The sequence below is a fragment of the Mus caroli genome, unplaced genomic scaffold, assembly GCF_978045245.1.
Source record: "Mus caroli unplaced genomic scaffold, Mus_caroli_1 scaffold_20, whole genome shotgun sequence".
Taxonomy (NCBI): Eukaryota; Metazoa; Chordata; class Mammalia; order Rodentia; family Muridae; genus Mus; species Mus caroli.
Window position 1 is genome coordinate 27,040,310 of NW_028227275.1, and position 72,089 is coordinate 27,112,398.

The following is a 72,089-nucleotide window of genomic DNA, read 5'->3' on the forward strand; positions in this document are numbered from 1 at the left end:
TGTTGTGAATAAAATTCATCATAGACTGAAACTTTATTTTCATAACACAATTTAGAAGGAATCTATCATATCGTCTGCAAATAGTGATACCTTGACTTCTTCTTTGCCAATTTGTATCCCCTTGATCTCCTTTTGTTGTCTTATTGCTCTAGTTAGAACTTTGAGTACTATATTGAATAAGTACAGAGAGAGTGGGCAGCCTTGTCGTGTCCCTAATTTTAGTGGGATTTCTTCAAGTATCTCTTCATTTAATTTAATATTGGCTGTTGGTTTGCTGTATATTGCTTTTATTATGTTTAGGTATGGGCCTTGAATTCCCGATCTTTCCAAGGCTTTTAACATGAAGGGGTGTTGTATTTTGTCAAATGCTTTTTCAGCATCTAAGGAGATGATTATGTGATTTTTTTTCTTTGAGTTTGTTTATATAGTGGATTATGTTAATGGATTTTCATAATGTGAACTAACCTTGCATCCCTGGGATAAAGACTACTTGATCATGATGATGTTTTTGATGTGTTCTTGAATTAGGTTTCTAGAATTTTATTGAATATTTTTGCATTGATATTCATAATCAAAATTGGTCTGAAGTTCTCTTTCTTTGTTGGGCCTTTGTGTTGTTTAGGTATGCAGATACTTATGCCCAACCAATGGACAGAAGCCAGTGATCTCTGGGGTTGAATTAGGGAAAAGCTAGAAAAAGCTGAGGAAAAGGGAACCCTATAGAAAGACCAACAATCTTAACTAACCTGGACCCCTGAGATCTCTCAGACACTGAACCTCCAACCAGGCAGCATACACCAGCTGATACAAGGCTCCTGACACATATACAGAAGAGGACTGCCTGGTCTGGCCTCAGTGAGACAAGATGCACCTAACCCTTGAGAGACGTGAGGCTCCAGGGAGTGGGGAGGTCTGGTGGGGTGAAGTCTATGGGGTGGGGACATCCTCTTGGAGACAGGGGAAGAAGGAATGGGATGAAGAACTGTCAGAGGGTGAACAGGGAGGGGGATAATGACAGGACCATAAAAATGATTAAAGATAATTTAAAAAATAAAAACAAACAAACAAAAAGCAATTTAATTTCCACTACTGGGGAGTAGTTAAATGTTTAAAACACAGACTTTTTTCTACCATTTTCACTCTGAAGTCATTCATAAGAGTGTACAGTAAGCTATTCAGTGCCTGACTATTGAAATCAGGGAGAGAGGGAAAAGAGGAAGTTTGGACCCACAGAGAGAATGTGTTTTGAAGTTGTTTCTTCCCACAGAAAGAGAACCAAAACCTTATCCCAAGTTTCAAGATTTTGCTGGCTCCTCTCCTCAGTTAACCAAGGAATAGAGACTTATTATGGAGAGGAGATTCTGCAGTGGATTTGACTGCAGGCTGAGCAAGGAGAGTCAGGGGTGCAGCGTTTGTGAGTTGTCACATGAGTTCAGTGAGCTTTTTGGTGTTGCAACTGTCTCTGTATCATTGATGCTCCTGAAAACAAACCCAATCAACTTACTGGTTCACTAAGCTTGGCTTGGGTGGAATCATTTCTCTGTCCTGTCACTGATGCCTGCACTGGATAAGCAGAAACACTTTTCTTTTGCTTTTGCCCCTCCCCCTGTTTTTTTTTTTTTTTTTTTTTTTTTACATTTGCCCAGGGAAAACTATTCAGCAAAATGCCACAGTAAGTTCAAGATGGAGAAATCTTGACTGCTGTTCTGAAGGAGATATCTGTGGGTGAAGAGTCAAAAGAAAAATGAAGACCAATGGGATATCAATGAACATAGACTCAGTGTTCTAGAGATCTATGTAGACTGGTTTAATTTCTGCATAACATCATGAGACACATACAAAATAATTCATCTTCATAAAAGACTTTTAAAGTTAAGGCTCTTAGTGACGAACCCAGGCACTTTGCAATCAACCCAGGTCTTCCCCTCCCAGGTTAGTCTCTTCATGGCAATAAAACCCAAACTGAGAGAGGTGACATGTATATTAGAATGCAGAAATATATAGAAGCCTTTAGCCAAGTATAACTGTTGTCTAATTAGTTAGAAATGTATTACAAAACTACCACTCCATTACAAGCAATGTTTGGAAAGTCATTTTGGAATTAAGTGCCCAGGTTCTTTGAATGAAATTCAAATATCTGGCAGTAAGAAAAGAAAATGTCCTAATTGCTTCAGTTTGCATACAATGAGCATTTATTATCACAATTATAGCTTCATGGATTGAAAAGTCACCCCTAAAATAAAAGGAGGCAGAGAAAAAGAATAAAACATTATGGAATAGAATTGAAGATCCAGAAATAAAACCACACACATATGGACACTTGATCTTTGATAAAGAAACCAAAAGTATACAATGGAAAAAAGAAAGCATCTTCAGTAAATTTTGCTGGTCCAAATAGCGGTCTGTATGAAAAAAATGAAAATAGATACGTATTTGTTACCTTGCACAAAGCTCAAATCCAAGTGGATCAAGGACCTCAACATAAAACTAGATACACGGATCTAATAGAAGATAAAGTGGGAAAGAGCCTTGAAGTCATTAGCACAGGGGGAAATTTCTCTAAACAGAACTCTACTAGCTCAGGCTCTGAGATCAATTGATAAATGGGACCTCAAGAAACTGAAAAGCTTCTGTAAGGCAAAGGACACAGTCAATAGAATAAATTGGCCACTTACAGATTGGAAAAAAACACCTTCACTAATCCCACATCTGATAGATGGCTAGTATCCAAAATATAAAAAGAACTCAAGAAACTAACCTAAAAAAAAAAAAAGAAAAAGCCCAAACAACCCAATGAGAAAATGGGTTATAGAGTTAGAGAATTCACATCAAAGGAATCTTGAATGGCTGAGAATCTCTTAAAGAAATGTTCGAAGTCCTTGATGATTAGGAAAATGCAAATCAAAACAACTCTGAGGATCCACCTTATGCCAATCAGAATGCTTAAGATCAAAAACTGAGGTGACAGCACATGTTGGTGAGGATGTGGAGAAAGAGGAACACTCCTCCCTTGCTGATGTCTCATCATGCCACAGAGGCACGTGCTCCATTTTGTTTATACTGGCCTTGTCTGTGATAGCCAGATGTTCTACAATGGAAGAATGGATACAGAAAATGTGGTTCATTTACACAATAGAATACTATTCAGCTATTAAGAATGAGAACATCATGAGTTTTGCACACAAATGGATGGAACTAGAAAATATCATCCCGAGTGAGGTAACTCAGATCCCAAAGGACATGCATGGTATATACTCACTAATAAGTGGATATTAGTCAAAAAAAAAAATGTTCAGAATACCCAGGACATAATTCAGAGAACTCAAGAAGGTCAACAAGAAGCCGGGCGTGGTGGCTCCCAAGCAGAATTAAGGAAAGGCTGGAAGAAGTGGAGGAGGAGGAGGAGGAGGAAGGGAGGCCCCATAGGAAGGCCAACAGTCTCAACTAACCCGGACCCCTGAGATCTCTGACACTGAGCCACCAACCAGGCAACATACACAAGCTGGTCTGAGGGCCCCTGACATGTATATAACAGAGGACTGTGTGGTCTGGCCTCAGTGATAGAAAATACTACCAACCTTAGGAGATTTGAGGCTCCAGAGAGTATGGAATCCTAGCAGGGGGTGTGGTGGGGGTGCGGGTTGGGACATCCTTTTGGAGACTGGGGGAGGAGGAGTGGGATGAGGACAGACCTGGAGGGGGATAATGACTGGAATGTAAAAATGATAAAAGTAATAATACTTTAAAAAAAATATTACTCAAGGGCTGGTAAGATGACACTCTCAGTATAAGAATGTGCCACCAAGGTCTACTACCTGAGTTTGACCCTTGAGACCTACATAGTGGAAGGAGAAAACTGACTTCCTCAAGTTGTCCTCTGACCTCTACACAAATGTCATGCTGTGGGGCCATGTTCTATCCCAAATAAACATACAAATAAGAATACAACTCTTTAAAGGTTACTGGGATTCTAAATTCAGATACTAAGTCAACATCCTGATTCAAAGAATGAGATAAGGCCTGGACTTTAATCCTAACACCGTGGAGGCAGAGACGGGCACGTTTCTGTGTGTTCAAGGCCAGCCTGGTGTACATAGGAAGTTCCAATACAGATAGAGGTATACTGTGAGACCATGTTGGGGGTAGGGGTGGGGGTGGATTTGTAACCTAAAGTCATTTATAGTATGACACCATAGTTTTCCAAGTCAGTGAAGTAAAATGTAAGCAAATGTCTCTCACGTAGCTCAAAAATGATTAGAACAATATCAAAGTATAGGAAAATACCAAATCCATCATCCAAATATTTTGTAGTATCCACCAAAGAAATATTTTTAGATAAAGATAGAGAGACAGACATATAGACGATAGATAGATAGATAGATAGATAGATAGATAGATAGATAGATAGATAGAATAGATACTCACGAGGAGTAAATAAAATGGCAGAGTCCTTGACTTCCAGGAACCAGCAAAAACATAGAAGGATAGAGACTTCCTGTATAAAAGGTCTTTGTGGATAGGTTTGTGATTAGATATGCAGTTATTCCTATGATGTGAGATGAGAGGTAACATGAGCAATAATGAGAATAAAACAGTACATCTTTGTCAAATGCTAACTCTATACCAAGAACTCTGTCAAATCTAATGCAGGATTCCACTCACTAGTTGCTAATATCATAAATGACTTGCTGGAGTCACAGCTCATAAGTGGCAAATACAAATTTGAGTGGTCTTCCTGGAGGGAAAAGCAAAGATCTTCAATGTTCTTCCCCATTCAGTGAGTTTTCTGTAAAAATCACAGACAAGCTTGCCTGTACTGGGCTTGCCCCTGAAGACTGTTCTCCTCAGGAGGACAAAACAACCTGCTTGCCTTTTGTCTGGGAGACAGATGATGGTAAAGTCCTCCTATAGTCTTTAAAAAGAGTGAGTCCCCAGGACTGTGGGTGAATTCATTAGATTAATGTTATTGAAGGCACAGATAACCTGACAGATAAGAGTGGGCAGCAGGCCACAGATCGTGTTGAAGGAGCCTGGAGAAACATGAAGAGAGGTGTTAGGCATCATGTGCCAGCATGGTGCTGAGCGTATTGTTGGCAACTCAAAACTAGAAGATGAGCATTCGACAGAGAACTAGTCGGGTCCCAGGAACTTTGGCTTAGTTCTTTGACAGGAAGTGGATAGAGCGAGAACCCTCTCTTCCTCGCTCTTCCCTCAGCCTCTCCTTTCTCTGTGATGGAGGTCAAGCAGTCAAGAAGTCAAGGTGGGGGAGCAAGCCAGAGATGGAGGTTTTCAAGGTCAAGAACATCTGTACTTTTTATGGGAAATGGTGCTTACCTCTATGTGAGCTGTATTCTTGGTTATAAAGGCCATTCGATTACACTTCTTCAGGACCAAGGTGAAGTTTATTTGCGGGTGGATTCATAATCTGCTTGCATCACATTTTTAAAAGAGATTGCTTCCAAGGGATCTGTCTGAAATAGTGTATTGATTTGCTCCATCGTGGACCCTTTTAATGGCAGCTAGAGAATGTGGTTGGTTATTGGTTCTGTTTCATGAGAAGCCAATGCTAGGACAGGCTAGCCAGGGGTTGTGATATGTGTGTGCACCAGAGCAAGCACAGGCCTCCTTCTGCATTGGATGTTTTTCTTGCTTATGGGTAATTAGGGAAGGTTTAAGGAAACGATGAAAGTCATTAGGAAATAAGTAGGGTACAATTTGAAAAAGATTAGTAGAAGAATCTTAATCGGACATTGGCTGACTCTCTTTTAGGATTCTATTTTTATTTTTATCTTCTGAGAGGCCTTTTTCCCAGCCCCAGGTATATGCTTTCCTCACTGGACTTTCCTTTTCAGTCCCGACACTCCTTCTTGAGTTTCCTGCCAGCAAATGCACCCAGAGGGAAGAACTCCAAATCGATTAAATCAATGCAACATGACTTATCAGTGCTTATTTGTACCTCAAACAACTCCTCTCCTGCTGCTGTGCTTTCCTTCAGTTTACAAATGTTCACTGACTTATTCAAGATGCTAGAAGGAGCCAAGAAGGACCCGAACTAATTTTGTTACCAATCTTCACTAAATGTGTTACTTGGAATTTAGAAACAATCAGCTAAGGAAGGCGCTGTACAGGGAATAATTCTTGGAGATCTGCCAATCCTTCCTGAGCTAGGGCCAGAAAATCATTTGAGATGTGACTGCCAAATGCAATTGTTCTGGGCACTACATCAAGGAGATTAAATTCTCTGTAAACGAAGCCAGAGAAATCTGGATTTTTAACGTAATCTGTTTGTGATTTTTATGTACTTAGATTTTGTTGCACATTTAGGTATTTTGACTTCCTCCTAAAGAAAGAAACCCTTTTGTGCTGAAGGGGTTAATAAACATTGGTAAGGAACATATGTATTTTCCAGGGATTTCCCACTCTTCCCTGTCAGTGTCATCCGACACTCTCAGAGGGAAGGAGAACTGACCCCCTTTATGTCCTTTAGGGCTGGGTTGGCAGCAGAAACTCTTTCTTCTTGTCCTGGGATTGGCTAACACAAGCAACCAAGGGCAAAAGCCTACACTTACACAACTGTGTTTGTGGTAACTGTCCTAAAAGGCCCAAATGGGTAGACAGATTCTCTGAAAGCTGCACACAGTGTGACTGGATATACTAAGCACTGTCTTGCCCACCCTTTTCCTGTAATTGTGAAGACAACGGGAGAGCCCAAGCCAGTGTATGGAACATGGGATTCAGTTTCAAATCCTGGACTCATGTCTTTCTGAATTTCTTTGACATTTGCTGCATGGTGTGGCTAGGAGGCACTTGATAATCACTACTTTGTTCCATTAACTGACTAGTTTAAACACATCTCCTTAATGTATTATCGATATTATGCATTATCTATAATCCATAGCATATATTATCCATATTTCTAAAGGCATTTTTAAAGTATCATACATTTTTTTCTTTTTAACTCTACTAACTCATTTTCCTTTAATTTTACATTGTGGGAATATTAAATTTTCTTTTTCATGATGCTGGTTTGTATTCTTCATTGTGATTAAAGTATTTTTAAGTTGAGTGGATATTACAAACTTCCCGGTTCCATCTTTCCTACTCTATGCATGCTTTTGTAAAGCAGCCACTTCTCATAACACACACACACACACACACACACACACACACACACACACACACAGAGAGAGAGAGAGAGAGAGAGAGAGAGAGAGAGAGAGAGAGAGAGGGAGAGAGAGACTTGTTATGAGTTTAGGACTTTCTCCCAGTAAACTCATAATATGTGACCTAAATCTGAAAGTAATTCTACCCCATCCAGATACCTTCAGATGAGGTTGGCACTGAGATTTCAGCCCATCTGCTCTGTATATGTCCGGCATGCCTGCTCCAAAAGAACATGAGCCAATTACTTAAAAATATCCCCCATTCTCTTTACACACACACACACACACACACACACCCTTATTGGTTCTGTTGCTTTGTAGAGAAGCAGAAATTAGATGTTAGTTTGGTTATTGCTGTTCTTCTGTATGTGGAGTGACCAAGATACAGAAAGGAACCCGATGGTCATATAATATAATGGGGCTTCTGCTCCATTTCCTGGGAGGGGCTTGTCTTGTTGAGACTCTGAGCTGTATTGTGAGAAAATTGGCCCCAGTTCAGTTGAGATTCCACATGACAGCAATTAGACATGTTCAAGCAAGCGAGACAACGTAAGCAGTCAGTTCTTTTTTTCTCTCTCTCAGTTTTCTTTTCTTTTCTTTTTTCTTTTTTTATTAGATATTTTCTTCATTTACATTTCAAATGTTATTCAGTTCTTAACTGCATTGGTATGCTGCACAGAGCAGAGAAAAGCTGTCTTCATTCTACCTGGGCCTGGGCACTGTCTGCATTGTATTTCTTAGGCATACTAAAGAACCATTGCTAGTATAAGTCAGGGATTTGGGGTGGATGTAAACAGTAGTAGGTGACTGAAAGACGGTGGAAGGGAACTTATAGATCGCCTTAGATCAGGATACAAGACCACTGTAGTAACCAATACTAATATGTCACGAGATATAACATAACATAACATAACATAACATAACATAACATAACATAACATAACATAACATAACATGTCAATGCTAATTTCCCACATATATTGCTTATCCATCATGGATCAGCTCAAGCAATCTCTTTCTGTAACTGGATAACCTAAACGCAAGGAAAGAAGAAAAAGGAGTGGAGGGAGGGAGAGAGGAAGTGGGGAGGGGGAGGGGAGCATATGGGGCATGTGGAGGTCAACCTTGTGAAGGAAAATATGAGATGGAGAATCGAGGGGCCACAGGCTCCTGCAACTCCACTAAGAGTCCTAATGTGCCATACACGGCAGGGCAGTGGTTGCTTTCCCATCTTCATGGAAGGTCTTAACAGGTGATGAAGCCCACTTGCCCCACCCCTCACCCCCTATTTTCCATCCCCCCAACTCTCCTACACCCATACTCCCTATCCCCCATCTTCCACCCCCTCCTTCACCTTCTGAGTAACCTCTTCAGGCAGGGCTTTCATTGGGCCAAGGTGGTGGTGTGGCGAAATACAATTGGCTGAGGATTTAGGAGCTTCGGATTGGCTCAAACATTATAAATTAGCTTGTGTGCTGTACAATAAACTCAGATCTGCATCCTGATGCTGGTCTCTGAAGTCCAATTCCAGGATTTGTCACATGACTGTGCTGCCTCTCACCCTCCCATCCTCAGCCCTCTTCCCAGGGGGAGCACACTACACCACGGACCATGACTCCTAAGGCTTCTGTTTAGAACAGACACTCATAATTCTATGCACCTTTCAGTAGATAAAGTATCCATGGAGCCAAGGTTGACATTCATTTAGTAACACTATCATCACACAATCCACCTGCAGGGGTTTAGAAAACTAAAGGACAACGATGTTAAGTTATTGTGGGTGCACAATTCTCCCACAGGAAAGAGTAAGGCATCCTTGGGATATGTGATTAGCCAGAGTGAACAACCTCGTATAAGAAAGAGAGGCAGCAGAGTAAATGGCTTGGATACTTCGTAGCTTCAGAAAACGAAACAAAAGCAAATCTTTGCCTGGTTTACATTATTGCCCAGTGTCTCTCCTGGAGTGAGAAAGAGTAAGTTCCTGTTCTCACAGCCTTTGATACGGTTTCCTCTCCACTATTTACCATACAATTTATAATTGCTACTTAATGGCTAGGTATAGGGTGGGGCATGACCCTAGAATGAGTGCAGGTTTTCTCTAAAAGGGATTACTGAGCAGTTATGAGAAGAGAGAAAAAAATAATCAGCCTTATGTTTGAGAAAGACAGATCTGGTGATGATTTAGAAAATGGGTTCAAGCAGGGTGAGGCTAGATGCTGTCAAACAGCAGTTTTGAGATCCTCGTCCAAAGAATTCAAGTATTTGAACCATGTTGATAACGGGACAAAGAGCAGGGAAATGGTTAGAAAAGTTATGTTGACCACCCTGGGTAATGAATAAGACCTAGAACTTAAAAATACAAAGGTGAAGGTGATGGTTGAATTTAAATCATTTCCCAGTAAGGGGAGTAAAGAGCTAGTATATCTTTCTTTGTGTGTTTCTTGTCCCAACTTTACAGAAAACCCAACCTTCTGCTAACCAGGCACCCAGAAGCATTGGCACAATCGAAACCCAAGAAGTTTTTATTACTCTAGTATCAGTACGTCCGTCATGATCCCCAGATTCTGATTTCTTACCCACAATCTACATGAGGAAAAACATGAGACCAAATCAGGAAATGATAATAGTATCTGCTCGACCTGAGCTTTGCCCACATATCTGAGAATTCCCGGCAAAGTGCAGGGTTGATGCTGTGATTGACATGTAGCTGCCTGCTGTTCCATGAGAAACCATTAAAAATAGTTTGACAGAGATGGCTTGGAAGGCAACTCTTTCTGGGTCATCTACATGTGGGTGGCAAGGTTAGACTACCCTTTATAAAAAGAGAAGAGAGGACTTACCCGCTGAAATTCCTTCCCACAGGCTATTTCCTGATCACACTTTCCCACACAAGATAAGGCTGGCATACTTCTGCATGATTCAGTCCAATCCCTTCAGTGGCATCTAAGTATCTACTTAACCTCAAACCTTGCTGAGTGGTACTTTATTGAAACCAAGAGACTAGGATTATCAGCTCTTACTGCACATGGTCAGGCTAAAGACCCAGTACACCCAGGACGCAGACCTTGGACACTCAGGAAGAACAATTAAGGCAATGCAGAGCTTTTGGTACAGCGAACAACCCTTCCTTTTCGGTCATTCCTATAAGTACCACATTACAGGCCATTTCACCTTTGAAGAGATCAAACCTCAAAGATTTTATGTATGTTGATCAAGGCTAGATGGCTAGTAAGTTTTTTGGTTTTTGTTTGTTTGGTTGGTTGGTTTGGTTTGGTTTGGTTTGGTTTGGTTTGGTTTGGTTTGGTTTGGTTTGGTTTGGTTTGGTTTTTCCAGACAGGGTTTCTCTGTATAGCCCTGGCTGTCCTGGAACTCACTCTGTAGACCAGGCTGGCCTCAGAAATCCGCCTGCCTCTGCCTCCTGAGTGCTGGGATTAAAGGAGTGCGCCACCATGCCCAGCTGGCTAGTAAGTTTTGAAGCTAGGATTTATATTGAAATTTGTTTGCCCCCTGTTGTAGTCTGTCTTGCGTTGTTATCACAGAATGTTTAACATTTCAACAGGCTTTTCATGATAAAGCAAGTCATTGCTTTGCATCCAGCAGCTAGAAAGTCCAAAGAGCATGGAGCTACTTTCTGGTGGAGGAGTGTGCTGCTTCACAAGAAGGCAGACGCTCGGGTGGTGCAAAGCAAAAGCAAGGGAGAGAATGCCAAACAAACCAGACGTGTGTGACAACAACCCACTCTCAGCCTTCAGAGAGCCAACTCAGAGAAAAGCATTAACTCCTGTAGGTGACTTAATTGTCTTCTAAAGGCACCAAGTACTGACATCATGACATTGGGCACAAAAGCTCAACACTGAAGACTAACCCCATCTAAGTCTCACCAGCTCTAGGACCTAGGGTTCTTCAATCAGTCCATGCTGACCTACTTGAAAACTGTTTTTGAAGCTGAAATATTTGTTTTCATTTTTTAGGCTATTTTAAGAACATGATTCCTACCATAAAATTTAAGATTTCAGAATACCTAATTACATATCTTTTCATATCTTACAAACCAAATCTTCATATTTTCTCATGAATTAAATTTGGAAACTACATGATACAAGTGAAAGAGTTCCTGTTCAAACAAAATGATTCTTGGCTTCTATAATTTTTAGCCATTTAAAAAACAAAATTTATTCAAAGCATACAACCTAGTAGTCAAAAGTATAAATTATTTGAGTGATATATTTGACTTCAGGTGATTGTGGAAAAAGACTTTTAAATTTTTTTCCTATCAATTGACTAGCATTCTTAACTATACTTTAGTTTTACTATACTTAACTCTCTGACAGTGATTTCTGTGCCCTGTCCCAAAGAACATTTCAGGATATAGTCCCATTATGATACCTAATGATACAGCTGAAAATCAGCATGGAATTTGTCCTGCAGCAAACCTCATAGACTTTCATTCACTCATCTGGTCCTTTATTTGGCAATACTGTTTGTTAATATATCACTGAGTTCAGGTCTCACTGAGGTTTATCAGCGATTCCTGTCTATTAATATTCATCCTCTCATGACTTCCTTAACAGATTGTACCAAGGTCCTTGTATGCTCAGTTGAACTTGGCAAAGGAATAATGTAGTTCCACATAGCAAGGTTGCAAAAAGGCTATAAATTGTGACTCCATTACTTCCCCTTCTCCCTTGGATTACTCAATCTGAGGAAAGCTATCTGCCATGCTGTGCAGGCATTCAGGAAGCCCAGCGGAAATTCCCATAGAGAACGGATCTGAAAATTTTCACTAATCTGAGTAACTGTAGCTTTTACACAAACACACACACACACCCGCGTGTGTGCGCGAGCTTCCACACAGGTTTGTAGCACTGACCCATATCTAGAATACAAACCAGGGGAGACCACTATCTCCTTTAGTAGCTCTGAAGTTCTGGACCCTCATTGTGTAAAAGAACACATTTGTTATTTCAAGTTGCTAAGTTTAAGGAGAATCTCATTAGACAACAATGAACAACCAACATACTCAGGCTAAGTACAGAGAGCATAAATAGTTATCAACTTTATCCCTGTTGTTAAGGGAATTGTGCAAAATGTATGTGGTAGCCAGTATCTGTTGGGAGACTGATGGATGGTGGCAAGTGGCTGTTTCCCTTCTGTTAGACACGATTATTGTCTTCAATCAGAGCAGCTGTGGTCCACATTGCCTAGGTCCTCACAAGATTGAGCCTCTTAACATCTCCATCTCCAGGTGGAGGATGCAGTGAGGCTCAAGATGTCCCTTTTCTCCTGGGGGACAGGAGCAGTAAACAGTCACTGGAGGAGAAGGTTTTCTGTGTCAGAGTTGCCAGGAAGCTGCACAGGGGATTTCTTCGAGTTGTGATTAACCCTCTCTGGTTTACCAAGAAAGACTGGATCAATCTTTTCTGTCATTACCTTCTCTAGCTGGACTGAATAGACATAGAGTTTCTAAGAATAGAAAGGAGTCTGTGGATTGGTTAAATGAATGAATAAAAATCTTCAAAGAGAAGACCTCATTTGAGAAATAAATTTCAGGGATTACTTGATTTCAATTTACATACCACTACAATTGTTACCTGTTTCTTCAAAGGTTTTGTTACTTCTGAAGTGACTGCTCTGAGTCTGCCTTGAATCCTAGTGGCTGTTTCACAAGGTGCTTAGCATCCATCTGCCTAGCATCCTTTAAGTCTCCGAAGTCAGTCATCACAGAGTATCAGATTATTTCCTGTGAAGAACAATTTGGGCTATATACAAACACTCTCCTCTTTGTGAATCCACACATTTACGATAATACTTGATGATTTATGCATCTTTATGTTCCCTTTCTCCTTCTATGTAGAGACACACACATACACAAATACATGCACACAAAATATATACTTATATACATACATACATATATACATATGCATACACACATATACCATATATATGAAATATATACCCATGTAAATGTATGTATATATGTATATAGTTCTTTTTCTCCCAGTATGTATTTTCTGGCCTCTTCCTGGTATTGCCTGCTTCCACTTAGACAAAAATCACATGAGGAAGATATTCAAGGAAGGAAGGGAAGTTCAAGGAAGACATTTTTTTTGAGAAAAGAGAATTTATTGGGTCTAGATTTTTAGAAACAAGGTTCATGACTGTCATGGTGGAATCAGGAAAATAGGCAATGATGGCATGGAACGGTAGTTGAGAGCTTTCATGTGGAGATGACAACTATGAGGCAGAAAGAAACAGGCTAACTGGGAATGGGGTAGGTTCTAGAAACCTAAAAATCAATCCCCATGGTATAACTCCTTTAACAGGGCTACACCTTCTAAGTCTTTCCAAACAACTCTATCAACTGGAGACCAAAACTAAGACAAATAAGCCTATTGGGACCAATCTCATTCAAACCAACACAGGAAACTCCACATCTAGTACTTACGCATTAGCTACAAAATCAAGGAAGACATCTCAACATAACTGAGATCAAAATTATAGCTACAGAGATTATGAAAATCAGTAAGATAAAATTGTACTTTCTCTGAAACATTTATTTTGATTGAATATTGGAGCTTCTATCAGAAGTTTGATAAGTAAGTTACTTTTATAATGAAATGAAGATGGAAGTAATCATGAAACTAAATGAAAGATTAAATTTTAAAAAGTTATGTAAAATACACTTAACTGCCGGATAATGAGGAATGGACAGCATTTCAGTGCTTTGGAATGGCCTGGGAGCAATACTTGATTTGCTGTCAACCTTTGTCTTTTTCATGGCTGGACCACATGTACATAAATACACATGTACTTTTCACTACAAGAGTCCATTGCTGTTGCTCATGGCTTAGAGTTGAGAAATGTGTTCGGAGGGATGACACAAAATCAGGTGAGGGAGTTGACAGAGCTGTTAGAAACACATTAAAACCAAAAACGACTACCCAGTTTTGTTCTCTCATTCTGCGTTTTAGTTTGGCTGCAGAGCATTAATGAGGGCATGGAGAGAACCCACTCATGACTCAGTAAGCCTAAGTTTGAAGTTGAGATGTGGAGACTAAATAAATAAATAAATAAATAAATAAACAAATAAATAAAGCTTAACTCAAGTTGAGTGACCATTCCTAGGTGAGAGAAGAAATGAGAACAGGAAGCTGGGAAACGTCTTCCTTACACCCAATTAAAATACATAGTTCAACAGATCCTGCAGCCTGCACCAGATCTATCTAGAATGCTGTCACCATTACCTCTTCTAAGTCTTCATTCATTCGTTACCAAGGAGACAGACCTCCCATCCTCATCCCAGCCTCTGCTACCAGTGGGATAGTATTTGCCCAGTAAAAGAAAAGAAGTACTGATACGATACAATTAGGTGGGTCCTGAAAACATTCAGAGAAAGAAGATCATCAAAAAAGCCCACAGATGGCCTTCCACTTACCTCATATGTCTCAGATTGCTGTCTCTGAATTCCCAATACCGAGCTAAGAAATGGTCTCTCTTGAAAGATGCACCACATATAAGGCTGTGCAAAGCATGGTTATGCTTTGACAGGCTCAGAATAGTTAAACCTAAAGACAGAAATCTTCTTACTGATGATTGCGGATGGGGGGTTGGGGCTAGGGGACTGGGGGAAAATGCTTAGTACACACCAGCTTTCCTTCGAAGAAATAAAAGCTTTTGGAACCAGATGGAAGTAAAGAAAAAGTTGCACAATGTTGTGAAATACTAAATACCACTGAATTGTATACTTTATGATGGTTGGTTTTTATGTTATGTGGCTTTCGCCTAGATTAAAAACAAAAGGGAAGAAAGGGACTTTCCGATTTCCAAGTTCTTGAGAAAGCCCTTTCTCCTGAAGGAATGAGTAAGGTGTGATGTGTCGGTCAGTCAAGTGCTAGGCCATGGGAGAGGATGGAGAAGCACCAGGGCAGAGTGTGCCCTGGACCAGAATTCAGCAGAACTGGAGAAAGTGCTGCAGTGGGACTCTCTCAACAGCTTCTTCAGAGTCTTGCTGATCCAAGCAGCACTCTCTGCACACCCTCCAACCCACCCTTAGGTCCTGAATCTCACCGGGAGCCATGTCTCATAACCTCTCATTTCCCAAAGGGCCGTTCATTTCCTGAAGACCCACAACTTTGCTGTATCTCCCCCGCCTCAGGAATTTTGTTTAAATAGTAAAGCTACACAATAGAAGTATCTGGTCCATGAGATTTATCTTTGTATCAGCTGTGGAAATAGGAAGATGCATTGGCAAGGCCTTTGTCCCTCAACAAGACCAGCTCCAGGCATCTGGACGCTGTCACCTCTCTTACCTTCATGCTCTCTTACCTACCGTCATGCTTCTCCTTTTGTACACTGCAGCCATACTGACCCCGTTGCTGACACTCACGCATGTTTGGCTTGTTCTGGCGTTTGCTCCAGTCCAAATTCTTGTCCGTCATGTTATGAGAGATCCAGCTCCATATTGGTGGTCTTTTTGTATTTTATTAGCATGTTATCCTAGAATAGTGCCTAGCTGTAAAAAGTAAGAACTATTTGATAGATAGTTGTAGAAAGACCAAGAGTCCTAGTATTTCAACATAAACCGCTTTCTCTCTTTCTTGATCACTGTTGAATACATTTCCAAATGAAGCCGGTTTTACTGCAATTTGTAAAGACTTTATTGTTGTGCACTCTTGATACCTAAGATGGGATTTGAGCATGCACACCCAGGTTCTGAGGATAACACACTGGTCTCTGGCCTAGAGCTAGACCTTCAATCTTTCCCACCATGTTTTCTGGGAACCAGACTGAGATCCCTTGCAGACGGAGAAGGAAGAGAAGAGATTTAGAAAAAAGTTCCATTGGCTCTAGCCAACAAACCTTGGCAGTTGTGTGACAAAGAATTCTAAGAGGTTCATGGAACTTTGTTGCTAAATTTTCTCACTCTCTTTCAGTACAGTAGATCTTGCTCTAGCCTTTAATAGAAGACACCAAGTCACTTGTTTATAGACAAATAAGAGTGCATCAGGGTCACAAGGCAGAGCACAGCGGGGATTCCATCAACTCTGTCTGGGTCCTACAACATGAGCATACCTGTCTATCAGCTGACTTCCAGATGTTCTGCACCTGGTCCTGCTATCTGACTGTCACCCAGCAAACACTTCCTTCTCACGTCCATTCTATTAACTTAAGAGGATGGGCACATACACTTGATATATTTGTATTATAATATAATATGCACTTACCTTTAGTTAGTCTAAAAATGGTGTAGTGCTTGTTTAACTTTTAGTTAAACAGTGAATTAATCTCTAAGTTGGAAATATTTCTTTCCATGGGTGTTGGCATACTGAAGCCTCTCAGGGACTCATGGGTATGAGACAAGTGCTCCCCCCTTCCCCCAAAGCCACATCATCTGCAGGACATTTCCAAACGTCCTCGGGTGGTTTCTATGAACGTTAAGCTTAAGAACCAATGTCATAGTCTATTACAGTTTATCACATCCTCACATGGGTGTCTCATTCCTGTGCATCACAGTTATAGGAACAACTGATGGACTGTGACTTTCATTTACAGATATGGATAAAGAACATCCAAGATGTTAAATCTAAAATTATACAGCTAGGCCATAAAAAGGGGTTGACTTAGAACCAGACATTGCCTTATTCTAGATAAAACTCTTGTAATATCTGCTGTGTTTTGTTCCTTTGTTGGCAAGTTGAATATGAGATAAACTGTGACGTACTTTGCAGAAACTTTCAACCAGGATCTGAGTCAGTGCTGGAGAAACAGTGCCATCTTGTGGCCGTGTGGAACCACAGCCCCGCTTTCCTTCCAATTTGTTTGGAGCCCACTGTTATATTTTATTGACAGATCCTTGGGCCTTTTATTTTATAGCCGAGACTTTTTTTTTTTTTTTCATTTAGTAAGAGGGAAAACAAACACAGGGATTTCCATTTTTATCTGTCTTTTAGGAATAAGGGATTAGTAATGCATGGCTTTTAAAATACATGTAAAGAAATCCTTTACCATAGCACACTCAGGATATATTAAGACATATTTTTTAAATTTTTTATTAGATTTTTTCTTCATTTACATTTCAAATGCCATCCCAAAAGTACCCCATACCCTCCCCCTCCCTGCTTCCCTACCCACTCACTCCCACTTCTTGGCCTTGGCGTTCCCCTGTATTGAGGCATATAGAGTTTGCAAGACCAAGGGGCCTCTCTTCCCAATGATGGCCAACTAGGCCATCTTCTGCTACATATGCAGCTAGAGACACGAGCTCCGGGGATACTGGTTAGTTCATATTGTTGTTCCACCTATAGGGTTGCACACCCCTTCAGCTCCTTGGGTGCTTTCTCTAGCTCCTCCATTGGGAGCCCTGTGTTCCATGCTATAGATGACTGTGAGCATCCACTTCTGTATTTGCCAGGCACCGGCATAGCATCACTCGAGATAGCTATCTCAGGGTCCTTTCAGCAAAATCTTGCTGGCATATGCACTATTGCCTGCATTTGGTGGCTGATTATGGAATGGACCCCTGGGTAGGGTATTCTCTGGATGGTCCATCCTTTTGTCTTAGCTCCAAACTTTGTCTCTGTAACTCCTTCCATGGGTATTTTATTCCCTATTCTAGGGAGGAATGAAGTATCCATGAGTTGATCTTCCTTCTTCTTGATTTTCTTGTGTTTTGCAAATTGTATCTTGGGTATTCTAGGTTTCTGGGCTAATATCCACTTATCAGTGAGTGCATATCAAGTGACTTCTTTTGTGATTGGGTTACCTCACTCAGGACACATGCTCCACTATGTTCATAGCAGCCCTATTTATAATAGCCAGAAGCTGGTAGGAACCCAGATATCCCTCAACAGAGAAATGGATACAGAAAATGTGGTACATTTACACAATGGAGTATTATTCAGCTATTAAAAACAATGAATTTATGAAATTCTTAGGCAAATGGATATATCTGGAGCTGAGACATTTTTATCCTACATTTCATGGATTTACTCATCAAGAACAAGGTAATTAAAGTCATGTGATAGTAACCAACAGTCAAGTGATTCATATTTTTTCTCACTTTATTTACTGGGGTGTAGGACCATTTTGTCCACTTGTATGATTCTGGACTTGTGGCTCAGGTAGATCCTTCTACCCTGTAACTGGAGGCACCTTCTAATGAAGCTCAAAGTATCAAGGACATGTCTCCTCTCACTAAAAAGTAGCAATCTTCCCCCTAAAGCAGTATTATATTAGAAACAAAGTTAGAGATTGACCATTATTTTACTGATGGTGAAGTGTCTGGAATGGAGATCTTGTCTTTCTGACTAGAAAGTAAACAGGTGATATAAAAGCTGAATACATCTTATACATCATATTCATATACATATACATACACACACACACACACACACAATCAGCATGTCTCCTTGCAGTCACTTGGTTAACTAACATCTTCCCTTCTAACGTATTTAATCATTGTGTCTGTGGTGCGTGCACATTCGCAGGTGCACATGCACATGTAGCCATTCTTACTTAGGATGTCCCCCTCTATCGTTTTCCACCGCTTTGGTTTGAGAACACATCTTACTCCCACGGTTCTGGGAGACTAACTGGTCAGGAGCTTCTGGCATTACCAGTTTCTGCTTTCCAACACTGGGGTTACAAGGATGTGCCACCATTACAGTGACTGGTTTCTTTTAGGGCTGGGGATGCAAATTCAGGCTGGAGAGCACGCGCACCGAATGCTTTACACTCTGAGCTACCTGCCCTTGCCCTTTCCCACTTTCTACTTTAGAATACAAAGTTGACTATATCTAAAGGAAAACCCTTCTGTCCCAAAAGCCTATAAATATACATAACGTCTACATCACAGATCTCCAAGGTGTTTCAGGTGACAGCACAACCTCCCTCAGTATGTTTCCATCTTTGGAGCCTTCCACTGGAGGGTATCTGGAAGGGGTTTGTCACACCCCAACAGAACTACTTCATAGGATCAGCACTTTATATAATACAGCAAATCAGCTCACTACAGTTTATTATCTTCTTTCTGCCTAGAGCCAAGGTATTCATCCAAGCACTGAACTGCTAAGAGGTCTAAGTAAGCATTTAAACCAATGAAAATGTATGCTAGCCTTATTTATGATAGCCAGAATCTGGAAAGAACCCAGATGTCCCTGAACAGAGGAAAGGATACAGAAAACGTGGTACATTTACACAATGGAGTACTACTCAGCTATTAAAAACAATGAATTTATGAAATTCTTGGACAAATGGATGTATCTGGAGGATATCATCCTTAGTGAGGAAACCCAATCACAAAAGAAGTCATTAGATATGCACTCACTGATAAATGGATATTAGCCCAGAAACTTAGAATACCCAAGATACAATTTGCAAAACATAAGAAAATCAAGAAGAGGGAAGACCAACCTGTGAATATTTATTCCCCCTTAGAATAGGGAACAAAATACCCATGAAAGGAGTTACAGAGACAAAGTTTGGAGCTAAGATGAAAAGATGGAGTACCCAGAGACTTCCCAACCTGGGGATCCATCCCTTAATCAGCAACCAAACCCAGACACTATTGCATATGCCAGTAAGATTTTGCTGAAGATACCCCGATATAGCTGTCTCCTATGAGGCTATGCCAGTACCTGGCAAACACAGAAGTGGATGCTAACAGTCATCTATAGGATGGAACACAAAGTCCCCAATGGAGAAGCTAGAGAAAGTACCCAAGGAGCTGAAGGGGTCTGCAACCCTATAGGTGGAACAACAATACGAACTAACCAGTACTCCCAGAGCTGTGTCTCTAGCTGCATATGTAGCAGAAGATGGCCTAGTTGGCCATCATTGGGAAGAGAGGCCTCTTGTTATTGCAAACTTTATATGCCCCAGTACAGGGGAACACCAGGGCCAAGAAATGGGAGTGGGTGGGTAGGGAAGCAGGGTGGGGGGGGTATAGGGAATTTTCAGGATAGCATTTGAAATGAAAATAAAGAAAATATCTAATTAAAAAAAAAAAAAGAAAAGAAAAATGTATGCTAGCCTATAAGTGTGACACATGGCCTCACACAGATTTCTGTCTGTGATCTATTCTCAGATCACTGGAAACAGAAGGACAAGCCAGAGGTATGACAGAGTTAAAGCCTTAGTAAAATCCATTTGCTAACAAACTCTCAGAGTTGGTGCCAAGAGACAGCTTAAACTAAGTTCCAGCTAAACACCGCATGGCATGAGAAAGTTGGACCAATATGGGAGCCCAACTTCCTTCTTCTGGTGCACAAATCTATTTGAACCCTGAAATTATTGAAAGATATAAGTCCCAAGATACTAAGAAATCCTGGCTCAGAACAGGAGTGTCTGGAAGAGTTGGTAAATGGACCCATAAATGTTCTATGCATGAAGTTGGTACACATAAATATAAGACGTGTCATTCAGATCTACAATTCAAGTTCAAAACTACACCAAGAAGGTCACATGAGTATGGCTAGAGATGTGGCTCAATGGGTAACCTTAGTACAAGTCCCCAGAACTCCTGTAAAAGGCAGTCATGGCATATATGTATCTGTAAGCTTGGTAATGGGAAGAGGGCAGAGGTGGCAGACTGGCTGCCAGTCTAGGTCCAGGTTCAGTAAGATTCTGTCTCAACACAATAAGGTGGAGGATGCTAAATCAGGATACCTCTTATCCTATGACATCCCAGTATTTGCACATAGACATATACACCTGCACACAAATGTGTATACAGTGCACATGCTTAAATTCTTGGGAGCCATGTGAGGACAGTGAGTTTATGATTGGCAGCATGAGATCACAAGTAAAATTTAATTTTAAAAGTACTTTTAGGAAGGACTCATGGAGAGCTGTAGACTCCTTAAAGTAGCAATGATGGAATAAGATTGTGATTGTAGCCTTGGCTGGATTTAAAATCACCTAAGAGACCCACCTCTGGATAAGCTTGTGGGTATGTTCCAGATAGGCTTAATAGAAGAGGGAAGACCCACACTGAGAGTCTGCACACCATCCCATCCCATGGACCAGGATCTGAGTGTGAATAAAATGGAAATGAAGAAGGCTAGTGGAGCACCAGCCCTCCAAGGTCTCTCCTTCCTGACTGCAGACACAGCTGGACCAGCTGCCATGGTCCCCCAGCTCTGGCCTCCTTGTCATGATAGACTGACTGGACATTCAAAGCGCAAGCCAAGCCTTCTTCCTTTGGTTGCTTCTTGCCAGATATTTGTTTACAACAAGAAACGAGACTGATAGACACAACTTTCCTCATAACCTTAAAATATCCATGAAAAGGAAGCAGAAACAAAGTATGACAAAGTATGTATAAGTGAGCATTCACAGATAATTAGAAATGTCACAAATAGTAGACAAAATAATAAAAATGGAAATGGTTAATTTGAAGAGAATAATGAAACATCTCCCCTCATAAAATCTTCATATAAAACTATAGTTTCAAACAATCAGAGTAGAGAGAAGTTCAAGAAGCTTCAGGAGGTGATACTCTACTTTGGAAGGAAAGAATTGAGGGACTCATACAGGAGCATATTCAAAAAGAAAAGATCCAAGTCTTCAGAACAGCAAGGACATGGTATATGCGTGTGTGTGCGTGTGTGTGTGTGTGTGTGTGTGTATACACTCATATATACATATACATATACATAAACATATATGCATGTAGCATCATTAATGAAAAATAAGGACATGAGTTTGAAAGAGGGGGAAATGAGGGTGTTGGAGAGAGGAAAGGGAAGGGGAGATGGTATAATTATAATCTCAGAGGATAAAAGAAAAATATAAAAGTCATACTGCTTAGCAAATGAGTTAAAACTAAGTCTACTATAATCCCAACAATTAGGAGGGTGAGGCAGGAGGATTACTACAAATTTCAGGCCAGCCTAGACCACAGAAGAAGATCTCAAGAAAACAGGGATAATGAAGGATGGGGAAAGAAGAAGCAGAAAGGGGAGAAGAGGGAGGGGAAATGGGGGAGGAGAAAGAGATCAATAAATCCACATTGGAACTCTTTTAAGTTAAATTGCTGAACACCAAGACAGTGAAGTAAAGGAAGCTTCAGAATCTATTAGAGGAAAAGAGAGGAATTGCCTAGAAAGGAACATTTAGACCAGAAGTGGACAGATCATTAACAATGAACACAAGAATACAGTGGACTGATGTTCTAAAAGCTAGGGAGAAACTACAAATACCGTGCATTGTGTAGACTTCCCCTTTCCATTCCTGATTATCTGTCTGTCTGCCTGCCTATCCATCCATCCATCTATCTATCTATCTATCTATCTATCTATCTATCTATCTATCTATCTATCTATCTACTCATTTACCTGGGTAGTAAGGATTGATTCAAGAACCTTAAGGGTGCTAAGAAGGTGGTCTACTACTGAGTTACCTTCCAGCCCCTGGTATAAAATCCTAATGCAGGTAAACTTCCATTCAGATGAGAGCACGGGAAATAATTTCTAATAATGTTGTGCTGTATGCCATATCTAGATCACTATATGGAAATTAACAATGTAGTACTGCATAGGGCCTGGTCAAATACCAGAGGACTCCGTGGTTACTAATGAAGAATGCTTCGAAGTTTAAGTATGCAAGGCCCATGGGGGTCCCTGACCTCCTTTTGTACATAGTCCTTTTTTCTGCAGCCCATACGCGACATAAGTATTCCTGTTCATGATGTGTACCACAAAAAAGATTCAATCACTGAAACAAGGTAACTTTGGAGCAAAAGGTCACTTTAAGTCCAGAACACAGCCATGGTTATTGATGTGGGAGCTGGCATTCCTGGAGCCTCTGGCTGAAGTCAAGGGGAAAAGACTCACATCCTCCAATACAAAGCCTTTTCAAAGGGACTCAAAGTTCTTGGTTCAAGTTCAAACTCAAAGAAGGCACAGGATGTTCTTATGCTTAATCTCACCTTAAAATGTGGGAGTTTCGTTGCTGAACTCTACTGGGTTTGTCCTTCTGCTCTGTCCAACTAGAAAGCTGGACAGGGCATACCTCAGAGAAAACTGTCATACCTCAGAGAAAACTATAGGCAAATGCCCAAGTCGTGCAATCTTTCTGCTTAAATGCACTTTTGAGACCATGGTCATCAGATTCCTCAAGACTATCAGACATCTGCCAAGCTAAAGTAGTCTTGACAGTAACAGCCATGGAACGAACCATTTAACTATTAAAAGGCTTTGGAAAGGAATTTCCTCCTAAGAGGACAAATCACGCTTTAAAGATTCATTGCCCAGGTAACATTTAAGTCGTCATCTAGAGTAAAGAAAAATGAAATAACAAGCAAGACAATAGAGCAATAGAAATGCAAAAAAATACTTTAATTTAAAAATTATTTCTTCTATTACACATTTCCATAGAGAGAGGAAAAGAACTGTCCATCAGTGGAAGGTCTTCAAGTAACCGAGAGTATTTGTTTCAGTTTATAATTCTCCTCAGTTCACAGTATATGAATATAAACACAAACACTGCAGGTCCCAATTCACATTTAATACAAATTTCATGGACGTTTGAATGTAAAAATCGCAGTAGACAGAGAAAATGGTTCATCTCAGCAACTGCAGAGAATAGCAGAAGCAGTCTCTGGAACCTGCTAGTCATTTGACCCTCACTGAATATCAACTGTCATTTGCGGGCAAAGAGAATGCACCAGGTGTTGCCAATGTCAATACAGTTGGCATTCATTTTGTTTCCATCATGGGTGGCAGGCTCTCTCCTCTCTTCATGGCTGGAACTGAGGTAGTTTTCACTCCAGACATTGTCTTTCATTTTCATTTCCGATGTCTGAGGTTGAGTTTCCAAGGTCCTTCTGGACCATGTCCTGAAATTTATCTAAAGTTCTGCGACATTCAGCTTTTTTGAGACCTTTGATTAAATCTTGATATGCATCACTCTTTCCATGAGATTGGTACCAGCACCAGAGCAGCTGGACTTTCTGCTCAGCTGTGTTTTGGATGCTGTCATGCACGATCTCATCTATCTTGCTTTCCTTGATGTTATTTTCTCGAGCAAATCTTTTAGCTTCCTGGATTGTCATATCTTCAGCAATTCTTGGGATGTATTTACTCAAGCTAAGATCTGAAAAACAGAAAATAGCTTCTGAAAATGTTTGTTTAAGAGAAATTCCCATTACAGAAGCCGGGTTCACATCTGCGCTAGGTGAGACCCCTAGGGTAAGCTTGAGTTGTCCTCCCAAACTTGCTAAAGTTTTTTATAGTTTATTCTCTGAGCCAGATGTGATACATGACATCTTTATATCTTCTTATTTCATTTATGAAATCAGAAGCTTGGTCTGTTCCAGGAGCTGATCCTGTGCCACAGTGATCCATACCCAAATACCATCAAGATCTGGTCTCTCAGTGCTGACACACCTGTGAGCACAGGTAAGACCACCACTTCTCAAATTCCTGGCCCAAGAGGGACCTACCCAGAGCCATCAGGACACAGGAATCAAGGAATAGCTGGGGATCCTTTTGGTTTCTGTCTGTGCTCCAGAACTGACCCTGTGCCACAGCTTTCCATACCCAAATTCCTCCCAGAAAAGAACTGGTCTCCAAGGAGTTCTGACACACAGGGTTGCAGGAGAGACAAGCCACAGTCAGAGACAGCACGACCAGCTAATACCAGAGATAACCAGGTGGAGAGAGGCAAACGGCAAGAACATAAGCAACAAAATCCAAGGTTACTTGGCATCTTCAGAATCCAGTTCTCCCACCACAGCAAGGCCTGGATATCCCAACACAGAAGAAAAGCAAAACTCTGATTTAAAATCACATCTCATGATGAGGATAATAGAGGACTTTCAGAAGGACATAAATAACTCCTTTAAAAACAGCTAGAAGCCCTTAAAGAGGAAGCATAAAAATCCTTTAAAGTGCTACAGGAAAACACAACCAAACTGGTGAAGGAATTGAATAAAACCTTGCAGGATCTAACAATGGAAACAGAAGCAATAAAGAAATTACAAATGGGAGATAAGAAACCTAGGAAAAGAATAGGAGTCATAGATGCAAGCATCACCAACAGAATACAAAAGATAGAAGAGAGAATCTCAGCTGCAGAAGATACCATAGAAAACATTGACACAACAGTAAAAGAAAATGAAAAATACACAAAGCTAGTAACCCCCCAAATCCAGGAAATCCAGGACACAATTAGAAGACCAAACCTAATGATAACAGGTATAGAAGAGAGCAAAGATTCCCAGATTAAAGGGCCAGTAAATATCTTCAACAAATTTATAGAAGAAAGCTTCCCTAACATAAAAGAAAGAGATGTACATATAAAATTAACTCAAACAAATCAATGGCCTTTCTCTACACAAAGGATAAACAGGCTGAGAAAGAAATTAGGGAAACAACACCCTTCACAATAGTCACAAATAATATAAAATACCTTGGTGTGACTCTAGCTCAGGAAGTGAAAGATATGTATGATAAGAACTTCAAGTCTCTGAAAAAAGAAATCGAAGAAGATCTCAGAAGATGGAAAGATCTCCCATGCTCATGGATTGGCAGAATTAATATAGTCAAAATCCTGCCAAAAGCAATATACAGATTCAATGCAATCCCCATCAAAACTCCAACTCAATTCTTCACTGGGATAGAAAGGGCAATTTGCAAATTCATCTGGAATAATAAAAAAACCTAGGATAGCAAAACTATTCTCAGCAATAAAAGAACCTCTGGTGGAATCACCATGCCTGACCTCAAGCTGTACTACAGAGCAATTGTGATAAAAACTGCATGGTACTGGTATAGTGAACAACAAGTAGATCAATGGAATAGAATTGAAGACCCAGAAATGAATCCACACACCTATGGTTCCTTGATCTTTGACAAGGGAGCTAAAACCATCCAGTGGAAAAAAGACAGCATTTTCAACAAATGGTGCTTGCACAAGTGGCAGTTATCATGTAGAAGAATGAGAATTGATCCATTCTTATCTCCTTGTACAAACTTCAAGTCTAAGTGGATCGTAGAACTCCACATAAAACCAGAGACACTGAAATTTATGGAGGAGAAAGTGGGGGAAAGCCTTGAAGATATGAGCACTGGGGAAAAATTCATAAACAGAATAGCAATTGCTTGTGCTATAAGATCAAGAATTGACAAGTGAGACCTCATGAAATTGCAAAGCTTCTGTAAGGCAAAGGACACTGTCAATAAGACAAAAAGGCCACCAAAAGATTGGGAAAGGATTTTTTACCAATCCTAAATGTGATAGGGGACTAATATCCACTATATACAAAGAGCTCAAGAAGCTGGACTCCAGAAATTCAAATAACCCCATTAAAATGGGGTACAGAGCTAAATAAACAATTCTCAAATGAGGAATAATGAAGGGCTGAGAAGCATCTAAAGAAATGTTCAACATCCTTAATCATCAGGGAAATGCAAATCAAAACAACCTTGAGATCCCACCTCACTCCAGTCAGAATGGCTAAGATCAAAAATTCAGGTGACAGCAGATGCTGGTGAGGATGTGGATAAAGAGGAACACTCCTCCATTGCTGGTGGGATTGCAAGCTTGTACAACCACTCTGGAAATTAGTCCTGTGGTTCCTCAGAAAATTCGACATAGTACTACCGAAGATCCAGAAATACCTTTCCTGGGCTTATACTGAGAAGATGTTCCAACTAGTAATAAGGACACATGCTCCACTATGTTCATAACAGCCTTATTTATAATAGCTAGAAGCTGGAAAGAACCCAGATGTACCTCAACAGAGGAATGGATACAGAAAATGTGATACATTTACACAATGGAGTGCTACTCAGGTATTACAAAGAATTTATGAAATTCTTGGGCAAATGGATGCATCTGGAGGATATCATCCTTAGTGAGGTAACCCAATCACAAAAGAAGTCACCTGATATCCACTCACTGATAAGTGGTTATTAGCCCATATGCTTAGAATACCGAAGATACAATTTGCAAAACACAAGAAAATCAAAAAGAATGAAGGCCAAAGTGTGGATACTTCACTCCTCCTTAGAATAGGGAACAAAACACCCATGGAAGGAGTTACAGAGAAAAAGTTTGGAGATAAGACAAAAGGATGGATCATCCGGAGACTACCCCACCTGGGGATCCATCCCATAATCAGCCACCAAACCCAGACACTATTGCATTTGCCAGCAAGATTTTGCTGAAGGACCCTGAGATAACTATCTCGAGTGATGCTATGCCAGTGCCTGGCAAATACAGAAGTGGATGCTCACAGTCATCTATAGGATGGAACACAGGGCCCCCAATGGAGGAGCTAGAGAAAGTACCCAAGGAGCTGAAGGGGTCTGCAACCCTATAGGTGGAACAACAATATGAACTAACCAGTACCCCCAGAGCTCATGTCTCTAGCTGCATATGTAGCAGAAGATGACCTAGTTGGCCATCATTGGTCTTGCAAACTTTATATGCTCCAGTACAGGGGAATGCCAGGACCAAGAAATGGGAGTGGGTGGGTAGGGGAGGAGGGTGGTGGGAGGGTATAGGGAACTTTTGGGATAGCATTTTGAATGTAAATAAAGAAAATATCTTTAAAAAAAGAAAGAAAGAAAGAAAGAAAGAAAGAAAGAAAGAAAGAAAGAAAGAAAGAAAGAAAGGAAGGAAGAAAGAAAGGGATGCACATAAACATGCAAGAGACCTATAGAACTCCAATTAGATTGGACCAGAAAAGATATTCCTCCCATCACATAATAGTCAAAACACCAAATGCATAAAACAAAGAAAGAATATTAAAAGCAGTAAGGGGAAAAGGTCATTAACATATAAAGGCACTATCAGAATTACACCAGATTTCTCACCAGAGAGTATGAAAGCTAGAAGATGCTGGGCAGATGCCATATAGACTCTAAGAGAACACAAATGCCAGCCCAGGCTACTATACCCAGCAAAACTCACAATTACCATAGATGAAGAAACCAAGATATTCCATGACACAACCAAATTTACACAATATCTTTCCACAAATCCAGCCCTACAAAGGATAATAGATGGAAAACTTCAACACAAAGAAAGAATCTATACCCAAGAAAAAGCAGGAAAGTAATCTTCTTTAAACAAACCCAAAAGAAGATAGCCACACAAACATAAAAATAACTTTAAAAAATAACAGGAAGCCACAATCACTATTCCTTAATATCTCTTAACATCAATGGACTCAATTCTCCAAAAAAAAGACATAAACTAACAGACTGGATACATAAACAGGATCCAGCATTTTCCTGCATACAGGAAACACATCTCAGTGTCAAAGGCAGACACTACCTCAGAGTAAATGTCCAAATGAATGGTCCCAAGAAACAAGCTGAAATAGCCATTCTAATAACAAATAAAATCAACTTTCAGCCAAAAGTTACCAAAAAGGATAAGGAAGGACACTTCATACTCATCAAAGGAAAAATCTACCAAGACGAACTCTCAATTCTGAACATCTAAGCTCCAAATACAAGGGCACCCACATTCATAAAAGAAACTTTACTTAAGCACAAAACACTCATTGCACCTCCCACAAGAATAGTGGGAGACTTCAATATCCACTCTCATCAATGGACAGATGAAGGAAACACAAACTAAAAAGAGACACAGTGAAACTAACTGAAGTTGTGGACCAAATGGATTTGACAGGTATGTATAGAAAATTTCATCCTAAACAAAAGAATATACCTTTTTCTCAGAACCTCATGGTACCTTCTCCAAAACTGACAATATAATCGGTCACAGAACAGATACAAGAAGATTGAAATAATCCCATGCATCCTATCAGATCACCATGGACAATGGAAGTCTTCAATAGCAACAAAAAACCAAACCAAACCAAAACAAAACAAAAAAATCAAAGCAAAAACCAGAAAGCCAGCATACACATGGAAGCTGAACAATGATTCCCTACTCAATGATAACTTGGCCATGGAAGAAATAAAGAAAGAAATTAAACTTTTTAGAATTTAATGAAATGAGAGCACAACATACCAAACTTATGGGATATAATGAAAGCAGTGCTAAGAGGGAAACTCATAGCTCTGAGTGCCTCCAAAAAGAAACTGGAGAGATCGTACACTACCAGTTTAACAGCACACCTGAAAGCTCTAGAAGAAAAAGTAGCAAATACACCCTAAAGGAGTAGATGGCAGGAAATAATCAAACTCAAGGCTGAAATCAAGCAAAAGAGGAGTTGGTTCTTTGAGAAAATCAACAAGATAGATAAACCCTTAGCCAGACTAACCAGAGGGCACAGAGACAGTATCCAAATGAACAAAAATCAGAAATGAAAAGGAAGATATAACAACAGAAACTGAACAAGTTCAAAAAATCATCAGATCCTACTACAAAATCCTATATTCAACAAAACTGGAAAATCTGGATGAAATGGACAATTTCTAGACAGATGCCAGGTGTCAAAATTAAATCAGGATCAGATAAACCACCTAAACCGTCCCATAACCCCTAAAGAAATAGCAGCAGTCATTAAAAGTCTCCCAATGAAAAGAAACCCAGGACCAGATGGGTTTAGTATAGAATGGTATCAGAACTTCAAAGAAGACCTAATATCAGTACTTTTCAAACTATTCCACAAAATAGAAACAGAAGGAACACTACCCAATTCATTCTATGAAGCCACAGTTACACTGCGCATTCTCCCTTGGAGATGGAATGGTTTCTGTATAATTAGGATCTTGTCAGTTTCCTTTCATAGAGGACTTCATAAGAAATTTTTTTTCTACTTCTATCGTGTTTAATGTTCCAAATAGATTTTGAAAATTGGTTGAGTACATATTACTTTTAATTTCAGAAGTTATCATGTATATTTAAGAGGCATTTAACTATTTTAAATTACCTTGATGACTTAAAAAACCATCATATTGCACATTTAAATAGTTTCCATTATATCTCATTTTTTAAAAATGTACACAAATTCATGTAAAACTAAACTTTCCCCAAATCTGAATTCAAATGCAAGCATAACATAGGTCCAGGCATACATGCACACATAACTACAAAAGCAGATATATGCAGATGTGTTTAAAGTTTAGTACTGACAGTGTGCACAGTCACTAATTATAGTAAGAAGTGAAATTTCATGTCACATTATACTAGTGCATCTTTTGAAGTTTGTATACTGATCATGTATTTTCTATTTTAAATAAGGAATAAAAGTGAGTTGTAAAATAGAAATGAACAGACTAACACATTGTACGAATGGAACCTTGTTCTTTTGCTTCTATTACCTCACAGTTCAATTAATTTGGACAATTGTTAACAGGTTTTTTATTTTAGTTCTCTCCCTCTCTCTCCTTCCTCCCCTCCTCTCCTCACCTCTTTCTTTCTCCCTCCCTTCCCCCCCCCACTGTGTGTGTATGTGTGTGCATGCTTGTGTTTTGTCTGAATGTATACATGTGCCATATGTGTGCATGGTGCCCATAGAATCAAAATAAGGAGTCTCATCCCTTAGAACTGAAGTTACAAATGGTAGTGAGACACTATGAGGATGTTGGGAATCAAATCCAGGTCTCCTACAAGAGTAGCAAATGCTCTTAATTGCGGAACTGTCTATATACTTTCAATGTGGAGAACATGTTAAATTACCTAATTTTATATACAGAGGATTATAGAGAGACTTCTGATGTTTGGAACAAGCGTTCCTTAATTAAATAAAAAATGTGTTCATTCTAAAAAAAAAAAAATGAAATGAAATCAGAAGCTTAAAAAAAAGATCACCTCTAATGCCCCCTAGAGACTTGATGAGCAAACCCACAAACCTTAAAGGTCAGTTCATCCCTATGTCTGAGTCACAGGTCAAGGGACAGGACAGAACAGAATTGGACATGTTGTTGCAGAGATGAGGATGTATAGAGTTTATGGTTCCATTTGATCGGATTCCAAGGGGTCCTGTGACACAGCTAACTGATTATGAAAATGTTTTTCTTGAACCTCTAATAATATTCTGTTTCATCGCTTCTTAGTATATTTTAAATTAAGACTGCTATTAACTTAAGCTTTTGATAGAACTGACAGTTCACATAACAGTAAAGCCTAAAGTGTCACTGAAATTCAAACATTATTTCACTCTAAAATCTTAGAGCCTGTTCCGACTTATGCTTATTCTGATAAAGAAAGCTACTTCTGTGAAATAAAATAATAGAAAGACTTACTTGAGGCATTCATTGGTATGGTTTCCTGGGAAGAAAAGAGCAGAGGCAAAGAGAAAAAACATACATGCATGTCATTTAATTTTTTCTAAATTCAGAAGGAAATATCATACAATTGCCTGAGATTATGACCACACACACACACATACAAAGAAACTAGCCTTTGTGGTTAAGATGAGCTCTTTCAGTCATTCAATTTTGATTCTGAAAGGTTCCACCCTCCTGTGTTAGATACAATGTAGCAATAGCTCCCACCAGCTGGAAAGAGCCATACATGGCCATTAGGTGGAGTTTGTTTGTTTGTTTGTTTGTTTGTTTTCGAGACAGGTTTTCTCTGTATAGCCTTGGCTGTTCTGGAACTCACTCTGTAAACCAGGCTGGCCTCGAATTCAGAAATCCGTCTGTCTCTGCCTCCCATGTGCTGGATTTTAAGAGCAAAATCTTTGCTGGGGGTTGGAAATCCGAGTCCCGTGCTTTAGCCAATGGCATTTCCACAAAACAGGGAACTTTGCACATCCCTGCCCAGCTCACACTGGTAGGTTTCCATGCCCCTTCATTGCTCCCTACAGTATTTATGTAAAACCTTATAAGGATTTATTTCATTCTCGTAAGTATCTCTTGTAAGCTTGCCTTCAGAAGCCCACTCCCCTGTTTTGAGAAACCAATGCAAACAACCCAACTATACCTGGGATTCACGCACAATCATAAACTTTAATGCACGGCTTTAATCTTAAACTGTGCTCCTTAATCATGTCCCCCGCCCGTGATGACACATGTGTGCATGGGTGCTGTGATAATTCAGTCTAGCATCATTCCCTGGAAGCAGCGGGTAGGCTGACAGCAACCTTGATAAATAAGTCATTGTAAATGCTGAAGGCAACATATGAATACTGGTTGATTAAATCTGCTGGTGACTCTGAGTGCTCATCTGGGTCAGCAGGAGTCAGAAAACAACTGCTTCCCCTATTAAACTCTGGTAAGAGTCTTTAACAAGTTCCATTATCTTTTCCAATACCATGCTTTATTGTGCAGCTCAGTAGAGAGTGGGGATGGTCTTATATTTGAGAAAGAAATGTACAGGTCAGATCCAGTTCCATCTAGACCCAAATGACTATAGGAGACAGACCCTTTTTTGTGTAGCACCCCACAAAACTTAGTAATAAATTAGCTTTGGTGTGTTAATTCAAATGTTCTTCTAACATGGGCATGGAGGGACTCGCATTTGTTTTAAAGAAAGTGCTAATTGCATTTGTCTTAAATAAAGTGCTAATTGGTTGTTGTATGCATTTGCATACTCACATGACTGGAGAATCTAGATTCAGGGTCATCCTGTCTCCTTTTCCAGCACTTTCTTTTCCGGCACTTTCGATATATAAATACTGAAAGATCGAAGAGATTTCTGTCAGACTCAAATGCCATTCTTAGGAAATCCTCACACTAAGAGAGCTGAGGTGACAAGACAGTTTCTTGTTCCAGCAACACAGGGAGAGACTAGAAGATTCTGAGTCACTGAAAGTTGGTGTATCTTATCATTGCTGTGCTTCGAGATGGTTTTTCAGAATAACTCCAATGATATCCAGCTTTCCCTTAACTACTGATATTATTAAGTAATCTTTGAAGGAAACACGTTGTCATAGATTTTAAATTAAAGACACAAAATAAGAAGGAGTGATTTTTTTAAAGTAATAACTTAAAGTAAATAGGTTGTAGAGTAAGGACAGGCACAGAGAAGGCCAGGTTTACTGGCTGTCATTATAACAGCCACCTGGCTTTCTGGGATTTCTCAATGGGCACAGTGGCTACTTCTCAGGTCACTTTAATCTACATTTTGAACAAACTTAGGACTTACCAAGTGGTATTAACAAAACAAGGATGGTCAACAACCATAGGTGATTTCTGGAACCTGCGAATATTGGATATTTTGTATGAAATTAAGTAATTTTTTTAGACAAGGCAGATCTTTGTTCTCTCAATCAATAATAAACCAATGATCTTTTTATTCTGGCATGTGAGGAAGGAAATGGGAAAGGAATGTAGTCATAAAACCAAGTGATTACTTTGTTTCCTGCATTTTGTATTGCTGGTTGCTGTGCACGGCTCAAGGGTTCCATGTTCACACCTAGGGGGAGAAGGAAAAAGAAACTCAGAAGGCCTGAGTAGATTCCTTCCCCATTTTCCCAATGTACATTACAGATTAGGGATACTTTTATCTGTCCTCTCATTCCCCCATTTGTGTCTTTTCAGATATTTCTAGATCGCCATCTAAAATTCACACAAACTAAGGAGTGTGACTGAGTGGTTGAAAATCTTAAATCTAGTTTAAGACATAGGGGCTAGAGAAATGGCTCAGTGGTTAGGGGCGTTGGCTGCCCATGAAGAAGAAGGTGTAGTTCCCAGAACACACACCTAACAGCCCACGGCCTTCTGTAACTCCCACTCCAGGGCATCCAGCAGCATCTTCTGGCCCTCCTCAGCACCACAGTCACATGCATATCGCTGGGCCCCATATTTAAAAACTAAATTGGTGACACATTGAGTTCTTAAGATATAAGAGCTAAAAATAAGCTATTTTTAAAAAATAACTTATCAAGAACAATTTCCAAAAAATGTTTTAAAAACCCTTAAAACTGCCTGCTGGTAGCCACCAACTAAGATGCTGCCCAGGGCCCCAGCAGGCAGTGCTCAGGACAGTGAAGAGGCACTTGGGGGGGTTTCTTCAGCTAACTAACCTCTGCAGGTTCACAACCTACCTTTTCCTGAAACCTAAACAGGCAAGGGTGGGAAAGCAGTTGACCTGCAGGAGCCTGAATCTGAAATCTCACCAACAGCACAGAGATAATTACGCTATCTACCTCAAAGAGTGCCAGTGAGAAGAAAATTAAATCGTGATTATAAAGTATATGGAGCTTATATTGTGTTATTGCTGAACGCAATTAGCTACTTCCCCACAATCTATACCTTGACTCTCATCACTCTCAGACACTTGGGGCTGGTGAGGGAGGCAACACAAATGCTTTTCCCAATAGTAAAATATAAAGCAGCATGTCTCTAATACAGCTAGCATTAATACATTTAGTATTAGATGAACAGCCAGAAGGCTCTGAAGGTGAGTTACAGGTTTAAGGAATGCCAAGGAAATAGCCATTATAAACATTTTGTACAATGTCAGCCTCTTACAAAACAAAAGCTACTTTTCTTCCAGTGCTGGGAATCGAACCCGAGACTCCTGGAGCATGCCGGACAAGTGATCTACCATTACCATGTACCTACCCATTAGCAAAAGCTGTGTTTGCAAAATGTATTACCTAGTGTGGGTCTCCAGAGAAATGTGGCAGGTGCGCGGAGTTCATTAAAGATTCTTTGCATTTCGTGAGTGAGAAAACTGAAGTCCAGACAGAGTAAGCGATCTGCTCAAACTAGCTCAATTAATCAGCAGACAAGTGGGCTGTACATCCAGACTTTCCAGATTGGAGTCAAAAGTGAACCCCTGTGCATCAAGGCAAAGTCCTTATCCAGCTCCTTCCAAGGCTTTTCTACCCTCCAGCAGATACGGGAGTTTCTTATGCCTCTTAAAGCTGTGGTTCTCTGCCTGAACACACTTCCTACCCACTTGTAGCTGCTGATGCATTTTCCTGCCTCCTCCAGACTCTCACCTTTCAGAGTCAAAAGGACTTCCTGCATAGCTTGCACCAATCCGAGCAAAAATGTCTTATGCATGCCAGACACCATAAGGAGCTGACATGCAATAAGCATTGATTGCTTCGCCCACCCCCACCCCCCAACTTGGCTGTCTTTGCCCTAGAACCAAAACCTTGATGACAGTCACGTGTCTCCCATCACAACTGTAAGCGGCTAGCAACATCCCTTGAACCAGATGGCTTTGGTAAAAGAGCTCAGTGGCGTTCGGTGCCAACTGAGCAAAAGGAGGACAGACAAGAACAGAACTCAGTCCCGAACTCTCATGCAGTGTGGCTCTACTCTCGGAAGGCGGGATGTTCCATCTCATAGCTAGTGTCTTAAGCACTGAATGTTAAAACTTACGAGGCGCAGGGAACACAGTGTTCACAGCCAGAAGAATCGCAGTAGAAGTCTGGTTTGCACTTGCACTTGGTATTCTGGGTCAGGGTGCAGTTTGTTTCCACTTCTAAACCTGGAAAGCCAGTTTAAAAAGTTTTAATTGTAGTAGCTAGTTAACAATAAGTGATGAAAAATGGCCAGGGATGGCATAGTTTTTTGTCTTTTATTTAGATATAGCTATTACACCATCACACTTTTAGGAACAATGTTTACTAACCAAAAGGAAGTACCAACTTGAAAAAGAGCCGTTGATAAATAGATAATCCAGAAGGCCAGACACTGTGTACCATTGCTTAGATGGCAACGCCATGCCTTTAATAGAAAGCCTTGCAACTTAAATACATGGCCTGGAAACCATCGCATCATCATCATCATCATCATCATCATGCTGTTTCATGATAAGCCTGAACTAGGCTTTATCAGACAAATGTTCAGGCCACACTTGGAGATTCTGACTTAATTGTGAGCTGAGATCTAAGCATTAGTATTTCAACAGCTCCTGATGCAGGTTTAATGTATAGCCAGGGTTCTGCATCGATTCTTTATAGGCTAATGTAAAAACCCTATGCCTTAAAAAGAGAGAGAGAGAGAGAAGAGAGAGAAAGAGCTTTAAAATTTGATACCCAGAGTTTTCTTGATGTCAAACCTAAGTACAACTGCTTCTGTCATTTCTTAAAATCCATCCTGGCCTTGAGAAGAAATTGAAATAGCTACAAAAAGCCAGGTCCCCAAATAGAATGATGATAGATGGGATCCCCAAAGATGAAGGGACATCCTTCCCACACCTTGGGTTTCTTTGTTAGGCCATGAACAAGAACTACAGACAAGTTTTAATAGAAGTAGAGGGGGAAAGATTTCTATGGGTGGCTTGGATTGTGGCTGGTGTATCTCTCTTCATCGAGTTATTTAGTCCTTTGCTTCCATTTGGAAGAATCACTGCGAAGGCCTTTAGAATCTATTACCACCTTACAAGATAGCTCCACATTACCCAGCTAGCCTCATTCTGCTCCTTCCTGTATGTCAGCATGGACCAGGGTAAGTGCCAATCTCAAACTGCATGGTTCTATATGGAGGCTCAGGATTGGCCTCTCTAAATTGCATTGTAGATACATACCATGCTCTTCATCACAGAGTGTGCATCTTCTGCATTTATCAGCATAATGTTTCTTGTCCATGTAATCCCTCCCTTCTGTGCATGGGGCACAGGTTGGTGTACTCCCATCCATTGTGCAGTCCTTAACTTTTCGTTCACCTGTCATGAAAAAAATAAATAAGTAAAGAAAGGAAGGAAGGAAGGAAATTAGGAAGAAAGAGAGGAAGGAGGGATGGAGGGATGGAGGGAAGAAGGAAGGAAGGAAGGAAGGAAGGAAGGAAGGAAGGAAGGAAGGAAGGAAAGAAGGAAGGAAGGAAGGAAGGAAGGAAGGAAGGAAGGAAGGAAGGGAAGAAAGAAGGAAAGAAGGAAGGAAGGAAGGAAGGAAGGAAGGAAGGAAGGAAGGAAAGAAGGAAGGGAAGAAGAAAGGAAAGAAGGGAAGAAGGAAGGAAGGGAAGAAGGAATGAAGGAAGGGAAGAAGGAAGGAAGGAAGGAAGGAAGGAAGGAAGGAAGGAAGGAAGGAAGGGAAGAAGGAAGGAAGGAAGGAAGGGAAGAAAGAAGGAAAGAAGGAAGGAAGGAAGGAAGGAAAGAAGGAAGGAAGGGAAGAAGAAAGGAAAGAAGGGAAGAAGGAAGGAAGGGAAGAAGGAATGAAGGAAGGGAAGAAGGAAGGAAGGAAGGAAGGAAGGAAGGAAGGAAGGAAGGAAGGAAGGAAGGAAGGAAGGAAGGAATTGAATTTCTGGAGTCAGGGCAGTCTCCAAGTTAACATTAGGCAAAGTATGTAAGGATGATAATAAAGAATCTTAACATCAGGAGACGCTGTGTTAGGCTGATTATATGCAAATGCAATGTAAAAGACAGACAGCTATTTGGGGGGAAAAAATCACATCCAGAGCCAGCAGGAAGAGATACTCGCTTGCCCCTCACCACCTGTGGCACTCAGCAGCACACTCACTGCATCTCTCCTGGGCAGCACAGTAGAGCTGACCCACCATGTTGGGGTTACGGGTGAGGGAGAGTGTGCATGTGGGAGACCCAGTTCTGTCTCTTGTCTGCTGTGTGGTGGCTTCAACAAAGGAGAGATCCCCTCACCTCCCTTTTGCCCAGCCTCTGGTGGCAGGCTGAAGAGCTGGACCCCAACAGGATCACAAGAGAAGATCTGTCCCTGCCCTTTATCTGCTGCCGCCCTTGGGAGAGCCAGCCCTGCACCTTGCCTGGGCAACACAAGAGAGCTGGCCCTGGGTGTGGAAGATGCAGGTGAGCCTCCCGGCCCTAAGGGCATGAGTGGAGGAGAGCCAGTTCTACCTCCTGTCTGCTGAGTGGTGGCACGGATGAGGGAAAGACACCCTCTTCCCTTCCCTTGTCCATCACCATCTAAGGCAGACATGAGACCTCGCCCAGGATTATGAGAGCAGGAGAACTGGCCATATCCCTCACTAACAGCAACTCTTGGGAGAGCAGGCTATGCATCTCACCTGGCTAGCAGAGTACAGCTGAGCCAGGCCTGAGGGTGTGAGAACATGGGAGCTGTCAGGCTGACCAGCTCAGATACCTCTCGGACCCAGATCAGGGTCTTTGCATTGGCCCACCTCCACATCCATCCCACGGATGAACTGTTAGAGTACATGAAGGGGCTAGTCTTACAGACTCCAAACTACAGTATCTCCATGATACAGGGCAACAACAGGCTATCTGAGGAGTCACAGTGAGGTTTCAGTACTGACAGAGTAAGAGAAGCCAATCAAAGGCCTCATACCACACCAGTATGTCATTGGAACGAACTTTTGCAAAGAAAGAAATGTGGACAAGAGGGAATACTGTGGGATACATTGACACTACAGCTTCCACAAGAAGATTGCCTCTCAGGCCCTGGAGGTTACAAGGGTGGAGGGTAGAGATGAAGGAAGGGGGAGGGGAGTGGGATGCATGATAGGAAATTCACAAAGAACCAATAGAAAGTTAAAAGAAAAAAAAAAGCCAGGAAGCCTTCAATAAAAAGCCAAACAATATTCTTATAAAAGTAAGGTAGTTAAGCAGGATGGTGGTGGCTCACGCCTTTAATCAAGGCAGCCTGGTCTACAGATCCAGTTCCAGGACAACCAGTGCTACCCAAATAAACCCTGTCTCAAAAGAAAAAAATTATTAGGATAGTTAGCCACAGGAACATACGAGTAAAGGGTCAATTCAAGTGACCAGATGCACTTCTGTGAAAGGAAGGAGAGGCCAGATCATGGAGGTGGCTGTCCTTGGCCACTGAGATTACTGAATAAACTCACTGTGTTCTGATTCTCATTGTGTCTTTCAAAGTCCACAAAACCTGCTCATAGACAATGCAGTTTAAGGAAAAGAGCACTGGAAGTTTCTAGAAATATTGATCAAAATTGAAGTAGTTGTGAAATCTTTGATAGAGCACTTCATGTCTGTAAGCCCAAGTTTTTGTCACACAAATAATGAGGACTTCTCTGTCTTTATGGTCAGAACCATGCCCAGGCCACAGAATAAATATTCACAGTTTTTCTTCTCTCCCCTTTCAGTTTCTTTTCCAGGAACACAGGACTTCTTTTGTAGACAAAAACAAACCTCTAATAAATTTTGTTTACTGTTTGTTTGTTATTATCACGAACAATTTGAAATACCCATTCATCTTTTGCTTTGATTTATTAAAGTAAGTCATTCTTTTTCTATGATTAAGCATTATAGAGCAATGCCTCCTGAAAAGGTCACATATTTCACAAGCGTCTACTAAATGCCTGTTGCGTGCTAAGGGTGTTCTAGGAACTGAAGGAAGTCCCACTAGAAGTAAGACAAGAGATTAGCCTCCAGGGCATTCACCTTCTCAGGCAGAGATGCTAAGCAGCAGCCAGTGCAGCCAGTGCAGCCAGAAGCTGGGGTCAGTGAGTAATGGGCTCAGTGCAGCAAATGTACAGGGAAATGTAGCAAGATGCAGTAACTAGCAAATCTAGTCATTAACAGTGTAACTAACAATTAACTCTAGCCAGGAATACAAATGACAAACGCAGTCAAATCTGCTCCACATGGACACAGCAGCAAATGGAATCTATGCTGTGTTTCCTAGGGCACGGCTTGGTGAATTACCTCATAGGATTCCTGCTGACGAAGCACAATATTTACTTGATAAGTCAATGAGTAAAGTGAAAATATGGGTGACCTTTTGTAACCTTTTAGTAAACAGAAGCAAGTCTGCTTTTAAAAAGTAAAGCAAGAGAGTCTGGAGCAAAATTAAAATAGCGCCTCAGAGCCAGACAGCCCCACAGTAGTGCTTTGCAGGGGGACCAGAACAGAGGAGGCACTGCGCTTCCTGCAGGCGGCACGGCACTGCTGTTTAAGGGAACTGAAATATCTCAAGAGCTAGGTAGTAGAACATGCCTAGCGTTATATGGATACAATTAACCACAGGTTCTTTCCTCTAAAGTGCACAATCTAAATTTACAAAAATACAAAAAAATAAATGGTTATTTCCTTGAACATAAGGTTTCTAAATGTATCATTTTCTGATAGTAACACACACATATTTATTGCAGAAAATTTGGAAAAGCTAGGAAAATGTTAAAAGCTCCTACATAGCAGCTGCCTTGATATATTTATGGTCTAATTTTGTTGCATTTCTATGTATACAAATAAACCAAAATATATCATATATATGTATGTATATATATATATATATATATATATATATATATACATATACATGCATACATACATGTTTAGAAGCACCAGATAAGTGTGTGTGTATATACATACATACCTATATAGAAGTAACAGATAAGTGTGTGTGTACATACATACACACCTATATAGAAGTAACAGATAAGTGTGTGTGTATATACATACATGTATAGAAGCAACAGATAAGTGTGTATGTCTATACATACACAATACATACACATATAGAAGCAACAAATAAGTATGTATATATGTGTGTATATAATATAAGAAATGCACTGTTGGATTCATCCTACTGGATATCAAGATGTGATAAAGGCTTTTCAAGTATTAAATTTTTATTTATTTTTTAAAGTTTTGTATTTGTATACAGTGCATCTTAATCAGAAACATCATAAATGGGACCTCATGAAACTGAAAAGTTTCTTTAAGGCAAAGGACACTGTCAATTAGACAAAGCAGCAACTTACAGAATAGGAAAATATTTTTACCAACTCCACATCAGATAGAAGTCTAATATCCAAAACATATAAAGAAGTTAAGAAACTATCTATATAAACCTCCAAATAATCCAATTTCAAATGGGACACAGATCTAAACAGAGAATTATCAACACAGGAATCTCAAATGGTTGAGAAACACTTAAGTAAATGTTTACCATTCTTAGCCATCAGGGGAATACAAATTAAAACTACTTTGCGATTCCATCTTACATCCATCAGAATGGCTAAGATCAACAACACAAGTGAGAGCTCATGCTGGTGAGATGAGGAGCAAGGAGAACACTTTTCCATTGCTGGCGAAGTGCAAACTTGTACAGCCATACAGAAATCAATATGGCAGGTCTTCAGAAAATCGGGAATCAATCTACCTCAAGGTCCAGTTATACCACTCTTGCTCTACCCCAACAAAGCTCCATGCTATCACAAGGACACTTGCTCCAATATGTTCACTGAAGCTTTATTTGTAATAGCCAATAAACAACCTAGATGTCTATCAATAGAGAAATGGAAAGAGAAAGATGTGGTAGTGCACACAATGGAGTAGTGTACTCAGCTGTTAAAAATTTCTGGCTTGAAATCTGTGAGCAAATGGATGGAACTAGAAAAACATCCTGAGTGAGGTAACCCAGACCCAGAAAGACAAATATGGTATTTGTGCGAACACAATTATGTATTCACTTATAACTGAATATTAGCTATTAATTAAATGATAGTCAAGCTACAATTCACAGACCCAGAGACATTAGTTAAAGAGGAGGACTCTGGGGGGAGATTCATGGATCTCTCTGCAAAGGGGAAATAGAATATATTTTGCAGGTGGACTGGGATGGGTGGGGATGGGAGTGCGAGGTATCAGGTTGGAGATGGGGAGGGATGGAGGGAGAGAGTTTGGGGAGAGAGAGCTGGAATTGGTGGACATTTGGGGGAGATGTGGAGACCTAGTGTGATGGACTCTTCCTGGAATCGATGAGGGTGATTTGAGTGAGGACTCCAAGTAATGAAGGGTACAGAGTCAGAACTGGCCATCTTTTCTAGCCAGGCAAGGCATCCAGTGGTGGAACTGGGTTGCATCCGGTTGAATTGTTGCCTGACGGGGTCCTGTGCGAATTCCTAAACAACCCAGACTGATGCTAGAACAGAGGGTTGCTCTCCAAAAGCTGACGGGTGTGTGTGTGTGTGAGGGGGGGGGGGTGGTGGTGGTGGGGAGGGCACCATTGCTGAGGACAACATCCACCCAGCTCATTGAACATAGAGACGTCAAGCTGGTACCTGCATAGGGCCTTCATCCCTTCATCCTTACAGGTTAGTCTTTGTGGTGCAGGAAAGTACTCTGCAAGCTACTGAAAAGAAAACTGGACACCAACCGAACTACAAAGCTCTCAACTTACTTGTATCCTGCCTGCAAGATGTGCTGGGGCAATGGTGGCACAGAACTTGTGGAAGTGACCAGCCAATGTCTTGTTTAACTTGAAGCTCACTCCACGAGAGGGAGCCCATGCTTTACACTGTCTACATGGCCAGGAATCAGAGACTGGATAACTCAGAGACCTAAGGTAGAACCAAACAGAACAGGCAAAAAAAAGAAAGAAAGAAAGAAAGAGAGAGAGAGAGAGAGAGAGAGAGAGAGAGAGAGAGAGAGAGAGAGAGAGAGAGAGAGAGAAAGAAAGAGAGAGAGAAAGAAAGAAAGAAAAAAATTAATAAAATGATTTCCAACGATATTCTACTATACTCATAGATGGGTCCTTTGTCCAGTTGTCATCAGAGAGGCTTCCCCCCAGTTGCAGATGGGAGTGGGTATGGAGACTCACAGCCATATACTATGCAGAGAAAGAGTCTGAATTGGAGGTCTCCATTGTGTCGCTCCTCTCAGAGCTCTGGGAACCTCATGGAAGGGGGAAGGGAGGAAGACTGTAGGAGGCAGAGGCAGAGTTGGATACCAGGGGAACATGGCCTACTGAGTCAACGAAGCAGGGATCATATGGGCTCACAGAGACAGAGGAAGCAAGCACAGACCCTCCTGGGTCTGCCCCAGGTCTGCATATATGTCATGCCTGTTATCTTGGAGTTTTTATGGGATTCCTAACAGTGGAAGCGGGTGTATCTCTGACCCTCTTGCCTACTCTGCTTTCCTCCTGCTGGGTTGTCATGTTTGGTTGTTGTCTCTTGGAGGCCTGTTCTTTTCTGAAGGGAATAGGTGCAGCTGGTGGTGGGGAGGGAAGACAGGAAGTGTGGAGGGAGAGGACACTGGTTGGGATGATTGTAGAAAAGAAGAATCGATTTCCAATTTTAAAAATTGCTGTAAGCATACAGTGTATTTTAATCAATCAAAAGCACCAGTTCACAGATGGAATCACTGAAAAAGTCTACATTGTGTTTTCATTTTAAAGAGTCTCTCTATAAGTATGTCAATCGTTTGACATAGAGATAAGTTATAGTCTCTTCATTAAAGTTGCATCCACCCAAAGCATCCCCTGCAATTTCCATTTGGCTTCTTTACCCACCCCACCCTCTTCTCCCAATTCTCTTCTTTTTTGATGAAAAGAAAGTTGAATCACTCCAACAGGCTGAATTTCGGATGGTCTCCAAAATGCTCAGCCTAGTTTTCTTAAAAAAAAAAAAAAAAAAAAAAACTTGGTCATTTCCCAATATTTGCTATTCACTGGGTTGTTAATCATCAGTAATAAGTATTCTATGTTACTATCAATCAGATCATCAATGCTATAAACAAACTCGAAACTAACGTAACTCTTGGTAAATGTGAAATAATTCAGCCAGGGAGAAGGCAGGTGGAGAGAGCTGTGAGTGCGTGTGCAATGGCAGTTGGGATGCATTAGTGAAGAGACAGAGAAAAAACCGTTAACACAGCCAGAATGCCAGGTTGCAACTGCTAAAAGAAATCGTACAACTAAGGACTAAGTTAGAAAAATAAAATAAAGGCTGAGGCACTTAGAATCTGGTGAATATAAACTATCCCAGGCTTCTATTACTCCAGAATTTACAAGCCAAACCCTACCCTGTTGGGTATCAAACTGAAATGCCATATACATTAAATACTTGTAATCTTTAAGGCATTTCCAGATCAATTAATCCATTACTGTGTCAGCAAATAAAAACATCGCTGGGTTCTCCACCCATGTTCTCTTTTCCTTCTTAAATGTTTGCACCATTTACACCCCACAGTGGTGCGAGAGCATCCTCAGATCCAAACACCAGGCCTAAGACTCCCCTTTGAAATGCCAACAAGACAAAATTAGAGTAAAACAAAGCACACAGACAAAAGTCTTAGAAACCTTAGTATGCAAAACGCATTGCCTTTGTTTTAGTTTGTACTTTAAATGTTAAGCATGTGAAGTATAGTTTGTATCAAACTTTCAAAGTATAAACACAGATTTTAACTCATAAATTAGTTGTCTGTGACAAGTTAAAAGAAAAAAAAGTCAATGATTTCCAATTCCTGTTTGGAAAAGAGTAAGTGTTTAGGAGCTTAGGTATATGTGGGTTGTATTATAAGAAAAACTTTCCTGCTAGGCTTAGTAAAATTGTCTTTGTATATGCATGACCTTAACCTGCTTTGCACTTTGAGTACCACAAGCCTGAGATGCTAATGATAAAACTTACGGAAGCTTTTTGAAAGTCTATTGCCTGAGACCTATCAAACAAACCTATATGCCACTGAGCCGACTTCTTATCTGCCCAGTGCATCCAAGACAGATAATTGTATGTGACTGTGGTCAACCCAAAAGGTGGAAACTAAGTTTACAGAATTACGCTCCCCTTAGCCTCTCATTTCCTGATGCTTGAGAGAGTTCCAAACTGAAATTGATTTGCATTTCAAAACACTGATGTTTGAGAAACTGTTGGCTGCTGTTCACTGCTCTTCTGGTTCGTCTGGTTATTCAGCTGAAAAACGGAAATGTAGTTTTTGCAGGCTTCAGTGCCAGGCCAGAGAACGATAGAGTCAGACTGAAGAAAGGAGCTCTAACACATACCCCTGAGGTTACAAATCACTTGTTGAGGGAGCCCCTCAGATCCAAACACCAGGCATTTGAGATGCCTTAGGCTTTTTAATCCTCACAAATGAATTTTCCTTAGGTTGTGAGAAATAGAACTAAAGATGCACCTTCTTTCTCACTTCAGCTATGTACATCATCTGTAAATGATGTTCTTTTAGAAGCAGCCCAGACAAATATGATAAAGATGAAAGAAATGTGCTTGGAAAACAATTTTATAGTCCCCCTCCACCTTCTTTGTAATGCTCTACCCTATAGCGCAGCCAATAGCTGTATAATGGTCCAACACATTCTTTCATATAGGGCATCTCAATCCCTCACCCTGCTTCTCACGCTCATCTCTCGATGATTCCTGTGACCTACCAGGTTGGCATGGTTGGCAGCAAAATGGGCCCACTTGATATAATCCTTCCGAGCAGTTTTTGTCAGTTTCACGAACCCTCCTCCTCAACTTCAAACCCTCGGAGATGCTATCAGTATCTTCAGTATGGACACTTAACTGTGAGCCAGCAAGCACCTGTAAAAGAGAAGCAGAATAAGGACGTTAGTGATTTCTGAACCAAGCAACATGGGAAATACGTGTCAGGCTAAACCAAGGCATGCTGGTGGTTGCCAGGAGATGAGTACCCTGTGGCTTGGCAGGTTCAACCGCAGGTTTTTCTAGCCCACACTAGAAACACAGCGTGGACTCCACATAATTGTTCCATACATGGGTGGTGGAGGGGAGGTCTGAGAATCCATACTGCCTCCCAGGCTCCGACTCTTCATCTGAACAGTGGGTAGAAATATCCACTGTCTCACAGGTCTGTAGTGACGATTAAATAGAACCATGCATTCAAAGCTCTGAGCACAATGCATGGTAACTAGTAAGAATGTTTCCTGTGAGCAGTGGTATTTCTACTGTTACTACTGACATTAAGTCTCCACAACAAAAGAGAGGGGAAAACAAACCAAAGTAAACAGAGTTTGAAATCTAGTTCCTACCAAGAGTGACTGAATTTTCTGTGCCTTGATTTCTTCACCTGTTAATGAGATGAATATTTTCTCTCTTTACAGGTTAATCATGAAGCTATAAGGAGTCACTCAGATCAGACTTGATTCTTAGGCAGAGTATGCCTGTGCTTCCTTCTTGCTTCCCAGTCACAGAATCAATGTCTCACTGTTTCAAAGATACAATAAACTTCCCACTAAATCCTTAGAAATCTCTTTACCCTTGTGTGTGTGTAATATTTCTTTTCTTTATGGAGAACAAATCTTTAAATCTATGTCTAATTCTTTTCTCCTGAAGACATAAACCCACAATCCCAAATAAAATTATTTCCAATTTATCTTTGCTTAGGAAAATAAGAAGAAAAAAAAAGTACGAAAGCATGTAGAGGCAACAAGCTGCATGGTCCCTTTGTTAGGATTTCTCTAAGTACATTTTAGATCCTCTGTGGTATCCATATTTTCTTCTGGGACAGATGCATTTTAGGATGCATCTCTGACATCCAGATTTCAAATAGGGAAAAGTGAGACTAAAGTGTCAGGAAACATTGGACTTCTCTGGACTTTCTCACTAGAAAAAGGGACAGCTAGAATGTCTCTAAAGTTTTCCAGCTCTCAGTATAGTGCTCTTTGCCTGTACTCAGAGATGAATGAGCATAATGTAGAATAAGACTGACTTTCTGTACTTGTGTAAAGGACAAGAAGAAGTGCTACAAAGATGAGAAGAACTGAGCCTAAGAATGCCAGCACCGTGCCCAAAGTATTGTCAACTCAACCCAATAGACATTTGTTAAGCCACGTTCTGGTAACTATATATACAATCAATTACTGATGGGAAGAAGGTAAGTTCCCAAAGGCAGACTTGCACATAAATGTGTGCTTTATAGCAAGATAATATGCAGGGATGTTTCACACTTTATATTTGCATGTCCTTTTAGTTTTCCTTTTGTGGTGCTGGGAATTGAACTCAGGACCTCATGGAGTCTAGCAAGTTATCAGCCACCACGCTACACCCACAACCTATTGCTTTTAAAACACACTCAAATCTGTACTCTTTCCTTTAAGACATCTCTAACAGGGCAGCTTAAATAAACTATATTTATTATCATCAACTTCTCTTTTCAGAATGGCAGTTTCTGTCTCTTGCTTCCTCAGCAGCAATAGATAGGGTACTGGTCCAGTTGATGTTGGGTCTTCTTTCAGATTGAATAGCCATCAGCTATGGTGACAGAACTGGGGGGCACTAGGGAATAGTAATTTATTGGGAAATATACCCAACATGAATTGTTCAAATAAGAGAGGTTTTGCACAAAAGCTATTTAAATTCTTATGGCTCTGTACTCTATGGCTGTGTCAAAGTCCTGCTGGCCAATGAGAGATGAACTAAACCATTTGACATTCCAGAAATTGGCAACACATGGAAATAAACTAGATCTAGGAGGTGGCCCAGTTCGTAAAGTGTTTGGGAGGCAAGCATGAAGACCTGAGTTGGATGCTCCAGAACCCTCATAAAAAGCCATGTGCCAGCACTGGGGAAAAAGAGGGAGACAGGGAAATTCCTGGGAATGCAGTCAGGCCAACCTAGTGACTCAGCAAGCTCCAGAGACAGTGAAAAACTTCTTTCAAGAAAATAAGGTGAAGAATGATTGAGGTAAATGCCTAATGTTGACCTCCAAACTCCATACACAGACAGACAGACAGATACACACTCAAACCACACATACACACACACACTTATACATATACACACACAGACATGCACACACAAATACACACATGGGCAGATTATGGAGACTTGAGAAAGAGAGAAAAAGAAATCTCAAGTCAGAGAAATACCTCAAAGGCTAGGAGCATCGATCAATATTCTTTGGTGACAATGATCAAAACTGAGTCTAACCCATTGAGTGGAGGAGGAGTAACGATTCCTAGCAACAGCCACATTGGTTGAGGTAAGGAGTAAGTAAGGCTGGTGTCAGCAAAAATTGCTTCTCTTTCCTGTCAATTCTGGTTTTCCATAGAAACAAGAAAATGACACATTGAAATTCAAAGACAGGGCATTTATAGGGTTGATCCCCCAGTGTAGGGGAATGCCAGGACACGGAAGCAGAAGTGGGCAGGTTAGTGAACGGAGGTGGGGGTGGGATGGAGGGGGTTGGATAGGAAATGAGGAAAGGGGATAAAATTTGAAATGTAAATAAAGAAAATATCTAATAAAAATGAAAAAAAAGAAAAGTATTCATATATTCTATCTTTTGAAGCTTTCTAAAAGAAATGTTCCTCTCTTCTCTACTTCATTCTGCTTTAATTTTAAAGTCCTGAACTGGAAGTCAAACCTCATCCAGGGAAGCCTGGTAGTGCAGTGTTATAGCCCTAGTTACTCAGGCTGAGGCCACAAGTTCAAGTCTGCTGGTCTTCTAAGCAAGTTCCATCCAAGCCTAGCGATATAGGGAGACCATCTCAAAATAAAAAGATTGCTTTTGTTGTTGTTTATAAACGAGCTCAAGGGTGTCACACTGGAGAGTATCTGGCCAGCACAAAATGTCTGTATTTGTTTTGTTATGGCCTTATATTTCCTTTGGGCATTTTGGTTTTTGGTCTTGTTGGTGTTTTTGCTTATTTGTTTTGAATTTCATTTCTGTGTTTCTGTAGGAGTTTATTTGATGTTTGTTTGTTTGTTTGTTTGTTTGTTTGGAGAGAGAGAGAGAGAAATTGTAGAATTGGGTGGATAGGGAGATGGGGAAGGCCTGGGAGAGGTTGGGTGAGTGGAAACATGGTCAAAACATACTGTATTAAAGAGAGAATTTTTTAATTAAAAAAGAAGGCTATTAAGTTACAGAGCCTATGCTATATATGGGAGAATCGGTAGAGTCAAGCTGGGGCCTAGCTCTCTAAGGCTCCAGACCCACAAAGAGAATGAGAGTTTTGGCTCTCATAGTCACAGAGGGCATCTATATCTCCTGTGCTGCACTCACACACAGCCCTGGAACATCAGGGTTAGAAAGGAATCATGACATCTGCTCAGCTTCAAGCCAGATTTTAAAAAGGGATCTCCTTCAGGCTGGAGAGGGGTCCACAGTTAAAATACACACACTGTTTTCACAGAGGAACAGAGTTTGGCTCCCAGGAGCTAAGCCAGGCAGCTCACAACCCCTTGTAACTTCAGTACCAGGAGATCTGTAACCCTCTCTGGCCTCCATGGGCACCCACACTCACATATACATGTCCACGCACATACACACAATTATAAATAAATCATTATAAAGAGTATCTCCTTGAATCTTTCATTACCTACAGACTTTAATCTGTAGTCTACTCTTCACTCCTACAAATCAGAAGGTTTGTTTTTTTCTCTCTCCTTTTCTGAATGTCTTGCACCCATATGATGTGAGAGTATCCATCCTTATTTGCGTCCTGCCTGTGACACTTGCCCGGCCCTTTTCCGTTCATTCGCATGCACCACTTCTTCAGTTACAGTAAAGTACTCACGAGGAATCATTACTGACTTAGCTATAGTTAAAACTGAACACAACATTTGAGAAATGACTTTTCCAAAAGCCCAGATCTGAGAGTGCTTCACAAAGGATTCTAGTTCATCACTTCTGTTCCAAGTCTGCCCTGGGCTCTGATGCATGCTTGTAAGGATTTCCTTCATTGCTTTTGCTTCATTTAGGCACACTAGTAATTGTTTTTCCACAATTCTGGACGAAAGTCAGCATGCTAGTTTTATGAAGAACCTTCAAAACAAAAACATGCTTGGCAGAAGGGGGTATTTTTGAGAGGATTTCTCTCAGATCCAGAAGTTGGGCTCAAGAACCTAGTCTAGGGTGGGAAAATGTAGGCGAGCCACGAAAGTCAGAGATGTGACTGGTAGGGAGGGATGGGAGGCTTGCCTATTGACCGCAGTTTGCTGGTCCTCTCTCCAGGTGGAGCAGCATTTGTATGAACAGCCATGGCTATGTTGTAGTGTGTCTGGTAGAGTTGTGGATCTGGAACATAGATGCCTGAGTCTTCACATTTGTTGCCCTGGAATTCTCACAAGGAATGATTGTGGGTACCCGTTCCTGTTAACAGATTATGAGAAACAGATACCAGTGGGCGTTTTCTTGGCCTGAAGCCTAGTGGAGAAGTGCTTTTCAGAGCCACTCAAGTTATCAAACAGAAGACATGGTAGAGGAATGAGCACACCCAGGAGGACCAGCCCCTGTGCCATGGCACGCTCTAGGACGAGCTCACCACATCTTCCCATGACATGTCAGCACTCAAGAAGTAACAAGCCAGTGAAAAGCCCAGTGACACCCAGGTGACTTAAAGACCCGAACCTTCTGGTAAATATGGCTGGTGCCTGGGGATAAGTAGGGCAAAGGATTTTAAGGGCTGAACTAGATTTGAGAGAGAGAGAGAGAGAGAGAGAGAGAGAGAGAGAGAGAGAAAGGAAGGAAGGAAGGAAGGAAGGAAGGAAGGAAGGAAGGAAGGAAGGAAGGAAGGAAAGAAAGAAAGAAAGAAAGAAAGAAAGAAAGAAAGAAAGAAAGAAAGAAAGAAAGAAAGAAAGAAAGAAAGAAAGAAAGAAGCTACTCCCCCCACTCAGGTTCAAAACAAACAGGAAAAGACTTTATTTTTTTAAGTGGAAGGGGAAAAAAAGGTTTTGGGTAGTGAAAATGTCAGCCCTGTAAATGGCAAGAATGAGTTGCTAGATGTCTGGCTCAGCCACACTCTTCCGCACTGTTCTGACACCAGCATAGACTGAAGACAGACTTCAGTGACACAGTGTCTCTGTAGTGACACAGTGAAGCATTGTCTCCATTTTAATCAGTAAAATCTTACTCCTAGTCAAAGCCACAAGAGCATCTTTTTCAGTAAGACGATAGTGCACAGTTACTACAGAAAAACACGGCTATGCTATTGGTCTAGAAGTTGAGGAATTTGGAAAGAAGGAGGAGGAGGAAGGGGAGGAGGAGGAGGACGAGGACGAGGACGAGGAGGACGAGGAGGACGAGGACGAGGAGGACGAGGAGGACGAGGACGAGGACGAGGAGGACAAGGAGGACAAGGACGAGGAGGGGAGAATATGTCTGACCCAGCCATAGCAAAGTACATTTATAATTTCAGATCCTGGGGAGTTTGAAGCAGGAGGATTGCCAGTTTGATGCTAGACTGGTTCCTACATGCAGAGATACTGTCTCAAGAGAGGAGAGGGAGAAACAAAACAAAACAAAGATAAAACAAAATAAAGACAAGAATTTCTTTTTAAAAATTCATCAAAATGTGAATGATGCTGGTTGCTCAGAGTATGAATTCACTGTACAACAAATGAAAAGAGGCAACTTTGGGGGCTGCAAGACTGTATGAAGTCTGAAGTTCTGCAAAGGTTTCTGGTTTGTGTTCAGGGATAAGATTAGGAACTTTGAGATAACAGTAGTAAATCTGAAACAGGAACCACCTAATGTCTCAGAGAAGAAAAAAGTTTGTGTTTGAGTGATTAGCACTTGATCTTTCATGAACATTTGTGGTTTTTTGTTTTTGGGTTTTTTTTGTCATTTGGTTTTGATGGCAGTCCTATCAGCTTGCTGAATTAAGGATCACAAATACAATCCCTTTTTAGTTGATTTTCTCCGCTTGACTTTGTGTGGTCAGAGCTATCTATTTCCCCTGGTGCTCTGAGTCCAGCTCTACCATCTCTGGTCCTACCAGATTTGCTTCATCATGATGGAAAGTCTGTCTTCTTTAAGCAAACTGGACAAAAAGTACAGGGTCCGTTTAAAGTTATACGGGAAAGAACTGTTGACTGAATAGAAAGCTCTGTCACATTATTCACTACAAACTTTATAAACTTGCGACTGCAGTTTATGGTGGGCGGTCTTTCTGATGTGTCTCTGGACATCATTTCTACAGAATACTTGCGATAAAAAATATGCTGTGCCTTCTTACCCATGTCCTGACAAGTCCTTCCGGTTATCAATGAGACAGCAAAATAAAGTCACTTAGTTGACACTCAGTACTTCTTTAGAACTGGGAATAAAGAAATATGTTTGCTTTTATACCTGGAGAGAAGTGTGGATTGACTGTCTTCTGTGAATCGGGTTTTTGTTTGTTCCTTTGTTTGTGTGTGTGTGTGTGTGTGTGTGTGTGTGTGTGTGTGTGTGTTTTAATAACTAGGAGGAAAAAGACAAATCTAATGATGCAGTGTTCTTAGTTTCCTCCCGGGAAAGAATTGGAGAAGATTCTTTTTTTTTTTTCCCCACTCACATTTTAGAAAGTTTGCTTTCAAATCTACAACTTGAAAGTGGACATTTTTAACTCCAAAGTTCAAATAGATGAGTGAAAACATAGGTTCTAGGGTAAATTGTGTCCCTTTCAAATTGGGTTGTCTGTCTTCCAGATTATCCCATCAGCATGCATTTTAAATAAGCTAGAAGCATTCCTTTTTATCTTACTACACTCGCAAATTATGGCCGCAAGAACACTTACATAATAAGGTGAAGTTTTCAAAGTATGCTGCAAATGGAAAACAGCATTATGGACACTTTAAAAGCAAACTTCCTAAAACTGCTCTCAGAAACCCAGATAGATGTCAGAATTATTGGGTAATACACAAAAGCTCTAACAAATACCAGAATCATACATGGTGCATTTTGGTAAAAATGCTTGAGCTCTAGCAGTGATTCAGAGAGTCAGGATAACTAAATAGGAGTGGACTTTGTTGAGCTGGGCTGCCACACCTGGAACTGGGGGCCAGATCGGACTAAGCCATAGGGGAACAGCCCTGTGTGCTACACTAGCCCTGATGTGTTTTCCAACATAGATCAAAAACACTTACCATTTAAATGGTTCCAACTAACAATAATAGTAAGTGTATAAATAAATTCATATCTATGTATTTTACATAGCACATTATGTGTGTTAAACAAAACAGTTTCAAATAATGTACAGCCTATTTCTTTGAAAAAATTTACACACACACACACACACACACACACACCATGTGGGGCCCAGGGACCCATCTGCATTGTTTTATGTGCTTTATGCCTCATGGCTGGGACCACAGTGGATTCTCCCCCCAGACCCTTATTGTAAGCTAATCCATCTACAGACCCTATCTTTATGAAAGGTGTCACATGTAGTATAGAACCCATCTTTATGGAAGATGTCATATGTTTTTCATAAGGAACTTTCTGTGTAGTCATGTCTTAAGCTTTGTTGTGTACACAGGACTGAGTTAATTATCACCAGGAAAGTTTTCACCCAATTTTGCCATGCTTAAATGTGCCTAAAATAAACATCTCAGGGTCAGACTCCCAAAGTAGGAACCAACACCGGCTACTTAGCTGTGTTGAACTGAACTGCCTTCTTACCTCCTGGTGATCATACTCTGCTATGGTCACAGAGACTGCCCCTTCCAAGCATCTGCACTGAGTGGGGTTTGGACAATTGCTTGAACAAATTGTGGTTGCTGCTTCTAAATTCTCATGACTGTGGGGTGATGGGGCTGTGTACATGGAGGAGCAGTGGTTAGAGAAGATGGCCAGTCATTTCCTTCCTAAAAAAGAAAGATTGCTCGATTTTACAACTATCAACTTCGTACTTGCATAGCAGCAGTTTTTGAGATGGACCCAGCTCCCAAGCCCCCTCTCCTATTTGACAGCAATGATTTTGGGGGGTGGGGTGGATACTGGTAGGTAATTAAGTGGGTTTTCTTTCTGCTTTTATGAGTTATACAAACACACTTTTGTGCTCCCACAGCAAAAATAAAACAAGACTACAGGCAGTGGTACTTACATGAATGTGCATGTGTCATGTGTGCCTGTATGCATGCATGCATGTGTGTCTGTGAGTGTATCTGCATTAGTGGAGGTCCAAGCTGCAAGACAGCTCTCTTTCACACCATGTGGGGCCAGCTTTGGTTGGAAGGTTTGCCAGCAAGCACTTCTATTCACTGCTTTCTTTTTTGTGGAATTGACTGAGTTGTTTGTTTGCTTGTTTGAGCTGGGATCAAATTCAGGCCTGGTACATGCTAGGTAAACACTACCACCGAGGTACTTCTTACACCCAAAACATTTTCTTATAAAATATAAAATTAATAAATAAAATTATGCTAATTCAAGGTCATTTAATAAATACCCTCTCTGTAAAATATCAAGTAAAAACCGTGAGGTGATCATTACCTTAAGAACCATAAGCCGGTTACCATATATATTGAGTGTCAGAGAACAGAGCATACATCACGCTGATTAAACTTACAATTATGTACCTGTGTGGATAAGGCTCAGAAGCTGTAAGTAAAATTTTTAGATGTTCCCATAAGGCTGATTTTTTTTAAAAAATGACTTTATTTTTCAGAATTTATGTTTAATTTCACTCTGGGCAATTTTTAAATATTTACTTATTCAAAAAGAAGAAGAGATGGATTCACTATCTTAAACCTGGTTCCAAGATCATTTTTATTGCATGATTTCATTGCATCTTTAAATCCCATGCTGTTTGTTTCTCTTTAGTAAGTGCTCTCTGGTACCTCGTATAAAACATGTGCTTAGTGAGGGACTTTTAGAACCAAGAGAATTCACCCAAAGCACATAAGTTAGAAGGGGCTTTTGCAGGGGGATTTCCTTCTTCAAGTTTCTAATTATCTCTGAAAAACAGTGATTCTTTCCAGCCGGCAACCGGATTGTGGTGATTGGCCTCTCCACTGAGCATGCTGGAGTCCCCAGCCTCTGATACACTGGCAGCTCTCACCCCGAGACTATTCGCTCTCCAAGAGCTTACTAAGAAGTAGTACCAGGCTCTGGTTGTCAGTTCTTTATCACCTTTGACCTTCCTGTAATCTCAGTGTCAGAAGAAAAAGAAAAATCGTACATTAAAGTCTCCATTGGCTCTAAAGGCAATAATTCTGTCTATTGTAAACAGCAGTAGTATTTGGCGAGGGATGCTGACGGCCTCCAGACATCAACTTATTTCTTGCTTCTCAGTCTTGCTATGATTTTAAAACTTGGGTTTTGGGCTGAGAAGATGGCTTAGTTAGAAAAAAAAAAATCCAATGCGTCAGAACCCACAAAACTTGGATTTTCTACACTTGTTAATGCTTTAATTTATATTTAATCTCCTTATTGTATTCATAAAACTTTCGTGTCCCTTCTGGGATAAATAAAGCCCTTTCAAAAATCAAAAAACATTTCATGTTTCTAGAGTTGTTTTAAAGAAAATGATTGAAGTGAAAATTCAACAGCTGTCTCTGCCAACCTTTCAAAACGAACCAAAATACCCACAGCTGTGGGATTCTTCTGCTTGCTCTCTAAATCACCTCTCATCTTCTTCAGCCATTTTTAACATCTGCTCTAAGAAATATGAGGAAAGCCGCTGTCTGGTGTGTGATTGGGTGCCATCCCTAAAAACTGCAGGGTAAACCTTCTAATGACCACTTCATAATACACACACAGAGGCATACACACACAGAAACATACACATACACTACACACTCAGATACCCACACACACACACTACACACATACACACAGAGACGTACTACACACACACACACAAAACACACATACACACTATACACAGAGACACACTACACACACACACACACACAGAGACACACTACACACACACATGCTACAACGGAGGAAGCCATACTACATGTGGAGTCATATTTTAGGAGAGACTCGAGGTAACACAATGCTAGAAAAATGGAGGCATGGTGTTGGGCAAGTCCAGGTTCTGAGTAAGAATACTTCTGCGTCTCATGGGAGGGATGCAAGGTACTATAGCATGCCGCAAGGATTATGGAGGTGACAGGATCATTATTACAATTTTACTTGTCTGACTTTATAATACTGTCTAGTAAACTTTAATTTCCTAGGCCATAAATCATAAATATAACAAATTATACTTAATTTTAACATTTATGTACTGATATGTGTGTAAAACTTTACATGTGCATGCGTGTATGAGTGTGTCTTCTTTTAGAAAGGCTGTTTCCTGGGTGCTTGAGGCACACATCCTGTGGTAAAGACACAGCTACCCCTAAGCTGAGCATAGCTCCAGGCCTTTTGCCTCCTGTTACTTCATTAATGTTATTCTAAGAGCCTAGAGCTTTTCCAGGCCACCCACACTACAGTGAAGGAGTGGGGACTAGGAACTTTGCACTGAGGAGAGTCTCAAAATTTCCTAAAGACATTTCTAAAGGACAAATATTATGAATCGCTTCTTAAAGAACCAAAAGGAATTTTTTCCACCCCTTCATAAGGTACCAAGTATAAGAGCCTTTACCATTCCAAACTCTTGGTATATTCTAGATATCAGATGCAAATCAGCAAACTGCTGTGTCCAAAAGAAACTCCAATTCCCCCCAAACTCCAAAAGACCGCTCAGCTGTCCAACTGTCTAGAAATGAGCTCTACCTGGCCTATAGGATTTCTGGAAATTAGATAAAAGCCAGCCAAAGGAGTCCATTGCCCTTATCTCTGGCAGAAGGGCCAGTATGTCAAAGTGTATGCCGGTATCACAAGTACTTGTTACACATTTCAAAGTTCATGCTAGCCAGCATCCTAGCCCTTCTCACCACCTCCCCTATCCTAAACTGCTCCCAGCTCATGGGCTTCCTCCCCATCAGTCACTCATAGGACTCCTAACCCAGCTCTTCTCACTGGGCCCCACCCCTGCTTCTCTCACTGATTTCTCTGTCGCCATCCCCCACTATTGTCCTTTTTAGCAAATATTTATGACCAGGCTCAGACTCCTGGCAGTGTTAAGTCTATTTCTTTCTCTCTGGTTTTCACTCTTTCAGATGCCTCTGGCTGTTCTTTCTCTCATGTCCACAATAAAAACCTCCCGCTTCACCACACTGTAGAGTGGTTAAGTCATGTCACAGTTTATATAGCTGGTGCCCAACAAGGGGCTCAGCTTCTCCTAAGCAAACCGAGCTTCTGATTTGACTCTCCTAAGGTATAGAATACTTGTTTCTTCTGTTTTCTGACATCTACCATGTCCAACTCCAAATATTTAGAGCCCTGCTTCTTCAGCGGCTTCTTATTTCTACCCATTTCCTCCTTGAAGCCTCCTTCTCTGTCTGTTGCTACAGAACTCATGCTGGTGTATCTATCAGACAGCTTCTCTCTCCCTACTGGGACCCCATCACATGAAAGAGATGCCTATCCTTTGTGATTTTGGACATTTCTCTCTGACAAGTGTCTCGGTCCACTTGGGGACACCCTGACCACTTGTGGATGACCAGAATTGAAATTCTTGTCACCAAGAGACTTGCCGGTTTCCTCTCTCTCACCCTGTTCTCCCTCCCATGTTCTGAGCTCCACCCTGGAGCTTGCTCTGTCTCGCTTGTCCATCTCCTCTCTCTGCTTCCAGCTGCCTCCTTAGCTCTGTCTCTCAGCTCCTTCCTGAAGCTTACTGTGTCTCTAAGGCTGTCTAACGGCTTGTCTCTCTTCTCCTTCCTCTAGGAGATGCTTGCTTGTATCTCTCCCTCATAGTGGCTCACTGGAACCTGCTATTTGAGACCTTCAGGTACCTCAGGCATTTCTGTATGCACCCCTGGGCCTCTTGTGGATGAGTGGAGATTAAGAGATTAGATTCCTCTCTCTGATGGTGTTTCCCTAAACCTCTTCCACTCCCTGTGACTGTGCTTCTAAAGGATATCTCCCTGCCTGCTCTTGCTCTCTCTCTCTTTCTCTCTTTCTCTCCTCTCTCCTCTCTCCTCTCTCCTCTCTCCTCTCTCCTCTCTCCTCTCTCCTCTCTCCTCTCTCCTCTCTCCTCTCTCCTCTCTCCTCTCTCCTCTCTCCTCTCTCCTCTCTCCTCTCTCCTCTCTCCTCTCTCCTCTCTCCTCTCTCAGTTTGCTCTTAGACCTTGCTCCTATCTCTGACCATGGCCTCTTCCCATTCAGAATATTCCTCACCTACAGGCTGTTCCTTCTAGGGGAAGAACAATATGGATCTAGGGTAGGGATGGAGGTCAGTAAATCAAGTTGTGGAAAGAGTTTGGGGTGGGGCTGAGGGGGCGGGGGGGGGGGGGGGGAATGGTCAGAGCTTGGTGCTGGCCAGCTCTTTTAACCTTGTAAAAGCAAGGAGAGGTTGTCTTCCTCCCTTCTACCACTGCTGTGAAAACCGGTTTGAGATCTTTGTGCCCAGCAAGTTTTTAGGGACCTGATAAAGCAATCTTTCTAAATTCAGAACTGGATTGAACCTTGGAGGGTCGAATCCCTTTGACTGGCATTTATTAACAAGCATTTCTGCAGAGACCAAATACTGGAGAGTTCTTCTGTGCCTGCAGCAGACAAGGAGGAGCTGGGACTCAGAGCCCTAGGGTTACTGGGACAAATCTGCTGTGAGAGTGCCAGCAGAAAGAGGGTGACAGAAGAAACAGTACAAACAATATAAAAATATCCACCAGTCCAGCCATCCACAATTTGACAGCTCAATTCCCGGAAGGGAAGGGATTTTTTTTTTTCCGTGTTGTTACAGGAGAGTAAACAAATCTTCGGAGACAAAGTTACTTTGAGAAATTTTATGATCTAAAGCTTGGCTTGTAAATACAGCCCAGAGTAACTCACTTCACCGTTGAGCGAACTGTCAGAAGTGTCAAATGCCAGGGAGCCTCGGAGCGAACTTTTCTCCTGCCCTAAAGTGGATCTTTGTCTAGGCAAGTCTATAAGCCAGAGTCCCTCTCCAGCCATACTAAAGCGATCGATCCAAGAGCTGGCCAGCACCAAGCTCTGACCGTCGCCCCCCGCCCCCGCCCCGACCCAAACTTTTTCCAGAAAAATGCTGGACCTGGGGTTCAGCCCTAAGCACTTAGCCAAGAGCGAAAGCAGCTCCCCTGCGTTTCTAAACATCTGGACCGGTGGCACCCAATGCCAGCCACATCTGGAATCTCATGTGGTGGTCCCCAGTATGCAGCGCCCCACATCCCAGGCGTCCCAAAGCTTACCAGAGGCAGGACAGCCCAGATCCACAGCATGTCTGCAGCAAGAGAAAACAGCCGGCGGCCTGTGTGGGCAGCCTGCGGCCGGCCCCACCCACCAGCTCTAGACTGCCTCTGGGTGTGTACTTTGCCTAGGCCCGCCCCCTGGCACGCACAAACCGCTTCACTCCTACTCTGGTCTTCCCAGAAATCGCTTTGAACACGTGTATGTCACTTTTTTTTTTTTGAGGGACCAAACACAATCTTCGTAAAGCCCCAAGGGTTTCGAGAAAGTTCTGCTGGTCTCCCGGGGAAACCCACTGACTCACCACTGCACAGGCGGCCTGAGCGGGGTGGGGCTGGGGGGGTGAGGGAGGGGGCCCAAGCAGGGCTTGATTGCAATAAATGGGCATTCCCCATCCTGGGCGCTTCCACAGTCACACCCTCAGGTCAAGTGAGCTCTTTTTCCACCTGGCGCTCACCCTGGAAGGAATTCTGAACTCTGAATCGAATTGGACTTTGGCTGATTGCTGGAGACAAAGACCATTTTGCCTTCACTTTCAATATTTTGTCAGTGACAGGTCTGCTGGGGCTTCTGGGGCCTCTGAATGGTAATTACCACAGAGGAGGTACACACCCTAGGATCCTGATGAGGGAGGGAGCCTCCACAGAGCTCATAAATGATACATGAAGTGACAATCACCACAGCAGAGGTAGAGATAATAGGTTTTGGGATCCTGATGAGGGGAATGTCCCTGGCTTCATTTTCCAAATGGAGAATGAAGGTCAATGACCTATGACAAATAACACAGCAGTTAACTCGGGGACCAAGCCAGAATCTGTAGAACCAAGGGGGTTAGATATAGAGTAAGGGACTGGGGGAGGGGACAGATAGATCTTATTAAGGAAGAGGAATAAAATAGGTAGTTATGATGGAAAGATCAAGTGGAGGAGGGGAAAGGAAGAAGACGAATGGGAATACAGGGAGAGACAGCTAAAATTAAAGGGCATTTGAGAGTTATGGAAACCTAGCAGAGTCTTCCTAAAGTATAAGCATACATGAAGGTGATCTATAGCCAAATAATGGGGGAGACAGAGCCACAAGTGAACATCTCTTGTCATCAAATGAAGTTTCCCTTTCCTGGATGGGGTTGCATCTAATTGAATAGTTGGCCAGAAAGAGTTGCATGGGAGTCCCCAACAATGCAGCCTGTTGCCAAGACTACAGATTTCTCCCCACAAACTGAGACCCACACAACTCATTGAATGTAGAGAAATTGAGAGCAAGAAGAAAGTACCTACATAGAGCCTTCATCCCTACATGCCAATATCTTTGGTACTGGAAGATATTCTGCATGCTACTAAAGGAGAAAGGTAAACCTCACCTCTACCCCAAAGCCTTTGATCTAGGATGGTGTCCTGCTAGAGAGATGAGCTAGTGCATATAGTGGCACAAAGTTTGTGGGGGCAACCCATCAGTACTGGATCTGACTTTAGCCCCACTCCACAAGATGGAACATAAACCTAACACTACTCAAGAACCTGAGACTCGACAGCCCAGGGACCTAGGGATAAAACCAAATATGTATGTTATAAGAACAAACAAACAAGCAACACATACATTATAATAAAATAACTCCTAATACAGAGATCCACAGCCAGATACTATTCAGACAGAGAAAGATACTGGAACACTCAGCCCTAAATGGGATGTCTCCATCAAATCCCTCCCCTCCTTGCTCAGGGAACCCCAAGAGGAGAAGGCAGGAAGAGTGTAAGACCCAGAGGGGATGGACAAGACCAAGAAAACAAGGCCTTCCAAGTCAACAAGATCAAAGCTCACGTGATCTCACAGAGACTGGAGCATCATGGGCAGGCCTGCCTGGGTCTGCAACAGGTCCTTTGACTATGCATTTATGCCTTCAAGTTTAGTGTTTTTAAGGGATCCCTGAGTGTGCACATGAGCTCATATCTGTTTCTTGTGCCAGCTCTTGGGCTTCTTTTTCTTCTGTTTGTTTGTTTCATCCAATTGCTGTGTGTTAGTTCTGTTTCAGCTTAGTATATTTTCTTTTTGTATTATTCCTTAGAAGCCAGTTTGTTTTTGAACAAGACAGAAAGGGAATATCTGGATAGGAGGGGAGGTAGAAAAGAGCTGGGGTGGAAAGAGAGAGGGGACCATAGTCAGGATATAAATCTATCAAAAAGAGAAGTCTATTTTCAGTAAAAGGGAAAACCCTCACCTGCTGTGTTAGACATTATTACTTCCTCCTTTTGTTACGGATTATTTCCTGACCAATTTTCGTTAAAAAAAAAAAAAATTCTTGTACTTCTTTACTGCTAGTTAATGAATGCAGCTCAAAGTCATTTTTGTTTTGGAAAAGTAGATAGCACTTTAGTGTCATGTGAACATTCTAGAGCAGTGATACTCATCCTCGCTAATGCTGGACCCTCTAATTCAGATCATGCTCTGGCAACGCTCAACTATGACGTTATCTCATTGCTACATCCCAACTGTAACTTTGCTGCTGTTGTGAATCATAATGTGAATATCTGCTATGCAGGGTATCTGATATGTGAACTCTATGGTGGTCGAGCCCTGTAGGTTAAGAACCACTTGTTCATCGAGAAGGTAAGTAAGGTTGTTCAAGGTCAGCACCAAGAGTTTCCTGTTCATGAAGCAGTTTCTGGACTCCACCTCTATGGGTCAGAATGTCTGCAAAATCCACTGAACGCTCAACTTCTGTTTCTACTTCTTTTCCTCCCTAGAGGATCTATTTAATTAAGAAAATACAAACACACACACACACATATACATGGAATGGAGAGAGAGAGAGAGAGTGAGAGAGAGAGAGAGAGGACATCCTGCAGCATTGTGTTCTGCAGGTGTTTTTAGAAGTGCTCTGAATCTAGATTGTCACTCTCCTTCCTCTCCTTCCTGTAGGTCTTCTGTTCATTCTGTTTGGCAGGTGTCACAAAACTTATATCCCCCACCCCCACCCCACCCCTCCCCCACCCCCCCTTTGCATGGTCTTCCTGGAGGTTGTTGCTGCCATGAAGAAGCCTCAGGCTGTGCCCTACTACAACTATTCTAAAATTGAAAGGAAAGGAAGAACAATTTGAAATGAAAAGTTCCATGCAAAAGGAAAGGAAGATAAAAGAAGAGAAGAGGAGGGGGAAAGGAGGAGAAGGAGGGGGGGAGTTGGGGGTGTGGAGCATAAGCTCTAGGTAAAATCAACAGCTCTTGAGTATAAACTTGAGTCAGCAACTTCACTGAATGATAAAACTCATTCTTAGTACCTTCTAACTTGACAGGGTGAGTTATTATTTAAAGGCACTTACCAGGAAATGCAGATAGCCTGAATTCATCATCCAGACCTACACCAAAAAGTGAAAGCCAACTCCTAAAGGGTGTCTTCTGACCTCCACAGCTATTAACTATGCCACACACTATACGCACACACACAATAATCATAAAGCAAAAAAAAAATGCTTAGAGTATCCTAATCTGTGATTTCTCATAGTCTGTAATATGCTAACATATACTGTATCATCTAAGAGGGGGTGAGTATACATGTCGTACCCTGAAGTTCTTTCTGATGGAACCTTTGGAGGAATATCTATCGAGCGAGTTAACCTTGTTGACACTCTGAGGAGACTACTTTGCCTATTTTCACTGGTTAGTTTTTGTCAGCTTGACACAAACACAGCAACCTGGCAAGAGGGACTCTCGGCTGAGGAGTTGCTTCCATCGGATAGCCTGTGGGCATTTTATGGATTGCTGATTGGCTTGGGAGGGTGAGTGGTGCCACCCCTAGGCAAGTGGCTCTGAGTTGTATAACACAGTAAGCTAAGCAAGCCAAGGAGAGCAAAGGAGGTGAGCAGTGGTTTTTCCTGGCTTCTGCTCCAGGTTTTTGCACTGACTTTCCTCAGTGATGGATGGTGATCTGGGAGTTGTTATAGATAAGATGAAATAAACTCTTTCCTCCCTAAATTGCTTTGGATAAATGTTTTATCACAACGACAGAAGGCAAACTAAGGCAGTAAGTATTTCTATAGGTTATTTTATCCTAACAATACATTTTGAAGACTTATCCTCCCTTCAAGTGCAATCAACGAAACCAAACCCAAATGGTGTATGTGTGTGCAAACGTGCGTCCATGCATGTCATGTAGTGTCCTCTATTAATGTCTGCCTTATTCCTTTGAGACAGGTTGTGTCATTGAATCTGGAGCTTGATGTTCTGTCACCTAACCTGCCTTGGTGGCCCAGAAAGCCTGAGAAATCCTCTTATCTCTGTCCCCAGACAGATCTGGAGTTACAAGAGGAGGCCATGCCTGGCTTTTTCAGTGGGTGCTGGGGATCTGAACTCAAGCAGTCATGCTTGCACACTGAGCAATCTTACCCACTGAGCTTGCTCCTCAGCTCTTAGAAATGTGTTCTTTTATATAGCTCCAGGCATGCCACTGGAGGTGGGGAGTGCTTTGGATAGTCATCCTGGCTTACTCAAACCAAACCATGGGAGTTAAAGTATACTTATTCTGTACACAGATAGCACGGCTCTCTGGATAGATTGCATACTATTCACATACATAACTGACTGTGAAAACTTAATAGGTAAAAACATTTTAACTTTTCACTACAGACAATATTTCTGTTCATTCCTTAATGGAACTAATATTTTAAAATATTGCTGTCAGCCAAACTGCTTTAACTAAATAGCAATAAGTTGATTTAATAGTCTCCAACTGTAGAGGACACCCATGACCATTATTTAACCCTACATCCTTTCTCCTCCTTCCTAGTAATGAGACTTCCAGGATGGGTCTAGAAAAACTGCTCAACCCCTCTGTCCTTGACTATCTGATATGAGTGTTGGTTTTTTTTTTTATTAAAAGATTTATTTATTTTATGTATGTGAATACACTAAAGCTGTCTTCAGACACACCAGAAGATGGTGTTGGATCCCATTACAGATGGTTGTGAGCCACCATGTGGCTGCTGGGAATTGAACTCAGGACCTCTGGAAGAGCAGTCAGTGCTCTTAACTGCTGAGCCATCTCTCTAGCCCCCCATGAGTGGCTCTTTTAGTCAGTGCTTTCCAGGGGATGAGAAACAGGATCGCTAGAATAGAGAATAAATGGATGACTGGAAAGGTGATAGAGAAATGATAGATCTTCTGGAATTGGTTCACATGATTGCCTAGTGTGATGTGCCTAGAACCTATAGTGCATATTAATCAGATAGAGACTCATGAAAGGGTTGTAGTTCAAATCAAAAGGCTGGTGGGAACTCCTCCCTTTCTCAATCATGGTCAGTCTTCTTCATAAAACCTTGAGCTTCTTGGAGGACACCTAGTCACATTGTTAAGGGTCATAATTTTACAAAAAAACCTATGGATTTAGTTTGAATTTCATACAAAATAGAGTATCACAGAAACATGAACCGTGATTGACTAAATATTCGGGCACCACAGTCTAGACAATGTGACAGATAGTATTAACCATAACAGCAAAGTTGACCCCAAATGTAGAACCAGGGACTCTGCTTGGCCAAGAAAAACAACATACCACACCCCGGTGGAATTAACCTTGGCATCGTTTGCTGGAAGCAGCTGAGACAAACTCTTTCTCTCTGGATTTGACATTGGATGAACACATTCATGAGAGGCGCTGTTGGTACAGTTGGTTGTGGGGAAAGTCCCATGGTTTGACAGACTGAAGCTCACTCACACTGAGAGGATGTCACATGGAGAGGTGGGGCCTGGGGCTCCACCTGACCCCTGATTGACTTATCTTTAGGATTGAAACTTGGCCTCCCCACACTGCCTAACCAGTAAATTCTCAGTTTTTGTAAGAGCTAGATTCTTACAACTCTAAGTTTCTTCATGTGCTATTAAAACTTATGGTTAGTGTAAGAAATCCCTTTTTACCAAAAGTAATTGCTTAATGTTTGCTATTTTGTTTTTAGACTTAAATAAGGAAAATTGCCTAGATGGTACCTTTAAGACAGAGAGAGAGAGTTTCTACAAAATAAATCTTCTGTCACTAGAGGGCATCATTGCTTACACTGACCAAAGGACGGATCAGATTTTCTATTGACCAATAAAAAATGTATTTCGGGGGTCACAGGAGTTCCTGTGGTGGTGGCTAGGCTGTGCAGCTCTGTCCGTTGCACGCATCTTCCACGCAGCTCCTCCACGATGCTCAAGAGGAAGGTTAGCAAGGATGGAGAGCCGAGGGCAGAGCCCAAGCTCTGCTCTGTGGCTGTAGACCAAGCTTTCCCCTGCCAAGGTGGACGGGAAGCTTAAAATGGCCACCACCGGAAGGGTAAATTATCAGCCAAAAAATGTCAACAAAAGGGAAGAGGGGAGCAAGAGGCAAAGTGACCAGCAAACTACAGATCTGCCTGCAGAAAAGGAAGAGACAGAAAACCATAGTCCAGCCCCAGAAGAAGAGAAAGAAGCCAAGACTGATCTAGCATCCATCACATCTGTCATTTGTCCTTGCCTCCCTTCTTTATTATAGAGGCTCTAGAAACATTTTTAAAAGGTGAGGGAATCCCACCTCATCCCATTTTAAAAGTGTAAACGGTTTTTTTTTTAAAGAGGTTAAATCATATTCTGGTTGTTTATTTTTTATTTTTTTATGTTTTTGGTACAACCAGAAAATAGCAGGGTACTGAATCAAGAGAGGCTGTGACTGTCTCAGGGGTCACTATGACATTCCGTAGAAGGGTCTAGCTTCATATCCTACAATAGAAAGCATACTAAATGGAAATTTGGAGTCTCAGTCATGCAATCATGTCTGGAATACTTTTGGTATCTGATCTCCTGTTTCTAGTAGAACTGTTTCCTAAGGAAACCACTCCTTGTTCCTTCCCCTGTCAGAACTGTAACGTCTGTGGTCGTGGGAGTCCATTTCCCTAACAGTTGTGATAATGTGCTGTGAAAGATAGAAATTTTGAGTATGTTGTGTGTGTGTGGCATAAAATTGTGATTCGGTGGAACTGAAGGTTGTGAACATTTGGTTATTATGTGAGGTCTTAAGGAAACTTGCCAAGTTTGAGGCAGGAACTGGAATAAGTTCAACGAGAAACAATACGTAGATCTTCATTTGCATACATGAACACAATGTGCCTCTTCAGAGTTAGGGTACGTGAACATTATAAATATACAGCTCTTCAAAGTTTGGGTATGTGTGTTAAGAATTGGAATGTCTGTGTACAATGCTCCTCAATAAAATTTCAGTTGTGAAAAAAATGTATTTATGTTCATAGAGAGGGAAAAGGAAGAACTTTAACTTTGCAAGTAATCTGCAGTGAGGATCATACAGGCATGTCCACCTTTGGAAGATTATATTTCCCACAAAATGAAGAGACTGTTTGCTTGCAATGTATTTAGCATAACTGAAAGCCAGATCCAAAGTACACATTGTTAGTCCCACCATGGCTTTACAAGTCAAACTATGTGAAGATAAATTAGCTGGATTCTGTGTCCTTTCCTGAGCTTCCTGTGTACAAGCATGTTCGGGTGCCTGAAGGGACAGCACGGCCCAAAGAGAAGTTCCCCAGAGCCTGACAGATGAGGGCTGAATGCCCAGCCCCTGAGATGTGGAAGAAGCTATTCAATCTTCCAAATTCTTCCTCCACGAAAACCAGCACACCAAGATCCCTGTGATCCAATAACATGGAAATGATAATGAGAAGAACATTCAGAAACTGAGATGCAGCTAGCAGGGAGGGAGGTGGCGGGAAGGGGCTGCAGCAGACAGGTGGGGGAAATAGCAGCCCCAGACTTCAACACCCAGGTGAGCATCCTGCCCCTGCCATTTCTGTATATGAGACTGCACTAAACACAGAGACATTCCAGGACTCCATGCATGTACTGGCATGCAGAGGAATGAGAAGCATTGTCTTTAGGAGCGCTCGCCTGGTGTTGATGGGGTTTAGTCTCGGGTAGGCACTACTTAAGGCATGATCGTCCTGTACCGCCTCTGTTGGGAAAGATTGGCTGATGGGCTGACTATAAATTACTCAGCATAAGTCATCCATATGGGTAAGTATCCATAGCATGTACTCAACTGATACAAGCATCATCTTTCTGTAATCAGGAGGCCTGGCTAAAAAGGACAACTGGCCACGTGATGACAAAATGTGAAGCTCATGTCACATATTTCTTCTTCTTTCCTTTGAGATTTACTTATTTAATATACACAAGTGTTTTACCCACACATGTATGTACATCACACAATTGACCACAGTATATATTAAAGACATGTTCCAGTAAAATGTATTATTTTTTTACTTTTTATTAGGTATTTTCCTCATTTACATTTCCAATGCTATCCCAAAAGTCCCCCATACCTCCCACCCATTCCCCTACCCACCCACTCCCACTTTTTGGCCCTGGCATTCCCCTGTACTGGGGCATATAAAGTTTGGAAGACCAATGGGCCTCTCTTTCCAGTGATGGCCGACTAGGCCACCTTTTGATACATATGCAGCTAGAGTCAAGAGCTCCGGGGTACTGGTTAGTTCATAATGTTGCTCCACCTATAGGGTTGCAGATCCCTTTAGCTCCTTGGGTACTTTCTCTAGCTCCTCCACTGGGGGCCCTGTGATCCATCCAATAGCTGACTGTGAGCATCCACTTCTGTGTTTGCTAGGCCCCGGCATAGTCTCACAAGAGACAGCTCTATCAGGGTCCTTTCAGCAAAATCTTGCTAGTATATGCAATGGTGTCAGCATTTGGAAGCTGATTATGGGATGGAACCCTGGATATGGCAGGTTCTAGATGGTCCATCCTTTTGACACAGCTCCAAACTTTGTCTCTGTAACTCCTTCCATGGGTGTTTTGTTCCCATTTCTAAGAAGGGGCAAAGTGTCCGCATTTTGGTCTTTGTTCTTCTTGAGTTTCATGTGTTTAGCAAATTGTATTTTATATCTTAGGTATCCTAAGTTTCTGGGCTAATATCCACTTATCAGTGAGTACATATTGTGTGAGTTCCTTTGTGATTGGGTTAACTCAGGATGATAGCCTTCAGGTCCTTCCATTTGCCTAGGAATTTCACAAATTCATTCTTTTTAATAGCTGAGTAGTACTCCATTGTGTAAATGTACCACATTTTCTGTATCCATTCCTCTGTTGAGGGGCATCTGGGTTCTTTCCAGCTTCTGGCTATTATAAATAAGGCTGCTATGAACATAGTGGAGCATGTGTCCTTCTTACCGGTTGGAACATCTTCTGGATATATGCCCAGGAGAGGTATTGCAGGATCCTACGGTAGTCCTATATCCAGTTTTCTGAGGAACCTCCAGACTGATTCCTAGAGTGGTTGTACAAGCTTGCAATCCCACCAACAATGGAGGAGTGTTCCTCTTTCTCCACATCCTCGCTCGCCAGCATCTGCTGTCACCTGAATTTTTGAACTTAGCCATTCTGACTTGTGTGAGGTGGGATCTCAGGGTTGTTTTGATTTGCATTTCCCTGATGATTAAGGATGTTGAACATTTTTCAGGTGCTTCTCAGCCATTCAGTATTCCTCAGGTGAGAATTCTTTGTTTAGCTCTGAGCCCCATTTTTAATGGGGTTATTTGATTTTCTGGAGTCCACCTTCTTGAGTTCTTTATATATATTGGATATTAGTCCCCTATCTGATTTAGAATAGGTAAAGATTCTTTCCCAATCTGTTGGTGGCCTTTTTGTCTTATTGACGGTGTCTTTTGCTTCACAGAAGCTTTGCAATTTTATTAGGTCCCATTTGTAGATTCCTGATCTTACAGCACAAGCCATTGCAGTTCTATTCAGTAATTTTTCCCCTGTACCCATATCTTCAAGGGTTTTCCCTACTTTCTCCTCTATAAGTTTCAGTGTCTCTGGTTTTATGTGGAGTTCCTTAATCCACTTAGATTTGACCTTAGTACAAGGAGATAGGAATGGATCAATTTGCATTCTTCTACATGATAACAACCAGTTGTGCCAGCAACATTTGTTGAAGATGCTGTCTTTTTTCCACTGGATGGTTTTTGCTCTCTTGTCAAAGATCAAGTGACCATAGGTATGTGGGTTCATTTCTGGGTCTTCAATTCTATTCCATTTGTCTACTTGTCTGTCACTATACCAGTACCATGCGGTTTTTATCACAATTGCTCTGTAATACAGCTTTAGGTCAGGCATAGTGATTCCACCAGAGGTCAGTAAAATGTATTTTTAACAATCAACTTACTTGTTTTCCCAATCATTTTATTCTTAAAATAAGACATCACGTGATAGTCGAAAATGGAAAAGTCAACATTCCTTACCAAAAAATAGAAAATACCTACAAAAATAAATATGAAGTAAAATACTTGCCCGCATACCACTAAAACTGTTTTCCAAACCACTCCCTTCCAGAAAGACACTGTCCCTCTGGAAGGGTTGGTATAAGGCATAGTCCGTACTCTCAGCATTAGCCTGTGGACTGTCCCCAAATGACAAACTAAGACTACCAAAGCTGGTCTAGGGCCCTGGATGAGAGGTGATGTGAGAGAAATTACTGGGGCAGTGAGGTGTGAGTGGGTGAGAGGGACTGAGGGAGTTTATCTCTGACAGCCCATGCAGTTCCCATGGAGGGGGATAGGTACCCTCTGCCTGCACAGCCTTTTTCTGTCAGCAGATGCTGAGGGGAAGCTAGTGGGAGACAGTGGAGGGCAAGAAGGGAAGACTGCAGTGAGATCTGTGTAGTTAAAAAGATATCATGGAGTTGGATTTGGGAGAGAAGACAAGAGAGCCCAGGCCTAGGTTAGAGTGTAGGGCACTTGAGTCAAAGCAGAGACAGGTGTACGGACGGTCTTCTGTAGAAGGGAGCATTAGTCACTTACAGAGAGAGTGGGATAGCTGGGTGGTGCACCGGGAGCAGGGAGAAAGAGCTGGAAGGTTTCCTTCATTAGACTGCCGGTGTCCCTGATCATGGGAATGTTTCTTTCCTCTGAGGACAGACCAAAGGGACTTGTGTTCTTATTCAATTATTTCACTAGCTGAGCATAGTATTTAACCTTCTCAGTCCCAGTTTTCTCCCTCAGTAAATGGAAGCCTGTTAAATACTAATGATTTGATTATGGTTTTCCTTTTTTTTTTTAAATTAGGCATTTTCTTCATTTACATTTCAAATGCTATCCCCAAAGTCCCCTATACCCTTCTCCCTCCCTGCACCCCAACCCACCCACCTGCTTCCTGACCCTGGCATTCCCCTGTACTGGGGCATATAATCTTCGCAAGACCAAAGGCCTCTCCTCCCAACGATGGCCGATTAGGCCATCTTCTGCTACATATGCAGCTAGAGACACAAGCTCTGGGGGTAGTGGTTAGTTCATATTGTTGTTCCTCCTATAGGGTTGCAGACCCCTTCAGCTCCTTGGGAACTTTCTCTAGTTCCTTCATTGGGGGCCCTGTGTTCCATCCAATAGATGACTGTGAGCATCCACTTCTGTATTTGCATAGCCTCACAAGAGAGAGCTATTTCAGGGTCCTGTCAGCAAAATCTTGTTGGCATGTACAATAGTGTCTGCGTTTGGTGGCTGTTTATGGGATGGATCCCCGGGTAGGGCAGTCTCTGGATGGTCCTTCCTTGCATCTCAGCTCCAAGATGGTTTTCCTTGTACGCTGACATTTCATTATCATTTCACAAATGGCTTTCTCAAGACTGTGTGCTTCACCGACATCTTTTCTAGGTTGCATACAGGTACCAACATTGGTGCACTGTGTTTGTCTGGACTATGATGATTGCCTTTGATGTTCTGCTATTATTTTATTTTACTTTTGTATTCCTCTTTTAAGCTTCAGAAAATAGCTGTCCTAATCTCTACTGTATTACCATTACAGCATACAGCAGACTAGCTCATTCACAGACAAAGGAAATTTATTTCATACAGTGCTGAAAGCTGGACATCTAAGGTCAAGGGCCTCATCTGGTGAGCAGCTCCTGCCTGCTTCCTAACATCCAGAGACATCGGAGGTGAGAAAGCAGTGGCATGCAGGCTTCTGATTCTCTTCTTAAAGCACCAGCTCAGTCCCCAAGGCTCCAGTCCCCGTGATCGCATCTAACTCTAAATACTTCCCTAAGACCCTAACTCCAAACAATCATTAACATTTAAATCTGACCTTTCATTTCTTTCTAATGCATCTTTGGGGTCTCATTGAGAACCATAGCAAGAACCAAAAAGAATCATTGAGTCAGGGTTTTTATTCCCACTAGAGTCTGTTGTTTCCGCTCATTAGATCTGAAAACAAAATCATCAATTTCGATTTTTGTGTCTCTATGTCACTGTCTCTGTCTCTGTCTATCTGTCTCTGTGGGTGTCTGTCTGTCTGTTCTCTCTCTCTCTCTCTCTCTCTCTCTCTCTCTCTCTCTCTCTCTCTCTCACACACACACACACACACATGGCTTTTTTTCATTTACACAAACAAGAACAACTGAACTCCACAACAAGATTTACATAGGTTGAGAGAGCTGGATCAAAGAGAGCTTAGACCAAACAGACTTTTTAAATTTTTGGTATCTTAAAGCAAAAAAGTCAATAAAAATATTGAAATGGGAAGTCTTTACTGCTTCCCTGTGGCCTACTGATACTTTTAACACTGAAAACGTAGATTCAGAATTTGGTCTGTGTCACAATTCCATTTGACATTTGACATGCCAGTATCCTGTATCATTTGAGGCTCTTCTTGATGGATGTGACCAGGGCCTCTCCTACTTGTTCTTGACAATGTCTGACCTGTATAGTCAGGAAGCGGGGGAGAGTGGCAGCTAGAGGAACTTGGAATCATAAAATTAACATCCACCATTTCAAACCTGATTCTCCTCCCTAAGCTCCTGGGAGCTGAATACCACTCTTGACCTAAATCCTTCCAAAACTTAACCCCCACTCCATTTTCCAAGGAAGTTTACTCCCTTATGAAGGACTTTGCAGTATTTAGAAGTTCTCCTTGATGCAGTAACTTACTGTGGTTTGACAAATGTTTGCCTAACATTCAGAGTGCAGAGCAGTACCTGTAAGCAAAACAAAACTTGTTCCATACAATTTTTGGGTAACAGGGTAGCTTTGCAAGTAAAGGCAGAAGCTGAGCAACTTGAATAGATGCCACAGGACCCACATGGTAGGTGAGAACTGTAAGTTCACATCACCTCCACCTCATACACGCAGGAGACCTCCCTACACAGTCCTACTCCTTGAGACTCTTTCACACGGGCAGCAAGAACAATGAATGTGCCTGATGTTCTCATTGCAGCAAACTGGAGAGCACTGGATATTTTTATAGCAGCTTCCACACTGTGGAAAGACACTAGGACAGTAGTCTGCTACCTGGCAAGTTTTAACCAATGGATTCGCGTAGTTTTTGTTTATGTGTCAAGAAAGAGTAGTTTAAGGAGTTACATTCATTCATAGCATATATAACACTCACACTGGATTGGCTGTGTGTGGATGCTTTGCATAATATCCACCCATCTAGTTTTCACATTTCCTTAGGA

The 72,089-nt window shown here is 41.4% G+C and overlaps 1 protein-coding gene across 1 annotated transcript; it reads right to left on the reverse strand.

The window, feature by feature from the left end:
- Positions 1-23,480: 23,480 nt before the first annotated feature.
- Fas (Fas cell surface death receptor) lies at positions 23,481-58,690 on the reverse strand. Its single transcript, XM_021151977.2, has 9 exons — positions 58,612-58,690; positions 45,058-45,211; positions 36,525-36,662; positions 35,375-35,483; positions 33,391-33,452; positions 33,183-33,236; positions 32,633-32,712; positions 31,337-31,361; positions 23,481-24,260 (listed from the first exon to the last, which is right to left on the reverse strand). The coding sequence occupies exons 1-9, from the start codon at positions 58,639-58,641 to the stop codon at positions 23,929-23,931; spliced, it is 984 nt and encodes a 327-aa protein (XP_021007636.1). The 5' UTR covers positions 58,642-58,690; the 3' UTR covers positions 23,481-23,928.
- Between the last annotated feature and the right edge of the window lie 13,399 nt (positions 58,691-72,089).

Bases quoted from the DNA above. Each gene is read 5' to 3' on its own strand.
- Fas (XM_021151977.2), bottom strand. From the start codon at position 58,641: ATGCTGTGGATCTGGGCTGTCCTGCCTCTG. The intron at 35,484-36,524 runs GTATGTATCTAC...CTGGCTTTCCAG, and splicing joins ACTCTGTGATGAAGAGCATG to GTTTAGAAGTGGAAACAAAC. The intron at 33,237-33,390 runs GTAATCACTTGG...CAATATTCGCAG, and splicing joins TACAAAATGCAGGAAACAAA to GTTCCAGAAATCACCTATGG.